Genomic DNA, 69,293 nt, shown 5'->3' on the forward strand with positions numbered 1-69,293 from the left:
AACTCCAATTCCATGGGACTTGACACTCTCACACAGACAAAATACCAATGTGCACTAATTAATAATTAATTTAAAAATGAGATATTCTGAAAAAAAAATCAACCAACCAAAAAAAAACTACAAACAAATGTCTGCAGTTCTGATCGGTTGAGGTCAGAGAATCATCTGTGGTTAACAAGAGACCAGCACTACTGTGGTAAAACCTCTGGTTCACTGGGACAATGAGTGCTGGTTAGCTGGGCAAGAAAATTGACTGTGATTAATAGACACCAGCGTCACCAAGTTAGCCCTCTGGAAGGTGCTTCCTCAGAGTCTGTAAATAGACACTGTGGTCCAGAGGGAGCCAAGGCTACGTCTCAAGCTGGCAGCTGAACTTGGTAACATGTAAGAGTCTCTCAGGTTGGTTTGTCTCCCAGGTAGGACTGGTTTTGGCAGCAGAAGGGCTGCAGGATTGAAGGGGTCATAGAGAGCAGCAGAGAAAGGCCTGGAGAAGCCAGTAGTGAGGTTGCAATGGAAGTCCCAGGATTGAAGGGGTCACGGAGAGAGGCTGAGCCTTAATATGTGGCAGGGTCAGAGTCCCTGGAGATGGCCCAGGAGGCATTGGCGAAGGCAGAGACTCAGTCGCAGAGGACACCAAAGAACCTTGGGCGTGCAAGAACAGCAGCAAGTGTGGCATGAGCAGCAAGGGACCGCGTGAGCCCACGAGATAAACTGTGTGTGTTGTGGGGGGCACAGCCAGAGAAGTGTGACTGCTCGAACCCTTTAGAGCCCAGAAGAGGGCTCTAATAATGAGGAAGAGGGGCCCAGAAATTGTGCACTAAGTTGGACTTAGTTTTGCTTTGTTTTGATTGTGACTGTGTCTTTGCTCTCCATCTTGGAATAAGAAGTATATAACTTGTTTTTTAATTTTAAAGAAACCCAAAGTTGAGAGCCTTAGACTTTTTAAAGATGTTGGGTAATTTAAAGAGACAGAATTTTTAAAGTGTTTGAATGTTATAAAGACCGTGGGACTTTTAAAGTTGAGCGATGTTTTATACTCTGATATTTAGTTGAGATCTTCAGGATAAACAAAAATGTGAAAAGCTTTGGTTTAATAATGATATAGTTGTACATCAGGTGGCAAGGGGTTAATTGTAATGGAAGTGGGACCCTCAATTAGAGAATGCCTCCATCAGATTGGTCTGTAGGCCAATCATTAATCTTGATTAATGATTGATGTGGGTGAACCCAGCTCACAGTGGCTGGCGTCACTTCTGGGCAAATAGTCCTGTGTAACTTTCTTACACAAACTGTGGAATAAGCAATATGCCTCTGTGGCCTCTGGTTTCAGTTCCTGCCTCCAGTTCCTGCTCAGCTTTTCCTTGGTGATGGACTATAAGCTGTAAGCTGGAATAAACCTTTTCCTTCCTAAGTTGTTCTTGGTCATAATCTTTATCACCACAATAGAGAGCCAGCTAGGGCAGAGCTGAAATGGTCAGGCAGCTTCTTAGCACTGGGCCGGGCGGGCCAGTATAGCTACACTAGCTGTTGCATGTTCACATTCTTCCCCGATGGCTGGCACTTTCAGAACCGTATTGTTACAGTTCGTACTCTCTATGGAAACTCACTTATGTCGTGAGGCATTAAGAGGGGGTAAACTTACCCTGACCATTGCATTTGGACGTGGGACCTGGGGAGGAGTTACATGAGGCCAGATGGTGCCAATGTTGCTGCAGTGGACACAGGGACCACAGTATTCGTTCCTGATTGCAGTGGGCCAACACCTGACTAAAGCAGCTCACAGGAGAAAGGGTTTGCTTTGTGTTACAATCAGAGGGGACACAGTCTGTCGTGGCAGGGAAGGGAAGGCAGCTGGCCACATTGCCTCAGCAGGCAGGAAGCAGAGAGAGGTTCAGCTCCACTGCACCTTATTCCATACAAGCCCTCAACCCATGGGAGGACAGCTGTGTTTAGAGAGGGTCTTCTCAGCTCACTTAGCCAAATCGAGAAACTGAGGTTTGTCTTCTAGCTGGCTGTAATTTCTGTCAGTATCAACCATCACGAACTCTTCAGTGGTTGGCATCCCTGCCTCTCTGGTCCTTATGGATTTTGAATATCTCACTGTTGCTTTTCAGGATTGCCAGAGCCAAGCACCACAGGCTAAGCAGCTCACTCTGCAGCCATTTATTTCTCACAATTCCAGAAGTGGGAAGAGTGAGACTGTGTGTGGAAGGGAGGCCGGTTGGCTTCATCTGTAGCCCCTCTTGTCTGTCCTACGACTGGGCCTGAGTTCTTGTCTCTGCTCAGCAGGATTCTAGGTCTGTTGGTTTCAGACCCACCCAAATGATCTCACTGGAACTCAACACAGTCATTGTTTAACTTTTAGTGTGTGTGTGTGTGTGTGTGTGTGTGTGTGTGTGTGTGTGTGTCTGTCTGTCTGTCTGTCTGTCTGTCTGTCTGTTGTCTGTATGCATGCTATGTGTGTGTGTGTGACTGTATGCATGGCATGTATGTATGGGTGCCCTCAGAGGCCAAAAAGAGTGTGTCAGATCCCTGGATCTGGAGTTAAGGCAGTTATGTGCCACCCAACAGGGATGCTGGAGAGTGAATGGAACAGGAAGTCTCCTGCAAGAGCAGCATGCATACATGCTAAGCCGCCTCTCTAGCTCCTCAACCACGGTTCATAAAACCTTCTCAATAGTATCCCAAGGGATTTTTTTTTTTAAGAACTCCAACAAATCAATTTGGGGAGGGGGCATAACTCTATTCATGCATACCCCTGACACTGACAAGCTCATGAGAAGAAACTCTGGCTTCCTTGTAATCAGAGACAGAAGAACCATTTTCTACCCGTTCAGGTCTCAAGAGCAAGAGGATTGAAGAAAAGCGTTGGCAGCTTGGGTCTGCAGAGCCGTGAAACCCCATCAGTCCCCAGTGGGAGTGCCACTGATGCTGCCAACCTAGGAGCTGAGTGACAGCCCCTCTCATGTTTAAGATGTCTGGCTCTGTGACCCACCGTATGCACATGGACAGGGTCCTCCAATGCATCAGGTTGAGTAAACATGGGCTTACCTGATATTTCTAAGGACAAGTATGCATTCAAGGGCGTGGGGCAGAGGAAAAGTTAAATCCCACAAGTGGCACACTAGAAGGTTTGCAGGGTGGCTGGGTAGCAAACAGGCATGTGTCTTGCTCCAGCATAAGGGAAGCCATAGACATGTCCAGGGTCTCAAGGCCTGCAGGAGCAAGGAGGTAGGAGGAGGCATGTCCTTTGTAAATTGCAAAGCACACTGGAATGGGAGGTCAGCAGTGAGCAGTCAGGATTCCAGTGGAGCAGCCCCAGGCAGAGCCCCTGACTATGCTCTCCCAAATCAGGGCTAGGCCTGGGAAGGCTTAGCTTCCTGCATGCCTGTCTGCTGAGATCTGGCTCCAGGCTGGGCCACTGAAACCTCTCCAGTTGGCTCTCAAGGGTAGGGGCTTTGGCCCCGGGAAGCAGGTCAAGGCTTGTGGATGCTCAAAAATGTGTAGACGTGAGTGGCTTCTTGGTCTATGGCCTCTGACTGGCCAGCTCTTGGCATTAGGCCTGACATCCCCTCCACCCCACACAGCACTATTGGAGGCCAATGGCTGACCCCATTCTGCAAAGGTCAGGCTGGGATAGGGAGGGAAGGGGATTGCTATGAGTGCCTTGGCAGCTTCCATATATACTCTGCCTCCTAATTAGAGTGACATTGTGTAGTGCCTGCCAGGAGATCGGGTGTTGACTCAGTGTGCTGGTCTCGGCAGGGTTTCTCGTCAACCCACTGCAGCCCCAGAACTGTGTAAGGAACTTGGGGCTCTGGGAGACCCTGGCACATGGTGTGGCCTTGGACAAGGTATTTTCTTTGTCTCTACCAAAGCAATGGGAACAGCGGTGGGCCTAGTTTGGACACAAGTGTGTCCTTTGTAAATTTCACTACACACTGGCGTGGGAAGTGACAAGAATGGTCTACAGATATGAGTTAATTGATGACACTTCACACTGATGGAGTGTTCCACTTGGCCTTTTGCTTGGAGCACAAGGATCTATAAAGGGACTCAGAAAATCTAGGCTTCAAAGCCCTTTCATGGTGGCACTTGCCTGCATGTCCAGTTCTGGGAAAGCAGAGGCAGTAGAACCAAGGGTTCATATAGCAGACCCATTCCTAGCACCACAGAAGTCAAAATGCACACATTTTGGGCCAGCCCATCATCTCTCTCTGTTTAAGACCTCCCTTAGGCCCTTAGACCTACAGCATGACCTTCAAACTCCATTTAAACATCATTCAAGACCTTCCAAGATCTGTCCTGAAACACTTGGTTTGTTTTCTTGTATGCTACTGAAATCTACCTACCAAATCCTCTCCTCCTTACCCACATTTCAGCCATCTTCTCTCCTCATGGGACTCCTTCACAAACACTTTTCTGTGTTACTCCATATCTAGGGGACTCAGGGAGTACCTCCCTCTTGCATTTAGAGATAACAGTCCCAGCCACATATTTTGTCATATTTCCTGTTGTGTCCTTGTGGAAGTCCCTGGCAAGGTCCTTGGAGTTGCTGGAACCAGGGTTCCAGGTTATACCATCTTCATTACTGGTGACAGTAAGGTGATTATGCATGGTCCTAAGCTTGAAATCCTTGAGCTCAGGATGAAGTCTTAGAGATCCGTAGGTAGAGCCAGTGGGTGAGGGACAACAGCAGAGGCCCACTAGGACCTGCTGCTCACCCTTGGGTACTGCTTCCAGAAATCTTCTTTGTTTTAGGGTCATTGTCCTTCAGACTAGCAGCTAACTGGGCCAGGATGAGCCCAAACACTGGCCCCCATGCTGGTCAGTACACAGGCTGGGAGCCTGCAAAGGCTCTGTTGCTTTGGATGGCCTCATGAGAAGGTTGTCACTGATAACCACGGGCAGCAAAGCAGCCGTGAATGTGGCAGCTTCTCTGTACAGACATCAGGCTCAGTAGGAGGTGGTGTCACTAGGATGCCTTCTCACAGCAAGGGCCAGCACTCAATGCTCAGAAACACTCTAACACACAGGCCAAGGCCCCTTGTCTAGGGTCCCAGGGCTGGTCAGTAATGGTCTTGGCCAGAATTCAAGATCTCAGGGCCCTGAGCAGATTTGGGAGGCTGGGGTTGTCCACTCCTTGGCCCCTCTTAGAAAACATACTTGGTGGGAACCCTGGCTATCTGCAGTCTCATGTTTCTCCCTGTACTCTTCCAGACACCAGTGCCTGGAACAGCCTTATTTGACTCTCCTTGTTCTGGGTCTCCATCCACAATGCTATCACTCAGTGAGCACCTGGGAAACTGCCACGCCCACCCTTCCAGATATGAGCTCCCTGCCATCCTTTATGTTTTCAGGTAGAGAAGGGGAGTGCGGAAAGGCGGCCATGTCTTCTAGTACTGGTTTTAGAAGGACCCAGGGAGGTAACCAGAGCTCACATGCGCTCCATCGTCAGACCCCAGAAGCCAGCAGCCTCCACTCTGTGGTAAGGTCCTCAGGTTCTCAGGCTGCTTTAGGTTGGCACAGAGCAGATCTTGTCCAGCCTCAAAACATTTGAAGAGAACCATCATACTTTTCCATCCTCAGGCTTCCCCTGGCCAGACTTCTCACTGTTCCCAGAGCTCCATCCATTCTGATGGTTCCCCAGGGTGGGACTACTCACTGATAGTTACAGGATGTAGCACTCTCACAGCCAGGTGATCCGGCATTCATGTCCATTCAAGTGGCTAGGGACCTGTGTTAGCCATCAGTATTTATGCAGAAGTATTGTCAGGCTTTTAGGCCCCCTTAGAAGGTTGCTACAATCTGTGCTTTGCCAATCTCCTTTCCTTCCTCTGTACTGATTGATTGATGATTGGTTGATTAAAACAGTCTATGTATAATTCGTGGTAATCTTGCTCCTGAGTGGTCCAATCCCCTCCCTGGCTTCCTCAGCTTTAGAGTAGGATGCTCTAAATAAAAGTATTGTTGTCACCTTGCATCCCAGAATAAAGCTGACATGTATCAAAGTTACAGCTCAACCTTCAGCCTGGGGACACAGAGCAGGGGAGAGAAGCTATTGCTACTTGGGGATCTTTTGTTATTGCAGCAAAATGTAGCGTATCCTAACTGACGCATGCTCATTTGCCAGTGTCTCTTTGGAAAAGGATGTGAGAAAAGCAGAGAAGGGAGTGTCCCCCTTGCACTATGGAGCTGTCTATTCAGTCAGCATCCCTTAGAGCAGCAACCTGCCCCTCATTGACAAGAACAATCGCCAGCTGAGCACCCCCTTCTCGTTCTCCATGTAAACAAAAGTGACTCCTGGAGGGGTCACCTGCCCTTCACCAGCTGCTCATTTGGCCCTGTTCACCTCGACAATTCTCCTTAGCTTGTGGGGCTAAGTTTTCCAAACACTTTACTATAACATTTTCAAACACGTGGAGGTTGAAAGAAGGCTGAGGTAAGCTTAATTCTAGCTTAGCTGGCTAGGCGCGTTCTCAGCCCTGGATTCTATCTCCAGCAACACCGAATGGCATGTTCAGAAGCGTATGTGATTCTGGAGTTGGGAATAATTACCAGACTAGCCCAAACCCCAAATCCTGATAATGTCACATGTGAGCAAGAACGGGGAGCCACACAAGAACTTTTGGGCATGACTGGAGTGACACAGTACCGCCACTTTGTGAAAACAGTTAGGCACAGTCTAGAAAGCCAAGTATGTCCTTCCATCTGCTCATCAGTGCATCGAGTTTGTCCAGCCTCAAACCCTTTGAAGAAAACCATTGTGCTGTCCTGTCCTCTAGTATAGAGTGGAACGGGCAGAACACTGGTGTCCAGGACAAACCTGCCTGTGGGACATTCAGAGCTGATTTCTTCATGACTGACAGAGCGTGTATGCAAGGGTCCTTTAGCAGTGAGCTAGTGTGCACACAGACTGTGGGGTAATGTTCAGTGCTGTCATGGCTCACCTCCACTGTCAGCTTGACCCAAGACACACACTGGGGGTGCCTGTGAGGGGGTTTGCAGAGAGGCTTAACTGAGGAGGGAAGATGTTCCTGAATGTGAGCATCACCATCCCACGGGCTGGGTCTCGCAGTGAATAGAAATGGGGAAGGACCAAGAAAGCCTGTTGAGCCCCAGCATTCATTGCTCTGGGCTTCCTAACTGGATGCCAAGTGACTGACAACCTCATACTGTTTCTATGTCTGTGTATGTGTGCCTGTTTGTGTACCTGTGTCTGTCTGTCTGTCTCTGTGTCTGTCTGTCTCTGTGTCTGTGTCTCTCTGTCTGTCTGTGTCTCTGTGTCTGTCTGTCTCTGTGTCTGTGTCTCTCTGTCTCTCTGTCTGTGTCTCTGTCTGTCTGTCTGTCTGTCTGTCTGTCTCTCTCTCTCTCTCTCTCTCTGTGTGTGTGTGTGTGTGTGTGTGTATTGCTGGGGAACAAGCCAGAGTCCCACAATATCTAGGAAAGCTCTCTACCCTGAGCCATGCCCCGAGCCAGACATACAGGAATTTAAATAAATTTGACTGGATGGAAGAGCCCAGTCTGGAAAGGCCACACGCCCTGGGAGTCTAGCTCTGATATTCTGGAAAGAGCAGAATTATGTAGATGGTGCAAAGACCAAGTCTTTTGGGCATCAGGCAGAGGGAAGAAATGAGGGTATTTTAGGGCCACGAAATACCCATTGATGCTGTGGCAGTAAACGTGTGTCATTATGTATTCATCAAAATCTGTAGCACCAAGAGTGATGTGACACTCTGGACTTTATGGTGGCTATAAAGTTCCAGAGAAGCCCACTCTGGTGGGATGCTCCCAGAGAGAAAGAGGGTCAGGGTAGCAGGGCTGTGTGGGAACTTTCCTGCAAACCTAAACCGGTTAGAGAATTATTGGGGTCAAGGAGGTGGCTTCGGGGGTACAGTGTTTGCAGCACAGCCGGGGGCATCTGTGCTTGTGTTTCCAGAACCCATGGAAATTGGGAGGCAGTAGTGAGAATCTGTAAATCCAGCACTCCTCTGAGGGGAGACAAGAGACTCTCCTGAGCCTTGTGGGCTAGCTAACCTCCAGTACACAGTAGCCAACAACAGACTCTGACCCAAAGTCTAACCCAGATCTACCTACATGCCAGTGCATGTGTGGGCCCATGCTCACATGTATGAATTAATTAACTAAACTAGGAAATGCCTATGTAAGCAAATGAAAATTCTGTAACAGAAAGTAAAATATCCAAATGACATATTCGTTCAACAGGCTGGATAACAGGTCAAACAGGCATGGCAGCTGGGAGGTGAGCACAGAGGGGCAGGAGATTAAATGATTTATCTATTTCTATTGGCATTGGTGGTCTGCCTCTATGAGGATGTCAGATCGCCTAGGTCAGGAGTCTAAAATTAGCCTGTGCAGCCTAGTGACATCCTGCTTAAAAAACCAAAATACAAACAAAACAAAAGAACAGCAACAAAGTGAACAAAACCTTAGTGGGGATTCTTCAAGATAGAGAGGAGACCGGCAGAGAAAGTCAGCCTATCAGAAGGAAACAGAGCCCCAGAAATTTTAAGTATATAGACGGATGGGAGACTTTTTTTTAAACTTAAAAACAATCACATATTTGATTGTTTAACCAAGGCTACCAGAGATGCAGAAGTAAGTGCACAGGGACACACGCACAAAGAACAACGGGGACAGAGTGTGGTTAGACTGTAATTCCACAGTCCTAGAGCAGAGGGGACCTACGCAGTTAGACTATGCTCACATAGTTGAAGGTCACAGGGACTGACGTAGTTAGATTGTACTTATACAGTCATAGGTCAGAGGACACCGACTGTACTCACATACTCGTTGCTCAGAGGGACTGAGACAGTTAGACTGGACTTACAGCGTCATAGGTCAGAGGACACCAACTGTACTCACACAGTTGTAGGTCAGAGGGGACTGACACACTATACTTACACAGCCATGGTGGCAGCGAGCGAGGCATAGCTACTGGTTTTCTGTTGCTCATCACACACCACCGCAGGCTGGCTGGGTCACGAAGAAGGAAGGGTTGGTTTGGTTCAAGGTCCTGTTGTTGAGAGGTTGTAGGGCCACAGCTGGTGATGGTCTTCCTGTTGGTAGTCCCAGAGGAGACAGACACTGACTCATCCCCCAACCCGTGTGTGTGTGTGTGTGTGTGTGTGTGTGTGTGTGTGTGTGTGTGTATGCTCAAGAAGAACTTAGGCATGTGGCTCTCAGTGCTTGCCTAGTATGCATGAAGCCCTGAGTTTTGTCCCTAGGCCTGCATACACCAGATGTGTATCCTATACACATCCTAGACTTGGAAGGTAAAGGGAGGAAGAGCAGAAGTTCAAGGTCATCTTTGGCTACCTATTAAGTTGGAGACTAGCCTGGACTACTTGTATCTCAAGAACAAAAGTCAGCCAAGAGGGGATTTCTGGTTTTGCCAGCACTGAAACCTAGAGCTCAGAATGGACACACTGTAGACACTAGACTTAAAGCCAAGCCTCCTGTTTGTACAACAGTTGCCTTGGGTCTCCCTTTTGTTTCATTTTGTCCCCTTTGAACAAAGCTAGAGGTCTACAATTATCCCCGTGTACCTTTTCTGAAAACTTCTCCCACAATGCCCTTGCCTTGTTAGCATGGGGAAAGTAGCCAATAAAACTAATTCTACTAATGTATGAACAACTATTCTTTAGTACTTACAGGGCTTAATAATCCATTCTGATGGTTGGAGGGAAACATACAGAGTGAGGTGGGGGAGACAGGCAGGCAGAGTTCCATCTTGTACACATCACCTACCCTTCCTGAACTCATTTCTTTTTCTGTAAAGCAAAGGCTGACAATTAAATAGCCAGTGGTCCTTCTGTCCTGAGGTTGAGGTTCAAGATGCTCACAAAGTTCGTTCCCTATCACACAGCAAAGCCTTTGGTTCCTCACTGTTGTGAGGCCTGGGGTAGGGAGCATTAGCCTAGAATGTTGAGGTATCTTGAGTTCTGTCCCAGGAGGGCAGGAAGAGAGAAAGAGGGAGGGAGGGGGAAGGAGAAAGAGATAATGGCCCCCGCACTGCCAAGCCATGCTGAGGGTTTCAGGCCAGCCCTTGGCAGTGGTTGCTGGGCCAAAGGAAGCCAGTAGATCTAATTGTAGTGTGATGGCCACTCCTTATGGCTCACCACCACCCAGGGCAACTCCTATCACTTTAGAAGCTCTGGGTTGTTTTTGCTCAGTGACTATGTCACAGGAGCCTGGGGACAGGAGGAGAGTCTGAACCCAGAGGAACCTCCAGCAAGCCAGACACCCTCCCACCCCCTCTCTCTGGGAAATTCATCTGCTTCTTTCCATAATGAAAGGAACCAAGCCCCCCAACTCCAACATCGCTGTAATTGTGTGCTAATAAAAGGCGGCTTAATGGCTGTCGCTGAGAGGTGGCTCTGGAAAGCAGACAAAGCTCTGACAGCTATGCTGACTGCAACTGGGGGAGGGGATGCTCCTCCAGGGAAGAAGGCAGGAGTGGCCTCAGAGGCTAGCAGACCCTCACTGGTTTCTACTGGCTTAGAGATGGGGGAGGACTGTGTGGCATGTGGCACTTGCCAGGGGACAGGTCAAATCATATCCCACAGGCCATCTTCTCTGGGATCCTTATGGACACATCAGGCTCTTACCCCAGAGCTCCGAGCCAGCCTGTGAGCTAGTTTCCATCTACATTCCCCAAAGTGCCTGTGTCCTTTAAGCCCTCATTATTGGGCTTGTGTAGTCTGGACACCAGGTGACTAGAGAAAGAGCCCCAGCTGGTTCTGAGTGGTCCCACACCCTGATGGGTCAGATCTAGCTTCACAGCAGTGATGAGTCCTAGACAGATGCTGGCACACATGGGAGCTGGCCAGTGGCTACTAGTCTCTCGTGGCCCTGACAGCCAAAGCCCTTTCTGAGCTCCAGGAAAACCCAAGGCCACACCCACTTTTAGCTCCTCCACCCCCATTGTGAAGACCTGTTCCCAGACAGTGTAAGAAGCCCAATAAAGAAACCCTGCTGGATAGCATGGTACCACGTGATCTACATAGACCTGTGAGTAGGCAGGAGGACTAGGGGTATGGCAGCTCCAAAGATGGATGGGCCTTGCATTTATTTCTAATTCCACCCTTGAAGGAGGACAGACAGGAAGTGGTGAAATGATGAGAAGAAGAAGAAGACACAGCACAAGCAAGAGATGCCACAGTTTGTGGCACTGGTCCTCAGCATCCTGGGTTCTTTTCTGAAGCCCCATTGAAGGGCCCTGCTGGCCAGGGTCTCTGGGTCTCTGGCATTGTATAATGACAGCGGGGCAGTGAAGAGAAGGACGAAATGAAAAGGTCATGGGTCTGAGTCTTGCTCCAGGGGAAGAAACCGAAGCTACGTCTGGGGGGATAACAGATGCTCCGAGTGTCTCCCAGGGTGAAGTTCTGTGTTTCTCCCTGCATGCCAGGGACGCACACAGCCGAGACCCCAGGCATCTCCCAGAATTACTATGACGTGCTGCAGGCACTCTGGCAGCTTCTCTGTCCACAAAAGGAGAAACCGCTGCTGGAGGCAGGGCTGCACCCGTGTGAGCCATTTGGAAGGACAGCCCTAGGGACAAGCCTAAAGGACAAAGCATTGTGCCTGAGGTTTGAAAGATCTGACAAACAGTTGAGAAACCCTTCCATCATGGCTTGGGGGAGGGAAACATGTCATCTCAGACAAGACATTGAACTCTGTGTGTGTGTGTGTGTGTGTGTGTGTGTGTGTGTGTGTGTGTGTGTCCCTATTATCTTTATTTTAAAACACCAGCTGAAGACATTTCCTTTGGGGACAGGATTTTGTTGGGGGAGGGAAGGGTGGTGAAGAGATGCATTAATTCTGTCTGGAATACTTAAAACCTTTTTTAAAAAAAATTAACAAAGACATGTTCTTGAGCAATTAAAAACCTCTCAAAAACCTATTTTAAAAGAACCCCCTTGAGTCTAGCTGCTGCTTCTTCTCCGTCTCCTCTCCATGGCACACCCTGTTGAGAGGCTCAGGTCCCCAGGAGAGGACCCTGGACTGCAGCTAGAGGGGTCGTTTCCAGGCCCAGGCTCAAAGGACACTCAAGAGCTCTCGGTCCTTATGGCTCAGCGATCAGGACGCTCATCAGGTCCCATAGCACCCTTCAGAGGACAGGGTGAGCTCAGTCCAGCCCCACAGAAATGGATGGTGCTCTTGACGGGATCTCCCATGGGGCAACTCTCTATCTGTTGCCATCCATCCCCAGGTTCAGAGTCCCAGCCCCTTTCCTCTACTAGTGGACCCTGAGCACAGACTGAGCAGCTGAACTTTGGTCTAGGGCAAGGTGGGACTTCTGGGTCTTCTGTCTCTTAGGGGTTTTGTCTGGGGGTGGCTGGCAGGTAGCATTGTTCAGGTTCCTAGAGTATGCCAGACTCCCAACCACTCCTGCTGGGTTGTCACTGCAATTCATCAGCTTGTCACCCAGCTCTGGGACATATCCAGACTCATCTGCTGAGTTCTGGAGGTCTTCCCTGCCCCAGGCAGCCTGGAGACCCTGGTGTTTTCCCCCTGGTTAGTGTCTGAGAGATGACAGTGGGCTAAATGTGGTGGGGAAAGTGTGGGGCAGTGATACCTGTTCCTAGATGCTACACTCACGGAGCACCACTTACCCTAGGGCTGGCTTGAAAGGTTTTCTCCTTCCTGCACAGCTCGGGTAGGGACTTTGGGTGCTGAGAGCTGGAGATGTAGAGCAATACACTGCAACCAGTCATGATGCTCGGGGACCTAGACGAAGGAGAGGCCCCTCGACGAGAAAGCTTACAGTGCAGCGGGATGACTGGCTAAAAGGGGAACAGAAAATTGTTTGGGAAGTTCCTCAGTGAAGACATTTAAAGTAATGATATGGGCCTTTGGACCCTATATGGAGGAGCTCACCCCATCCTGCGTGCTGAGTGTTTAAGCTGGACGTTGAAGGATGGTTAGGACTTTGACGATTAGAGAAGGCCAGAGGGATGCTACAGTTAGTAAAGAAAAAACAAAGCATTTCCTGGAGATGTATCAGAAAACGAGGCTGGGAAAACAGATGGGTTCCCACTAATGTTGAGACCTTGTGTCAGGCAACTTTTGCCTATCAGTAAACAAATGGTTCAAGCCAAGTGTGTAAACACAGACACCGTGTTATCACGTCATATAACAAACAGAGCCAGGCTGCTTCCAGGGCGGGTTAACTTAACAGCTCAATGGTGTGATGGTCAAAAATGATTGCTTCCTTGAGCTTGTCTCCTCATGGCCATAAGATGACCGCCACATCACTATACAACGTGGCCGCATGTATCCAAAGACAGTAAAAGGGCATTTTCCCCAGGAAGTTCAGCAGATTTCCTCTGAGATTCCATTCTCTAGGGCTTGGTCACAGGATGATGCCTTAGCCTTGAAGGGGCTCTAGGGAAGCAAGCCCTTGGCATTTCCTCTGTGCTATAAATCCATAGGGCCAGTGTGTGATTTGGATAGGAAGTGTCCCATGAAAGCTCGTGTGTGGATGGCTGTGCCCCAGCCAATGATGCTGTTAGGAGGTGACTGGGTCATGGGGTTGCTACCCTTGCCAACAGAAGAATCCGTGGATAAGTTCATGGCACAGTGGGGGGTTAGAAGGTAGGGCCTCACTGAAGTAGGTAGGCACTAAGAGTATGCTTTCCAATGGCAGTCTTTGTTTTCTTTCTTTTTTCTCTTTCTATCTGGTGAGACAGGCAAGGTCTCTCGATCTAGCACTGGATGTCCTGGAACTTACTATGCAGGCTGGCCTCAAACTCACAGAGATCCACAGGCCTCTGCTTCTCCAGTGCTGGGATTAGAGGTGTGCACCTCCACGACTGGCCTTGTGGGTAAATTCTGTCCTTCATCCCTGGCTATCTCTTCCTTCTTCCTGGCTACCATTTGCTTGGCTATGCCCTTTCTCCACGACGGCGTGACTCACCACAGGCCTCAGAGCCACAGAACCACTTGACTACACCCTGAGCCCTCTGAAACCAGGAGCCCAAAACACATTTTCCTGTTTTGCTTCTTTGACTCAGGTATCTTGTTACAGCGAGGAGAATGGACTATGAGCACCCTGGCTATTCATCTGGTGCTGTGACCGAATACCTGACAGGAAGCAACTGGAAGGAGGAAGAGCTCATTCTGACTATAGTTGGAAGGTAGGTGTAGCAGTAGAAGGATGGGGAATTGGTCACACAGCCTCCACGGTCAGCATCAGAGAACAGTTAGGAAAATGAGGCCATGCAATAAAATCTCAACACATAAGCCTGTGGGGAACACTTCACATTAAAACCACAGCACACAGCCAGCAAGGAAGGCAGAACCATACTCCACCCTACTCAGGTACTGCGATCCAGATCAGAGAGGAACCCCTAAGCATTTGCTCTTTGGAATCTTCAGTACAGTCAGTCTCTATGTCATCTCCCAATGACATAGTCCACCAGGCCTGCAGGATTCTGAGTATCTCTATTTGTAGGAAAGGAGACTGAAGCCCAGGACGATGAGATGGCTGTCCAGAGCTTTGAGTCATGGCTGAAGCCATAGGCTGAAGCATGGGCTTTTGAAAACTGCAGACTCTCAGACATGTCAGACTGGAATCCCAAGTGACAAGCCCAAGAGTATGCTTTCAGCAATATGGTGTTTATGAAGGATAGATCTAGGCTGGTACAGAGAGGGGCAGTGAACTGCCTAAGGTCACACAGCTGGCAGAAAGCAGGCAGGAGGAGGTTAGATCTGGCTCCTAGACAGTTCTGACTGGGCAAGAAATTGGGCATTGGATCTTAGGTTCCCCAGTGGTGTAGGAGAAGGCCCAGAAGTAGGTTGGGAGGACAGTGCTGAGCAGAGTCTGACCAACCTGGCCTGGGTGTGACACCAACAGAGCCCCCTGACTCTCCTTGACCTTGGGACAAAGTCAGTCACACTACCTTGTTGCCCCAGATAGCCAATCCCAGCTCAGGATAATTTCATCAGTGTCTGCCTGGTGCAAGCTGATTGTCTCTTCTGGTCTGTGCTCTGCCCCTAACTCTCTGTGCCTGCCCTTTCCAGGATTCATGCTCTATGAATTGCCAGGACAGGCAGCTCTCCACAGTCAGTGGGAGAGAACATACATCTAGGAAGGACCCCTGGGCAGAAGACCTGGTGCTGCTCCTACCCTGCTTTGTGACCTGGGGTCAAGTCATACCCTTCCTTGGATTGGAACCTCTGTCTCTTGTGAGCTCTACCACCACCCTCGAGGTGAGAGATCTGGCTATTATTTATTTGAGGGTCAATAAATATGTACCAAACACTAACTCTGTGCCAGCATCCAGGCACCAGGACCACTACAAAGAGCAAACCCTGCAGCTGTCCTGCTCAAGTTAGGAGACCCTGCCAAGAATGATGTTGTCACAGATTCTTCTGGGTCCAGATGGATGGGTAGATGGATGATGGGTAGACAGATGAGATTATGGATGAGTGACTGGATAGATGGATGAAAAGAAAGATGGAGGGAGGGTGAATGGATGTATGGATGTATGGGTAGATGGATACAGAGGTGGGTGCACGGGTGAGATGGATGGGTTTTGTTGTGGTGATGAGATACTGGACAAAGCAGCATAAGGATTTTTTTTCTGTGCTCACAGCTTCTCTAGGATCCCTCCATAGCATCTGGGAGGGCATGATGGCAGTGGCTGGCAGCTGTAGTCATTGGAAAATAAAACGGCTACTCAGGAAGTGGCAGGGAGCTCAGGCTGACCTGTAACCCAGAGACCCACTTCCTTCAGAGGCATCCAGGCCTAAAGGCGAGGACCAGCTGGGAGACACGTATTTGAACATCTGCGACTATGGAGGGCACTTCACATCCATAGAAGATGCAGAGAGAAGTGGAGATGAATAGACAGACAGACGGATGCTCAGATGGATGGAAGGGAAAGAAAGAAGGAAGGAAGGAAAGAAGGATGGATAGATGAATGGATAGACAAGAGGGGAGAAAGCTTGAGTCTTTGTCCTGCCACTTGAGGCTACATATCCCTCACAGAACAGATAAAGATGATAGGTGGCTAAGCCTCCTTGATGGACAGATCGAAGGGCAGTCCTGGCTAGGGGTCAATAGTCTGCTGGAGAAGACTTGGTGATGGTCAGATACCAGAGAGGATCCTCAGTGTCATGCAATCCCGGGGGTACAGGGGGTTGTTGTGGAGGGCCAGGTAAGGAGGCCACAGAGAGGCCATCTTAGAATGAGGCACTGGGTAACAAGAGAATCGGAGTGGTGGGGAGCCTCTTGGTTGTGAGGATCATCTCAAGGCTGACCTACAGCAACTCCCTAGTCACCTCACAACGTGCTAGGAGCTAAGCCATATGCAGTGGCAAGACAGGCCACCCAACTCTGTGGGCTGGGATCTCTGGCTCCATCTACAGACCTTGAAGTGAGGCTCGGAGGTTGGCAGTAGCCTGCTGAAGGTTGACATATCCAGTGTGGCTGGCAACACTGAAGTTCATTCACCACACAGTTGCTAAGAGGCCAAGGACAAAAGATCAAGGCATGTAGCAGGTGCTGCCACAGGCACAGGGCTGGGTGCAGACATCAGTGGCTTCAGGGAACAAGTTCTATCCCCAGGTATCCCTGAGTCACCAACATCCATCCTCTTCCCTGTACTGGCGAGGCTCAGAGAGCTCCCTATTCCTCACTGTCCTGAGAATCACCTCCCACCTTCCACACGCCTCCCACACTGTGTGATCGTGTCTCCTACCCTCCTGATGCACTGCACGTGTGCACGGGCTGATGGGAACGAGGCAGGCAGGAGCTGGTGGCAATGTACCTGTGGGCAGCTGGGCAGCTCCTCGCTCCTCCTAGGCCATCTACCAAGTCTCCTTTCAATGCTCAGTGTACTCTCCTCTGTAGTGCAGACTGATTTTTGTGAAGCCATCACAAAGCAGTGACAAGCTTACAGAGGGATGGGTTTCCAAGTACCACAGAAGGCTCCAGGCTCCCAAGGCCTGAGGTGTTGTGTGAAGTGTCAGAAGGCTCTCGTCTTGTTTTGTGTGTGGTCAGGCTCCTTCCCACCCACTGTGCACCCACACCCTAATGAGCCAGCCCCACACCCACATCCCATCTCCAGGAGTGCAGTCCTCCAGGTCCTACTGTACACACACACACACACACACACACACACACACACACACACACACCTCACAACCCTCCAGTATGAAGAACCTCAAGAGCTGCAGGGGTTCCCTTGAGTGTACTGGCCTAAGCTCATTCCTAGGCAGCCCCCCCCTTGGTGGGGGAGGACAGCCTAGAGCTGCAGAGGCCTGGAGTGATGTCTTTTGACACTCTGTGGTTGTAGATGACATATTTCTCATTCCCGGGCCTGCAATCCCCTTTGCAGTGTGTGTGGGTCGGATGCCCTTTGAAATTCTTGCTGGTCCCAACACAGGAAAGTGACATTTTTTTCTGTTTATACTTGTGTGCTTTTGGTCAAGTTGTGACACTTCCCAAGCCTCAGTTACATACTGTGTGAAAAAAATCATTGGCAGTTCATGATGACAGATTTTTTTTTTGATGATGATGATGATGATGGTGATGGTGATGATGATGATACAGGAATCCAATCCAGGATCTCATATATGTTGGGCAATGCTGCACCCCCCAGACTACAACCCTAGCTGCCTGGCTGTTTCTTTTATGTATATGAACGAGTGTGTGCAAGTGTGAGTACATATGTATGTGTGAGAGTGTATGTGTGCACGTGTGTGTGAGAGTATGTGAGAGTGTGCGTGTAGATGAGAGTGTATGTGAGTATATGTGTATGTGTGAATGTGTATATATGTGAGTGTGTGTGTGTGTGTGTGTGTGTGTGTGTGTGTGCGCGCACGCGCGCTTATACTGATGGAGACCAGAGCTGACTTTTGATCCTCTGGAATGAGAGCTGGAGCTGCAAGCAGTTGTAGGCCGCCCTACAGAGGTGCTGTGAACTGAGCTTTGAGCCTCTGATAGGCCAGCAAGTTGATAATTCACTGAGCCATCTCCAGCCCCCAGGGTTTGGGTTTTGATGAATCCTAATGTATTGATCAGATCATTTGCAGGGTGTGCTCACACTAGATTTCTCCTCAGAACTTCCCAGAAGCCTTGTAAGCTGGTGTCACTTCACTTCTAGCTTTCTTAGAGTTTGAGAACCAAAGGACCGGGGGCAGGAGCAGAGGGCTAGACAGAGGGCCTGATTCCAGGGGACACAGCCTGTGGACTTCCTTCCCAGTTGGATGTATCGGAGGGCAGAGGAGGAGTTGGGGGTGCTCCTGACAGCTGTACGTGTAATCAGTACTTCTCCATCACGGCTAATGGCATGTTTAGCTTGCTGCCTGCTCTGTTTGCCTGGAGCCTCCCACAGACTCAGAGCTGGAAGATGCTTTGCTGCATAGGGGAAAACCTCTGCAGCAGAGAGGCCTTCCTGTTTCCTGCAACACCCAAGCCAGTGGCTCTCCCCAGGGTTCTCGGCCTGGGCCTGGAGCTAGGCTGTGGGGGTGGGATGCAGTTAGGGAGTGGGATAGGAGAGTGAGTGGTGGTAGTGTGTTTCTGCAATTCCTAGCTTCATCTCCATGGCCCTAGGTAGCTCCCTTAGGCTCTAGGACTGAGGAAAGGGCCTCACAGCTCATCTCTTGCCAGCTGAACATGCCAAAGCTCGGCTAATTTCTTCTTGCATGGTGGGTAAGAGAGCTGGGCAGGCACAGGGCCAATCTGCCTTTAAATTTGACTTTCACCTCTGCCTCCAGGCCACCATACCATGTTTCCTGTTTGACAGGGTAGCTCATTGGTCCCTTTGTCACAGTCACTCCTGAGACACTGCTTCCTAGGTTAGTAGGAAGAACAGCTCCAATTATGGAAGGGGGATCAAATGCACACCCCAAGTGCTCAAGGAGCATCTAAAAATGACCTGCCAAGAGCCCTGCTCTAGAGAGAAGTCCCTTGTGTCTGTGTGGGTTCTGCTCTTGGTCAGAGCGGATCCCACTGCCTCCCAAGGTTCCCAGCTTCATTCCTGAGCTCAGCTCCTGCCTCAGGAGCCCATGGTCTTTTGCTGTGTCATCCTGGGAGTGACTACCAGCTGAGGAAGTGTGGACCTCCTAGCAGGCAATAGGGTAACTGGGACATGGGACACTGACCTGCTTTAGGGAGGAGCTTACTTGTGATTTTATTTACCTCTTCATGGCCTGTTATATGAGGCTCATCTCTGGACTGGCCCTCCTCTAGGGTAGGACCTGGTTCCCTCATAGACTCTCATGGCTCAGAGGTGGATGCTGTTACCACCTGTGGCTCAAGACACTGCCCTAGGGATGTGTTCACCTGACTTCTCATGGCTGTGTGAACTGTCTGGCTTCCCACTTTTCTTGGATGTATCTGTCTTAATGGCATGACCCTCCACTTGCAGAAGGCATTAGCTGGTCCCACTCGTCATCATTCTAAGGAACACTGCTATAAATGGCTCTGCACGTATAGCCCGTTCCCCTCTCTGGTAGTCTCTGGGAGGAATTCCAAACAGTGAGATTATTAGGTTAAAGAGCAGAGCATATTTATGGCCCTGTATGGGATGGGGAAGCCTTCTCAGCCCCCAGGCAGGGCCTGTGTCTCCAAGTTCTGTCTCTGGGTGAATGCCCACACCAGTCTTCCATTTGGTGCCAGAAACCAGCACCCCATTGAACAAGCAGCTTGGTGTGTGGGGTGTTTGGGGTAGATGAGCTTTGGGAATGGGGAATGAGGCCAAGAGTTCTGTTCTGTCGTTAGATGCCTGCTTCTCTAGGGTAGGTCTTGGATCCTATGACTACAATCCTTTTGCAGTCTCAGAGAAGAGAGCGATGTCCCCTCTGAGTGGGTGGCCCATGTGTCCCAGGCCTAATCTATTTCCATGTCCCTCATCCAGATCCTTGGGTCCTGTCTAGGCTGTCCCTCCCCCTGACCCTTGCCTCTGACCCATAAGTCTGGATAGGAGAGGAAGGGGACCCCATGGTCTGATTTATTTTAGAGTATATCCCCCCTCAGAGATTACCTGCATTTTCTGGGGACTTGGGTTTTATCTAAATAACCAATGAGCTGGGTGCTGTGAAGGGTTCTGCTGTGAAAGGAGAGGCCTTGGTCATCTGAGTCCTAGCTCCAGCCCCATGGGTGGTGTGACTCGGGGGACACTCTTTCAGGGTAAGGTAGCAAGACCAGTGAAGGCCATGCTAAGGTGAGATTCATGCTAGCCTAGACAGGGGAGGATGTGTATATAGGTCTGGTTTCCATGTTAGTCCCCATCTGGAGCCAGGAGGGGAGGGGCTCAGGAGCCTGTGAGTTCTGCCCTTGACCTGGTGCAAGAGTTAGGGAGTTGGTGGCCTGTGTTCAGCTTCTTTCTCTCCTCCTGTGGTGTCTCTCTCATCTATTTGGCTGGTGAGGGAGACAATGGCCATGGAGCTTGTGGGTGCACATGAGGGAGATTACGTGGGCTGTGTGATTTTCCCGGACAGGCAGAGCTGAGAGGCAGGTGAAATCATTCTGTCTAAAATCTCAGAGACAAGTTCCTCTGTAAAGCTGCCAGAGTGACTAAAGCTTGACTGGGGAGTCAGAAGACTTGGGATTCATTGGGGGTTCTAGGGCCAGTCCCAGTGAAGATCTCAGGAAGTCCACTGCCTTACTAAGGCAAGCATTATGCTAGCCCAGGCATTGTCTTATACAGAGAATCACGACAGTCAGACACACAAGAATTCAGTGGAGCAGGCAGATGTTGGAACCAGTCCAGAAGAAAAATGGAGACCCACGAGCCTTTGAGGTGTCAGCTGACCTGCCTGGTCATAGTCAGGATAGTGTTAGAGCCCTTCAAGACTTCTCCTCGTCTATGCCCATATGGAGGTCATATCACTGTAGGTGAACATGGGCAGGGCCACCAAAGCAAATGGGCTGAGATCAATGTCAAGAACCAGCCAAGTCCCATTTTCCATCTCCCACCCTCCCTCCTAGGTGTCTCCTGCAAATGCTGGGGGAAGAACATGAGTGGATTATGAAGGAAGAGAAACAATTGGGTCCTCAAGTCTCAGGGTGCAGGCTTGGCAACTCTGGTGTTCAGAGGACTCTTTCAGACTCCTACTTCTCAGAAAAGAAGCCAGCTAACACTAACCAAAGCTACCCCCATCTGCATTCTTTCCTGAGAACAGATCATTTATTGAATGGGTATTCATGTTTGGATGGCCTCAATAAGAGGAGACTGGACAGGCGCTGCTGGTGACATAATTATGACCACCATGAAGACTGTTTCCAGATGCTTCAGAGTCTTTTATCTCAGCCTGAATGGTTGGAGGTGACGTCTCCATCAACTCTATCCAGGCATGGCCACATAGAGTGCTTTCACTATGACTAGAAGAGAGGTAGAATGCTACTTCCAAGAGCTCTAACCATGGCTTTTTGCTAATCTCTGAAACACAGTTATTGAAATCTGTGAGTGACCGGTGTACAAAATCCTCCTGTGGACTCACAGTGGATGTGTTGAAGGTGAAAGAAATAAATACTATTCTTGCAAGTCAGCGAGATTCAGGAGATACTCATTACTGCAGCTTAGCCTTTTCTATACTGACTGGTGCACTTACAAGGCTGGCCAAGAAGATCCTTGCCTAAAACTTCAGAATAAAGAGTTCTCTGGTAGCTGAGCTGTTATGGTTTCTGCAGTAGGAACACAGATATGGGTGAGCTGTGTTCCAGAAAAATAGATGAAGAGAGAGGTGGCTACAGTGAAAGTTGCAGAGAAAAAAAAAAAAAAGAAAGTTGCAGAGAATTCCTAGTCATCCTATTTCTCGTGAAAGATCTAGATGGCTAAAAACTCTTGTGTGGTTCTGTGAGCCATTTGTCCTTTCTCTTATATTTTTGGTTGTGAGCCTAGCCTTTAACAGCTGAGCCATCTCCCCAGCCCCCATTTGACCTTTCTCATCCAAGCTGGGGCTAGTTGCAGTTGCTTTCGCCTCTGTTCTGCTACAGAGTGAAGGGGGACAGTATCTCATGTCACAGATGAGTATGGGTCATGAACCACACTGTGCTGACTTGTTTAATGTCAACTTGACACAAGCTAGAGTCACTGGAGAGACGGGAGCCTCCATAAGATCAGGCTGCAGGCAAGCCTGTAAAGGCATTTTTTAAAAAATGAATGATTAATAGAGTAGGGTCCAGTCCACTGTGGGTGGTGCCACTCTTAGGCTGGCAGTCCTGGGTTCTAGTACCCCTCCGTGGCCTCTATGTCAGCTCCTGTTTCCAGGTTCCTTCCTGTTTCCAGGTGCCTGTTTGAGTTCCTATCCTGACTCCAATCAATGATGACCAGTGATGTAGAAGGATAAGCCAGACAAATCCTGGTGTTTTGGTCATGGTGTCTCATCACAGCAATAGTAACCCTGAGGTAGCCATCAAAAGGCAAATGTTCACTTGCTTCCTTTCCTGGTAAGACAGTTTGAACAGCAGAGAGCATGTAACTCTTCTTCTCATCCTCTCCCAGCTACACCTTCCCATAGCAACTGTTTTCATCAGCAGAGTGGCTACCATGATCCAAATGTGCATGCACCCCTAGGAGTCACATGATACAGTCCAACTCCTCCAGTGATAGTCTTAAGAGGTGGGACCAGGGGCTGGGAAGTCACCTCAGTGGGAGCAGTACTTACCTGGTAAGTGTGAGGCCTTGGGCTCAGGTTCCTGCACTGTGAGTCAAAACCAGAAGCCCCACAAAAAACATGTCTGTGCATGCACTACACACAGCGCTCATAGTCCCCTTGGAAGAGTGACATTGTGTTGTGTTTTATTTGTTTTAAGCAGGGCCTTATGTAACCCAGGCTGGCTTCAAACTCACTGTGTAGCCGAGGAAGATTTTGACTTTCTGACCCTCTGATCTCCGCCTTCCAAGTGCTGTGAAGAGAGATATGCACCACCATGCCTAATTTACACTGTGATTTGGACCAAGGGCCTTGTGTGTGTTAGGCACCACTCCACCAGCTGATGAACATCAGAATATTTTGGAGACAGGGCCTCAGTACATAGTCCTGACTGGCACAGAATTTGCTATGTAGACCAAGCTGGCATGGAATTTACAGAGCCCCACTGTGTTTGCTTCCTGAGTGCTAGGATTACGGTCCATGTATGCTAGCACACCTGGCCTGATTCTGTGTGTACCCAGCCCAGGAGACAAGCGCTGAGGGAGGGCAGAGCCACCCAGACTCTGATGTTCCCAGACTGGGAGGGCTAAGTCCAGCCTGCATGACTGAGTGTCAGCACTCAAGGAAGAAACTTCCAGATCTCAGGCGAGGTACTCTACAAGATTCCTAGAGGCCCTTCCCAGTAGCCAGTCCTAAGACCCTGTCTGAGTTTCTTTCCTGTTACTGTGATAAAAATACTTGACTTTAAGGGAGAAAGGGTTTGTTTGGCATACAGTTATAGGTTACTGTTATAGGGAAAGTCAAGGCAGGGACTTAAAGGAGCTCGCTGGTGGTATCCAGATCCAAGGACAGAGGGCAGTGGGTTGATGAATGCATGCCAGTGCTTAGTGGTCTCTCTCCTTATTAATTACAGGGCCCAGTCCATTCCGTGGTACTGCCCCCTTTCAGGTTGGGTCTTAACCATCTCAATTAACTCAGTTAAGAAAATCCCTTGCAGACCAACCCAATCCATGTGATTTTTCATGGAGATTCCCTTCCCAGATGACTCGACTCTATTTCAAGTGAAAGGCAACCACTACGGGGGCCTAAGAAATAGTCCCAAAGGTAAAAATGCTTGCGATCAAGCTTGAGGATTTGATCTTGGTCCCTGGAACCATGTGTTAGAAAGGAAAACTGAGTCCCACAAGTGTTCTCCAGCCTTTCCTTCCACTACAAAACAAAGAAATAAAATGTTATTATAAAATAATAATAATAAATATCAGATCCTCTTCTTAGCCGGGTTAAGGTAAATGCACTCTGGCTTCAGAAGGCTTCCTTATGCTTGGGCAGAGTCTTCTCATAGGCTGTTAGCTTTGGGGAGGCATTCCCCCCCTTCTGTCTCTCTGTTCCTCTGTGTGTCTCTGTCTCTGTCTCTGTCTCTGTCTCTCTCTCTCTCTCTGTGTGTGTGTGTGTGTGTGTGTGTGTGTGTGAGTGAGAGAGAGAGAGAGAGAGAGAGAGAGAGAGAGAGAGAGAATGAATGAGACCCAGACTCTCAGGATCCCACACAGGGTGCAGCAGCCCTAACAGACATCTCTGCAGAAGGTTCAGCAAATGTTACCCAACCAGGAAGAGATCAGTGTCCTCACACAGGATGCTCTGGGAGAACAGCTCTAAGGGCATTCCTCTGTGTATGTGTATGTGACAGGGGATGAGACCCAGACTCCCAGGATCCTCACACAGGATGCAGCAGCCCTAACAGCCCTCTCTGCAGAAGGTTCAGCAAATGCTACCCAACCAGGAAGAGATCAGTGACCCTGATATGGAGAATTCAGGGCTGGAAAAGACAGTGAGCAAGATGTCGGCAGTTGAAGCAGGCACTGAGTTTTCAATTAACAGGCTCCAGTGCTAGAAGCAGATGGTTAATGGATCATCAGTGCTGGTAGCGTGACTGCTGCCACCCAGGGCTGGGGATACACCAGGTTCCGATTCCACTGAAATGAGGAATCTTCCAGCTCTTCAACCTGAGGAAACTGGAGAGATCAGGCTTCAGCAGGGACACAATGCCTAAGATGGAGGACAGGGCAGTGTGAGCCAACTGTGTCCTGCTTGGCAGAGCTCTCCTCACCCCCATCCCCACCCCCCCACCCCTTGGGGATAAGCTGGGATCACAGTATGGACAGTGACTTGTATTCACCAGAGCAGCTTGCAGCTCTTTCTTTGGTTGAAAATGCTAGTACAGAGAAAAGAGCAAGAACTTCATGGGGTCTTTACCAAATTTAAATGTGCATCTCACTCCCACCTCTGTTTCTTCCTCTGCTAGGGAATAGAGAAGAGGATGGTCCCAGATGGCAGCCACCATCTTGAAGCTATTCCCCAGCCACCCCAGGGGATAGAATGTGTGTAGGTAGTCACGATGAAGGTGTGGACTGGGAGTTCTCATCTCGCTGTCTGAGGCTCTCTCTCAGTTTCAGTCTGTATCCATAAAGTGGGTTGGAATGGTGCCCACCTTGAATGATGGCTGTGGGGTTGTACGATATAAAAGTTAGCTGAAAGGAATTACGGGAGGAGAAGAAAGAGGAGGAAGAAAGAAGAAAAAGGAGGAGGGGGAAATTCAGGAAGGAAGGGACGAAGGAAGGATAGAAGAAGCCACTACTCCACTGCCATCACATCATAGTCCCAGCACTAAGAAGGCTGAGGCAAAAGGGCGCCATGAGTTTGAGGCTAGACGGCTATACAGTGAGAATTCAACCCTGGACTAGAGAGTTAGTCTTAAAAATAAAAATAAAAAGAACAAGAAAAGAATGTTGCCCTGGGCAAAGGTCAAGAGCCACAGTACTCGATACACCCCTGTGAGCTGGCAGAGCTCTCACAATGATGAGTAAAGGTTTTGGATTGTACCCCTTGCCTTTGGGGTTGGGCAAGGTCCACGGGCTGCTGGAGGCCTGCTGCTGGGATGGGGCCGCCACCTTCCCCCTCAACAGGGAGCGTTTGGTTTTACTTGGCATTAACAGGCCTTTCCCCGGCTCTCTGAGGCCTCAGGAGAGCAGATGTTGTCCTGTAATCCTTCAGCAGCTCAGACTCCCCTCTCTTGCCACCTTGCAGCAGTCTGACAGAGTCACTTCCTGCTGCTGACACGGGGCACCACAGGTGCAGTCATCTATAGAGAATAAAGGATTCTGGGGCTCCCGGTTCTCAAGGCTGAGGAGTTAAAGACCAGACCTGTGGTGAGAACCTTCTCTCTAACGAGGGTTCCGCCATGTCCCAGGCATCTCATAGGACATCACATGGGGAGGCAGAAATCCTGGTTCAGGTTCTATAAAGCCACGGTCCCCCTGGATAAGGCCCCTTGCTCAGTCTCCTTAAGACTTAATTTCTTCTCAAAAGTCCCACCTAAAATGTACAGTTTGGGCTGCTTTTCCACCTCGTTGATGTCTATTAAAAGTTCCATTGCAAAGTGAGGTGTGTGTGTGTGCATGCGAGCATGTGTGCGAGCGTGCACACACGTGTGACCAATTCTGTTCCCTTTCTGTTTCCTCACCCTTGCCAGTCTCACCATAAGCTGCTGCCTGCAAGCTCTGTTGTCTGAGTCCACAGCTGCAGAAGCTGCTGTCTGTTCTCTTCACCTCTTTTGTTGGCTGGCCCCTGTAGTTCCTGCTAGCTCCTTTCCCGCACCTGCCCCTTGAGAGCTGATCCCATTTCTCCTGGAGTCTCAATGCTCTGGTCCAAAGCTCAAGAGACTATTCCTGTTCCTTTTCCAAAGATGCAGCCCTCTCACCCTTCCTCTGTAGTTGGCACCCTGCTCTGTGTCCCTCTGAATCTTGAGAGGCGGAATGTTCCAGGAAAAGCTTTGTAAATTCTCTTCTTAGTCTGTGCCGATTCCACTGGGATTCTTCCACTCCTCAACCCAGCAAGATACCACCTTTTGCCCAAAGCCACTGCCCCCAAAGACCTTCTTGCCTACTGTGGCTAAGCCACAGTTCTGGGCTTTGTAGGGAGTGGCCTTGTGCTTATGGAGACTAATTAAAACTCAGTTCTCACAGTCAGCAAGAGTCACAGACGAAGAGCTGCCCCACAGCCAGAGGTGCAGATATTAGTGCTGGCCACTGGGCTGCTCAGGAATTCTACAGGGTGGTGAGAGCAGAAGCTGTTCCACACTGCTCCTGCAGCTCCTGCCTCCCAAGGTCAAGGCAGACCTGCCTCCCAAGGCCAAGGCAGAGCTAACGTGACATGGCCTGACTCTGTTGCAAAAAAACAAGAGCGAAGCTTGCAGATGCCTCACTAGTGGTGTGTGCTGTTCCTATTGGAGTCTGACACCCTCCCGGTCTGGATGAAGAGCTTGGGATTGCTCAGGGTCCCCAAAGTTGACCCAGGATTAACTAGCAACATGAATACCTTCTTTTGCCCAAACTGCAGCCTTCCGGGTTGGGGCTGAGGGTGTGCACTGTCCGTGTGTGAATCATCATACTGCTTCCACATCGGGGTACCCCCCACATCTGCTTCCACATCGGGGCACCCCCACATCTGCTTCCACATCAGGGTACCCCCCCCACATCTGTTTTGTTGTCCTGTCCATGCTAGTTAGATCTCGGAGGTAGCTGGTTTCGGGAACATTGCTTTTCCTTCTTTTGCCCTATAGCCTCCTGGAATTTGTATGAGGGTCACATTACCAGGAAGTGGACAGAGGCCTGATGGAAAAGGGTTTACTCAGAACCTTGCCACGCCCCTCCAAAACCTTCCCTCAAGGCCTTACACTACAGGAAGTGGTCCCCCTACCCCCACCCCTCCCCCTACCCCCTCCCGTCCCCAGAGGGAGATCAGATGACAAACATCTGCCAGCCAGAAGCTTGGAACTTCACAGACATCTTGAAATGAAAGGGCTCCCTGCAGGGTGTATGTTGAAGGCTCTAGAAACAGTGGTGGTGGCCATTTTTGCCATACAGGGCCAAGCATCCTGAAATAACCAACTTGCAGAGAGATAGAGATAAAAAGAAACCTGACTTGCTGAGAAAATACTGCAGAGAAATAGTGCCAGCTCCCTCTGCAGTTCTGGTGTCTGGTTAGGCCTACCAGTTTCCTTTATGGACAAACCCATTTGAATTGGACTATTTTGCTACTTACAAAATTGAGATCTGAGAGGTCCCAGGGTGGATTTATAATAGTATTTGATCACAACACAGAACACCCAACATCCTGTCTCAGCCAGCTACCCCTTGCTGCTGGAGGAGGAGCAGCAGCAGGCCCTTAAAGGACACCCACCATCCGCATTCCAAAGAGGCTCCTCCTGCCTCAGCCCTCCCAGTGATGAGCTGACATTCAGGCCTGCATCAGCCACAACTAACTCCTGTTCCAACTCTACCTAAGGTTTAACTGACTAGCCAAGATGACACTAGGACACTATCTCTCCTAGGATTCTAGGAAAGCTCCTCGCCTCCCGAGGAAGGGTGCTCAGGCATGGGAGGATACAAGCCAGGGGAGGCAGAGGGAGCCATTTCATCTCCCAGGCCTGGGGTGGAGGCCTCCTGAGGGCCCACTTTCTTCTTGCCCATTGGAACTGAAACAAAGAAATCCATCTGTAGTCTTTGTCTCCCTAGAGATAACTTGGTGATGTCCTACAACCTGAGGTCAAAGGAGGCTGAAATATGTTTCAAATCCCATCCTAGCAGAGAGCACTCTGCCTCAAATACACTTTGCACATTCCATGTCCCCCAAGGCACCATTGAGAGGCAGAAGGACTTTAAGAGGTAGGGTCTAGTGGGGATGTCTTTGGATCACTGGAGGTTTGCCCTTGAAAGGAGCTGGAATTTCTGGTCTCTTCTATCCCCTCACACTTCCCCAACCACGGAAGCAGTGGCTTATGCTCCTATGTTGCAGACTTGTCTCTAGAGTCTTAAAGATGAAAGGTTTGTCCCTTTAGCAACTGGAACCTTTAAAACCAAGGTCCAAAAGACCCTCTCCCTCCTCTAGGCTCCTCGGAGATTTGTTATGATGGCCCATTATCACCTTGCCCTCCTGAGCCCCTCATGGAGGGGCTTCTCTTACTCTCTTTCTGGCCCTAGTGGGGCATAGCAGAAAAGAAGTATCCAGAAGGAGGTAGTCTTCTCTGCTGGTTGATGCCTGGAACTGAGCAGCTATTCTGTAATCCCGGGAAACTGGTCTGAGCTGGTTCACTAAGGAAGGCAACAGGGAACAAAGATTGGGTCCCTATTGATGTCACTACAGCCTTGAACTACCCAGCTCTGGGCCATCCTACCTATGGACTTCTTGGCACTGGAGACACATGTCCTTTTATGTTTAAGCACCTCTCAGTTCAGCTTTCTTGCAGCAGGAAGCATTGTACCCAGTCCCCCTATTTCTGCTCTGCTGAGTCCCCGCTCCAGTATACCAGTGTAGATCAGCACCCCTACTCTGGAGAAAAGCAACAATCCAGCTAGCTCCCTTCCCCAACCCCACGGGAGCTCAGTCTCGTGTGTGGCTGGCTGTTCATTATATAACCACTGCAGCCACAGAGAAGCTGAGGGCTGTGTTCAAAACCCTAGGCTGCAGGTGGCTGGGGAAGGTGTTATGAAAACTGCCTAGAGCAGTTCTCAACCTTCCTAATGCTGTGACACTTTAAAGCAGTCCCTTGTGTCATGGTGACCCCCAACCATAAATTATTTTCATTGCTACTTTATAACTATAATTTTGCTACTATTATGGATAGTAATACAAATATCTATATTTTCTGATGGTCTTAGGTGAACCTTGTGAAAGGGTCATTCAACCCCTTCTGAGGTCGAGACCCACAGGCTGAGAACCATTTGTCTACAGAAAGGTCATTCCCGCACCCTCAGAGCCAATACTGCATCAATGGCCAGCCCAGCTTGCCTGTGTTCTAACAATGTAGGCAAGGGAGAGTGGAGGCAGGGCCTGGGGATGGGCCAGAAGGCCCTCATGGAGGGAGTAGGCTGCTCTGTGGCTACCACTCACTTGCCTGCTGTGGGGTGAAAGCAACAACTGATTATAGATATTTGCTTCTGAGCAAATGTTCTCTTTATAATACGCCGGGGCCCCTTGAGAGCCCTCTCCAGAGCCATTGTGTTTAAAACACACTGATTTGATCCTGGGTGTTGCTAAGGAGGAAAACCAAAAAGAACCCCCAAGTTCCGGGCAATCAAACCCACCCACCCTGCCAGCTCGCTGCTTTCTGGGAAAGAAGCAGGGGTCAGGAGAAGGGCCTGGAAGTAGTTACTAGGGTCCTAAATATCTCTGGACCCCAAGGCCACCTACTACAATGCTAAGTGGAGGATCCTGAGAGTCCTGGGACAGTCTCTCCTGAGTTGAGCAGACACAAACCACCCTTTTACCCCTCTTCCTCACCCAGAACTCTCAACTCGGAGTGCCTGTGCTAAGTTCTCTGGCTGTGACCTATGTAAAAAAAAACTGGGTAGACCACATGTGCTCATAATCACAGTGAAGGAAAACAGAGAGAGGTGGGGCCTTTGGGCTCCCTGGACAACTCGGTAAGTTTCAGGTTAGAGATCTAGTCTCAAAATACAAGGCAAGCACCTCTCGAGGAGCAACATCTGAGGTGGAGCTCTAGCCTTCACAGACATTCATACTTGCATCCACATATGCAGCCATGTGAACATGCACGGAACACGCACACACTTCGAATCCTTTCCTGCTTCAGCCTCTACAGAGCTAACCGTGACCAGGAGAAAGTGAGCAGGGTGGGAGATGCTATGAGCTGCGCTCCACATTAATTCTGCCACCTCCTCCCACCAACACCCAAACTCTGCCGAGCTCTCCACTCGCAGCTGTGGGTTACTACGGTGTTTCCAAGACCATATGGAAGATTCTGAATGAAGGAAGGGATCCACAACATAGAGGCCAAGCCCTATCAATGGCTACCTCATGAGGGTGGCTGTCCTCAGAGCTCCTGGCATAAGAGAGGATCTTCTAGGAGTCTTTGAGTGTGTCACATTGTTAGTGAGAAGAAGGTGGGTATCCAACTCCAGACCTGACAGCTGATAAATGCACCCTTCCTCTGTCCTCTGTCTCAACTCTTGGTGGATCAGGTGGTATCTGCACAAGTGGGGGAAAGCATCCATCCACTCAATAATACTCATCTCTTAGAGAAACACCCAGAAGTAATATGTGAATGTGTGTTCCACCATAGAAGGACCTTCATCATTTTGGGCCCTAGGAGTCAGTTCCATGAGTCAGGATCTGTGGGGTGGTACCCATGTCCAGTGAGAGGTGTTCTCAGTTCATGGTTCATGGACTGAGCAAAGGAGAGTTTCAGTGTCTCCTAGGATTGAGTCAGACCATCAGTGTGCATAGCACTTGGGCTGCAGCATTCATCACACCTTGTAGATCTGGACCTGCTACCGAATGCTGGCCAGACCTTCAGCAACAAACCCTGATCCATGTCTACAGTGTATGCATCTTTTTGTGCCCAAATTACAGCAGACAGCTGTAGCCATAGCAGCCACTCAACACACCCTCTCTAAAGCAGCAGTGCACCTGAGGCTAGAGCTCTGCTAAATACAGCCCTGGACTCCCGCTGTCCCTACCCATGGAACTTTCCAGTCAGAAGCAGCTACCTTGGGCTACCTCTCAGCATGGGGTCTGTCCAAGAAGGTGAGGGGTGTTCACAAACAACCACAAAAACTCATCTTTCTATCCAGATGGTGATCTTGGGAGACTTCCAGACTTATGCTTGGGGGGAGGGGGGCAACTTGCTACTTCTAAATAATGGGGTTTCCTTTTGCTTGCTTGCTTGTTTTTTTTTTTTTCCCTCAGTTTCTGAGTCTTCTCGCTGTGACCTGTGCACTATGATACAAAACAACAGTTAACATAGGAGTCAAACACAACTTCTTAAGCTGGCAGTGCTGTTCCTGAGGAGGAAGAAACAGAAAGATCAGGAGTTCAAGGCCAACCTCCTTTACGTGGCAAATTTAAGGCCAGCCAAACACACACACACACACACACACACACACACACACACACACAGAGCACAAAAGAGACCCGGTGTGTACTAGAAGAACATTAACCTGGTAGAAGTGAGTGGACACAGACTTAGACCTTGAGGGACACAAAGTGGCCCAAAGAAGGGAGCACAGTGGCTATGCCCTCAAAGGGAATATCGATGGAGGGGAGGCAGAGATTAGGTATAAGAGCCCGCTTTTGGGGTCCATGGCCTCACAGGATCTGAAACTGGAGCCCAGTAGGCTGTCACTTGGTTTCTGGGGGTCATGGAATACCTCCTCCCATTTATTTCATATTGCACTACCTTTTAAAGTTGTTATTTTTAAATTATGTGTATGTGTGTGGGTATGTGTATGCGAGTGTAGTTACCTGAGGAGACCAGAAGAGGGTGTTAGATCCCTGAAGTTGGAGTTACAGGCAGCTGTGAGCCACCCCATATGGGTGTTGGACACTAAACTCAGGTCCTCTGGAAGAGCAATATGAACTCTTAGCTGCTGAGTCACTTTTCCAGTCCTGTGGAGACCTTTCAAAGCTGGTCTCTTGCTGGCAAAAATGAAACGATGAAGGAACCCATATGGTCTTTGTTCTAGAGTGTTCAGAGCCGACACAAAAGCAAGGAATTACCCAAATGACACCACATTCACAGGTTGTCATCTTTATATATGTTGCCTGTTGCTGCATCCAACACCTGACCAAAAAAAAAAACCAAAAAAAAACAACTTGAGGAAAGAAGGGTTTGTCATGGTTCACAGTTTGAGGGCACTGCACATCTTGGCTGGGGAGGCATGGCAGGCAGGACCATGAGGCAGCTGGCCACATCATATCCAGTCAGGGAGCAGAGAATGGTTAAGTGCTGATGTTCAGCTCAATTTCTCATTTTAAAAACTTACATGTATTTATCTTGTGTGTATGGATGAGGAGGTCAAAGGACAACTTGAGGGAACTGGTTCTCACCTTCTGCTATGGGTTTGGCATTTGGTTCCCAGCGCTCATGAAGGACCACTGTGCTGTGTAACTCCAGTTCCAGATCTAATGCTCTCTTCTGACCACACATGTACATATTCCCTCAAAGCCACATGTGAACATATATAAATTACACACACACACACACACACACACACACACACACACACACACACGACTTATTTTGAGACAGGATCTCACTATATAGTTCTGAGTAACCTGGAACTTGCTATGTAGATCAGGCTAGGCTCGAATTCATAAAGGTCCATCTGCTTCTGCCTTCTGAGTGCTGAAGGTGTATAGTATCCTCCCCACATCTTTTTAAGACTCCCCTCCAGCCCTTGGGTCCTCTGCATCCCACACTTCCAGATTACAAGGATAAGCAGGGCCATAAGCACAGCTGGAATGTCCTCTCCCCACAAACTCTCAACACTTGCAGAGAGTTGTGGGTGAGAGGTAGGTGATGGTGGTGGAGGGAGTCGTGATCACATGGTATAGGCAGCAAGCCCAGCTGAGCGGATTGGGTGTCAAGCGGATGGGGCTTCGGGCCGAGAGTACGTTCTGATTGGCTGTCATCTCAGCTTCTGAGGCGCATGCGCAGAGCCCGATTTCCTGTTTGGCTGACTCAGTCACGCGTCTGTTTGGCGGGAGTTGGTGGCTGATGTGAGGTGAGCTTCATGAGACTTGCGTCCATAGACCAGGCCAGGTTGGGCCGGGCTGGGTTTTGGGTCAGGCAGGGACTGATAGGGAACTCGGGCCGATGGGCAGTCTTGTTGCTGGGTCTGGCACACAGACAAACCTTTAGGGGCAAGTTGGTGGCCTGGAGAGCCCAACTTCGCCCTTTGCTTGGCTTCTGGCACCTGAGACTTAGAGAACAGTGGGCAAAGATGGACTTCCGGTGCTCCCTCTGAGACAGGCCCTGTCCTCCATCTTGGTTTTGGCAAGGGGCTTCCTTGCAGGCTCTGTAGGGGTATTTGCTGGAGCTGAGCCTTTTAAGTTCCGTGATGCTTAGGAACATTGGGGGGGGGGGGTGTTGCATTTTAGCCTTTGGTGAAGAGCTACACAGGAGCCAGGCACCAAGTGTCACCTGTGTAGTGTGGGTGGGAGGACTCACAGAGTGAAAGGGACGTGGCTTCTGGGCGCCCCCAAGCCGAGGCCCTGTTGGGTATTTGCTCAGAGATACCACATCTCAAGGTTATTTTTACAGCAGCTGCTGGAAACCCCCGTTCTTTATATAACAGGCTCTCTGCTTTTAAATGTTGGCCTTAATTCATAACGTTTAAGCATATCATATAGCCGGTGAGAAGATACATGTGAACTATATTGGCCCTTGGTCCTTGGGGAAAGGTGTTCATCTACACAGACTGCCAGTGGCTCTCACTTAGGAATCTTGCATGCCAGACATAAACAGAAGGAGGAGGATGGAGAATTCAAGCCGGTCTGTGCAAAACAGCAAGACACTGTCTTAAAAAACTAGAGTGAGATATGTCCCCAAACTGACCTGGATTTCATGAGCTAGATAGTTGGTTGGCTTAATTGGCTCATGAGAACTGCTCCTTGCCTTGTCTTTTACTCTGTTCTTTTAAGGCTAGCATTGGTCAGTGGGGTTAGAGTTTGAGGTTAGGAGTCTCAGGTTGAGGAATGTCAAATGTCTTCCTTGCAAAGGAAGCAGGCCTGATAGCCTTGATTTTGGGCTGCTCTGTGCTTAGGGTCTGAATGGGGTTGTGAGAACATTTTTTGAAGTAGGGGGTGCATCTGAATGAGATCTCCAGAGCCTGTGTGTACTAGAATCAGGATCCTCTTACTGCCTGGCTTCATGGAGCTAAAAAGCACCAAGGGGAGAGGAGGAGCACCAGAGGAACCCCTGGAAACTAAGTCACAGGCATCGAGCTCTCCTGGGCCCTTTCCATACCACTGAATTGCTGGGTCTACACATGAATTATTTGCAACTCTTACCCTCAGGACAACTTTTGGATGATGTGAGGGAAGTGAAATGGGCACCCCGAGGGCTTCACAAGGCTGCTTTTCTGGCTGCCTTGGGCCCTGGAACTCATGGAAAAAGAATTTAGATGTATCATGAATTAGCAGAATTTGTGGTCTCAAAACTCAAGAAGTCACTCTCAGGCTGGCATGCAGTTATATAAATAATTAGGCCAGTCTGTTCACCGTGGACATGATAGGAGATCAGCATAGGGGACCGACCCTCCTGGGCAGGGGTCTCTTCCACAGGAACATGGTGGATCTGGGGTTCTGAGAGGGCTGCTGAGCAGGACTTAGGTTTATGAAGAGAGTATCCTTTTCCTTGTATCCTCTTCTTGCTGGTATAACCCAGCCCAACCTAGGCATTTCCTTCTACACTGAGAGCCTTAGGTGGCCATTACAGTCCAGTTGCTGTTAGAGCACATTGGGGTATGTGATGGAGGATAGCTGCTCCTCGTGTTCTGAGGGAGCCCCATACTTCTCAAGTACAGCTCACTTCCTGGAGGGACCACTTGGGTCAGTGACAGGGATTTGATCCGACTCAGCCTCCAGTTTGCTGGCAGCCGTCCTCATTGCTGATGGCTTAACTGTTGTCTGTCTTGGGGTGGACTCTAGCATCACCCCACAAGGCTTGGATTGTGGATCAGATTCCTTCCATCCTTTTACCTTTCTCTAGGTCAGGTTTGTGTGGAGAGAGGCACAGTGCTTCCTTCCTTGATCTCACAGACCTTCATGGAGACCATGTTGAAGTCCAACCCTCAAATGCAGCAGAGGAATAACCACAGTGGTCAAGAGGTAGTGTGAAATTCTCACACCCTTTACCCTCCCACTGGCTGTCTGTGACCTTCACTCCTAATGTGCCCCTCCCTCTGTCGAGGACCCCAAGTTGGATCACTTCTCTTGTGATCCTTTTCCAGACCAGCCTTTGGTCCTCAGGCTTTGGGATGAAGATGGAGGCCATCACTCCATTCCTGGGGAAGTATCGCCCCTTTATGGGTCGATGCTGCCAGACCTGTACCCCTAAGAGCTGGGTAAGTGAGGGTAGGGATGGGCCTTCCCTTGCAATACTTAGGGCTGTCTTGGGTCTGGGAGTGAGAACCCTGGGCAGCTGTCTCCCTCATGTCTCCCTAAGCCTGATCTTTCACTGCATCGTGCCTTTGCTCATTAGAGGAATGGATATACCAGGGTCTATTGTTGGGATATGGCTTAGGAGAGTTGGGTAGGAGGGCTCAGGAGAGCTAGGCTTTGCCCACAAGGCTGGAATATAACTAGGTCTGCATTGATTCTGTTCAGTCTGGAGACTGTACACTCAGATTCCCATAGCACTCAGCGTCTCTTGCATGTCTATGTAATATGCTGGTGCCAAGAGGGCTCAGCATTTGAAAAGAGATTCAAGATGCACATTCTTTTCTCCAGATGAGTTTAGACCCCTCCTCAGGGTCTTTATGCACTTATCTGGGGTTAGACATCTCATGAGAAATGTACTAGAGTAACAAACTCAAAGGTAAACTCAAAGGGACACCAGGCAGAGGTAGATGGATAGAGTACAGATGTGACCTGCAAAAGCACCTTAGGACACGCTGTCCCTTCCTCCTGGACAGGAGTCCCTCTTCCACAGAAGCATAATGGATCTGGGCTTCTGCAATGTGATCCTTGTGAAGGAGGAGAATACCAGGTAGTCAGAACTATTGGTGCACACGTTCCCTCTGTGCACACGTGTGGGCTGTCCCAAGGTGTCGAGTGCCTGTGCCCCTCAGTGGGGAAGAAGGGTGGGACCAGGGCCTATGTAGGCAGGTGGGGTTTGTTTGTTTGTTTGGTTTTTTTGGGGGGTGTTGTTGTTGTTCCATGGTAGAGCTTGGTCCTGGGGCATGAGACTGGGGTGCAGACCCTTCCTGATGAATAGACCTCTGGATTCTGGGGAGCCCTGTCTGAACCATCTTTCCCCCAGGTTTCGGGGCTGGCTGGTTCGCAGGCTCTGCTATTTCCTATGGTCCCTGGAGCAGCACATACCCACCAGCTCTGATGCCTCCCAGATGATCATGGAAAACACTGGGTGAGGAGGCAGATCAGAGTCTGGCATTTGTGGGATACTTAAAGGGGTGACAAGGCTGTAGGTCAGGATGGCCAGGACTGGCCAGGCAAAACTTCTGGAATGTTACCTCTGGGCCCATATCAGACTTTTCTGGCTATGGACTGGAGGAGTGACTAGGGAGACCATTGGTATGTAGCCCAACACTGTCCTTGTGACCTCAACAGGGTGCAGAACATCCTCTTGGGGAAGGTTCCAGGAGCGGCTGGAGAAGGCCAGGCACCTGACCTAGTGAAGAAAGAGGTACAGCGCATCCTGGGCCACATTCAGACCACACCCCGTCCCTTCTTGCTTAGGTAACTATGATGAGGGGCATATGTCCTTAGGCTGAGGCCTCTGCCCCTTCTGGAGAGTGGATGTTAGCTGGGCTTGGAAAATTACCAAATATTCTTCCTGAGTGTTTGGACAATGTTTACCAGAATGGGCTACAGCCTACTGCAGCCCTTCCCTGGGTTTGTATAGAACAGAGCTGCATGTTTAGATGCAGGGGATTGAAGAGATGGACAGTGATATAGCTGGTCAAAGAAAGGAACAAGGAAAGATCCAGAATATCCAGGAGGGAAGAAAGCCAGCCCTGGAGGCACAGGAGTAAAAGTGGAGGAAATGGTCTCTTTAGAGGGAAAGGCCTGAGTCGGGGCCTTGAGCAGGAAAGGGCCAGGTTCACTGAAGATCGTAATAAGGTTGGAAGCTATGAGTGAAGCTGGGAGCAGCTGGAGAATTTGCGATGTAAAAGGAACCAGATTGGAGCCAAATAAGTAGAGGCCCTTAGGGGCAGTAAAACGTTCAACAGTTTTAAGTAGGAAGTGACAAAGTGATAGGTTTGGGATCAGAGTGGAGACCTGAGCTTCTGCAGAGCTGACTGACAGGCCTTGGGAAGAGTAGAGTGAGAAGTTAAGGTGGTGAATGATAGGGCTCGGGTAGACCGACTGGCGGGCTGGAGGTGGTGAGAGGCAAAGAGGAAAAGACATCTGTTTCCGGCCGAGTGTATATGTATATGACAGTGTCAGGCTTTGCAAGAAGGGAATTGGCCTTGGACGGATGTTTGGATTGAAAGAGTTCCAGTAACGGATTTGAGGACTTGGTTGTCTGTATAGGAAGCTCAGAAGAAGGGACATATTTGCAGAGCTGTATGTATACAGTTTATAGTTAAATCCAGAGGATGAGTGAAGCCATTGAAGGAAAGGGGGCTTAAGGTTGTGTGTGTGTCAGGCACAGCTGTCTTAGTGAAAAGGAAGTACAGGCTGTGGTGACCTTGACCAGTCCTTCACTGTTACAGTTCTTAACAGTTGAGGTTTTCAGGCCCTAGGCCTCATGCCCTTGTGTAGGAGATCCCAAGTGCAATTCTAGTGGGCTTCCTGCTTCCTCTGTACCTAAGTGTAAGGTGGTTTTACAGTAGAGCATTTACAGGGACACGGCACTCTCCAGTGTTCCCACAGAGTGCTGCTTCTCAGAGTTGCCCATTTAATGCTTCCATCAGATGTGGACTTGCTGGTCCATCAGTTTTCCTGTTAACTACTTTGGTAGCAAGATGGTCCCCCTACTGGACATATGAGCAAATGCAGCAAGCCCTGCCCTCCTTCTATCATCTCCTCCCTTTTGCTCCACTTTTCCTGGTAGTTGATAAATATAGGCTGACTTGGTTCTGTGTGGAAATGGTCTGGTTCTTTGGTCTCCCTTTAGATAAAGGAGGCATAATTCGTGTCTGATGTAGCCAGCTGCATCATGAGGTCTTGGAAGAGTCTGTACCTCACAGTGTGGTCAGTGGCATCAGGGCCTTTATAGCTCTAGCATCTACCTAGCATTTTCTACTGTTCAGCAGGTTATGACCTCTCCTCTCACTTTCCTCTCCTGTTCAATGTGGGCAATCATGTTGCTTGCCTTAGAGGAATTCTGGACAACCTCTTGGGGTGCTGTGGGGCTGAGCCTTGTAGGTGACCCTGCTGCACTTCAAGCTGGCCTTGCTTCCAAGGCTGTTCAGCTGGGCACTGCTGTGGTTCCTGAACCGCCTCTTCCTGAACGTTCAACTTCACAAGGGACAGATGAAGATGGTCCACAAGGCTGCCCAGGAGGTAAGCCAGACCATACTGAATAGGTTTGGATGGCCAGAGCGCAGGTGAATCCAGGCCACATCAGCTGTTAAAAGTCCACACTTCCTAAACAGCCTTGCTGCCATATCTCAGTCCTGCTCCTCCAGGGTTTCCTGCCCCACCTTCAGTTTCAACAGCCTTTGAAACAAGCCACTGTATTACCTAAAGTTGTGTGCAGGCTGCTTTACTCTTCCTTCCTCACTGCTGCCCTGGGATTTGCAGGTACTGTGGTTTGGCTGTTTTTAGAGTGGGCATTTTCTTCTGTCTGTCTCTGGAGCAGGGCTCTCCACTTGTCTTCCTTTCTACACACAAGTCCCTCTTGGATGGGTTCCTGCTGCCTTTTGTACTGTTCTCCCAAGGGCTCGGTGTGCTCCGTGTGGCCTTGGACTCCCGTACTTGTTCCCCTGCTCTCAGGTATGATAGGGGAGAGTGGAGGCCCTAGTTGGAGAAGTGGGGTGGAGGTTGTTTTGCCTTCCCAGACTGTTTTCAGCTGTATGGCAGCCCAGCTTGTAGTCTCAAATAGAAGGGTGGCTATGAGTTACTGGGCCATGGCTACTCCAAGGGTCTAGACAGACAGACCTGGAAGAATCTAGGCCCTTGCAGACCTCTGGGGCCTGCCTCTCCTGAGCCCCTTCTCATTAGACTCTGTCCTGTGCTCACAGAGCTCTACTGAGGAAACTTGGGGGGCTTTTCCTGCCCCCAGAGGCCAACCTCTCATTGGACAGCTCAGAGGGCATCCTTGCAAGGGCTGTGGTCCGTGCAGTGAGTGTTCCCAGTGGTTGTGTGGGGTGGGCCAAGGGTCTAGGGGTCTGGCTGATCTGGCCTTGGTGCCCACCCTTCCTCTCTTCTTCCAGACGGTGGAGCAGCTGCTTACTAGTGGTCAGCCCCTGCTCATCTTCCTGGAAGAGGCCCCTGGGTACCCAGGGCCCAGGCTTTCTGCCCTGGGCCAGGCCTGGCTAGGACTGGTAGTCCAGGCGGTCCAGGCAGGCATCGTCCCAGATGCCACACTGGTACCAGTTGCCACTGCCTATGATCTGGTTCCAGATGCACCATGTAACATGACTCATGTAAGATCTGGGTCCAAGTGGACATCAGTTCTGGGAGGCACAGTATGTTCAGTGGATGGGCTCCTTTAGAGCTGAAGTCAAATTGGGATGTAAAGTGTTTAAAGGACTGTCCCTACAGTCACTCCAAGGTCTTTGCCATCACTGTCTTACAAAAGACCCCACTGTAAAGTCGTGGAAGGAAAGACAGGACTTGGAGAAGAGCAGAGAACAGTGTGGAGGGTGGAAAGGGTAGCAGCCCCAGACTTGGCCAAGAAAATACATGTGCAGCCTCTCATTCCCTGCAGGACCTGGCCCCCCTGGGGCTATGGACAGGAGCCTTGGCCATCTTTCGGCGACTGTGCAACTGCTGGGGCTGTAACCGTAGAGTCTGTGTCCGGGTGCACCTTGCCCAGCCATTTTCCCTCCAGGTAGGAAACCAGTTGGGATAGGCTAGGGTAACCTTTTGGTGGTTTGGCCTTTAGAGCCATTGAAAGGATAGTATTTTCTCTTGGACGGTTTGTGTACAGGTGTCTTGGAGTGGGTACAAGGGGTGTGAGTGGGTGTGGCAAGAGCAGACCACACATCTTTATCCTGGGCAGGAATATACCATCAATGCTCGAAGTTGCTGGGGTAGCAGGCAGACCCTGGAACACTTGTTGCAGCCCATTGTGCTAGGTGAATGGTAAGGAGCACAGGGGTATGGGTCTCAGAGGGAGGCAGGCGGCTCTTCAACTCTGACCATCCCAGAACATCAACACCAGATGTCTGTATAGTCTAAATGCAGGGCAGCTGGCACATAGACCTGAGGTGGGAAGGGTTAAATGAATTCTCCTAGGACTTGGGGAAAACTGCTGTAGCTTTGGAAAGCTTCAGACTCTGACATTTTAGTCCAGTTTCATTCTTTGATCTGTCTCCATCCCAGTAGTGTTGTTCCAGACACTGAGAAAGAGCAGGAGTGGACCCCACCAACTAGCCTCCTCCTGGCCCTCAAAGAAGAGGACCAGCTCCTGGTCAGAAGACTGAGCCGGCATGTTCTGAGTGGTGAGGGAAACCCAGATCTGCACCTTTGGAGTGTGACTTGAACAGTACTTTCTCTGTGTAGATAATAAAGGGCTAGCCATCAGAACCCCATGGTTGCTAGTACCTGATCCCTACCCCCTTCATAGCACACTTGGGACACCAGAAGAGGGGAACATCCAGGAAGGTGGGGAGCAGATGAGCTCAGTGTCTGAGCCAAAGGTAGCTGTGCAGATTTCTACCTCAGATACCCCTTGACCAGGGGGTCCTTAGCTGTAAATGGGGACGACGATTACAGAGGAGCAGCAACATGTGCCTGCAGAGGGCACTCGCTGATCAGATGTCACTCTGGCTCTCAATACCTGTGACACTGCTTCTTAGATCCTGCTCTCCCCTGCTGTGGTAGTTTGGGTTCTTTGTAAAGATCTGTCAAATGATGGAGAGATCAAGCCTCTCTAGGCCGCTCCCCTGTCAGTACCTTCCCCTCTCTCCACAGCCAGTGTGGCCAGCTCAGCAGTGATGAGCACGGCCATCATGGCAACACTGTTGCTGCTGAAGCACCAAAAGGTAGGCCCAGTATGGTGGGGCCCAGGGAAGGGCAGGGCGTGGCCCTCTGCTCAGGCCTGTTTTGCCTCCAGGGTGTGGTCCTGTCACAGCTCCTGGGGGAATTCTCCTGGCTGACAGAGGAGACACTGCTCCGAGGTTTTGATGTGGGCTTCTCAGGGCAGCTGCGGTGCCTGGCCCAACATACGCTGAGCCTCTTGAGGGCACATGTGGTTCTGCTGCGTGTCCACCAAGGGGACTTGGTGGTGGTGCCACGGCCTGGCCCAGGCCTCACACATCTGGCACGCTTGAGTATGGAATTGCTGCCCACCTTCCTGAGTGAGGCTGTGGGTGGTGAGTCAGTGGGGTCAGCAGGGTTGGGGTGCATGTGGGGGAGAGGAAAAGGTCCCCTTCTTATGCTGCCCTCTCTGCCAGCCTGTGCGGTGAGGGGGTTGCTGGCGGGCAGAGTACCACCTGAGGGGCCCTGGGAGCTGCAGGGCATAGAGCTGCTGAGTCAGAATGAACTGTACCGCCAGATCCTACTGCTGCTGCACCTGCTACCTCAAGACCTGTTGCTGCCCCAGGTCAGACCCCTCCCCTAGCTCAGCAGGACCTGGGCCTTGCCTGTATGACCTGTGGCAGTGATCTTGGCCTCCAACTACCTCTGGTCAGGGTTCTGCCAGAGCCCCTTCCCACAGGGGTGTTCTCTGCAGGGCATTGGTGCTTCTCTTCCTACAGCCCTGCCAGTCTTCCTACTGCTACTGTCAGGAGGTGCTGGACCGGCTCATCCAGTGCGGGCTCCTGGTTGCAGAGGAGGTAGGTACGCTCCCACCCCGAGTGCCAGTGCCCTGGCTGCTCCTCTGACCTGTGTGCTCGGGGAGTGTACTGCCACTGGCCCGGCACATGGAAGCCTGCCTGCCCTGGGCTGTTTCCCATGCCACTTTGGCTCTCTCCATACATAGCTCCTGCCTCTACATTTCTTAGTGAGCTTGGGTACTTGGCCCAAGTACCTCTGTACAGCCATTTTGGCTTCTCAGATCTGCTCTGACCTGTCAAGACCAGGTATGAGGGTTACAGAGTTGCTTCCCACCCTGGGACCAGACCAAAACCTCTCCCAACCCCAGACCCCAGGCTCCCGGCCAGCCTGTGACACAGGAAGACAGCATCTGAGTGCAAAGCTGCTGTGGAAACCAAGTGGAGACTTTACTGACAGTGAGAGTGATGACTTCGAGGAGCCAGGGGGCCGCTGCTTCAGGGTGTGTCGGGAGAAAGAAACTACCTGGGGAGGCAGGTGGAGGAGGTAAGGTGCCTAGGAGCCCACTTTCCTCACTCTGGTCTGTCTTTCTCTCCAGCTTAGCCAGCAGTCTCGCTGCCCTGACTTCTTCCTCTTCCTCTGCCGCCTGCTCAGTCCCATACTCAAGGCCTTTGCACAGGCAGCCACCTTCCTCCACTTGGGGCAGCTGCCAGATTCAGGTAAGGCCCTGAACACTCCCCTGGCAGTGTTGAGGGTGGGGCTCAGTCCCAAAGAGCTGAGGTCGAGGTCTAATCTCTCCTGCAGAGGTGGGCTACTCAGAGAAGTTGTTGCAGTTTTTACAGGCCTGTGCCCAGGAAGAAGGGATCTTTGGTGAGTTCCAAGCCCCACCCCATGCTCCCCAGGGGTAGGTTTGCTGGTGACTGCTGCCCCCTGCTGGGCAGTGGCTGCCTGACTCCAGGGAAGGGTCTTTGGTCCTATGTAGGCCCTAGTTGGTCTTCCTCTTAGAGGAAGTCCCGCCTAGTAGCTCCCTGGTTGCCTCAGAGCTTTTATGGTCTCTCTTCCTTCCCTCCAGAGTGTGCAGACCCAAATCTCGCTATCAGTGCAATCTGGACATTCAAAGACCTGGGGGTAAGGGGGGCCATATCACCATCCTGTCCCTGACCTCACCCTCAGCATCATGGGCTGCTAGAACTCAGGGGAACCATCTTGTTCCCCCACCCCATGGGGGCGGGGGGAATCTAACTTTCTAATGAATGCCAGAGTGGATGGTTTTTCTGCCTTCCTAATTCACAAAGGACTGGCTTCCCCTACTACTGCTACATCAAGCAGTGCCACACTCAGGAGCTGAGGCGTCTCTGTAGGTTTTTAGGAACAGGGTACTGTTCCCTCAGCAAGGGTGCTTACACTCATCTTGTGGTTCAGGTACTGCAGCAGATACCCAGCCCTACAGGACCCCAGCTCCACCTGTCACCTACATTTGCCAGCCGGGACAATCAGGACAAGCTGGAACAATTCATCCGACAGTTCATCTGCAGTTAGAACCAGAGAGTGGAACTTGATGGGACTTGTTAGCCTAGAACTCAAGTGTGTGTATTCTGGTCAGGACACAGCTAACCTGAACTTACAAAACCCGTGTTTGCGCATCATTTAGTGTAATAAATAGACTAGGTTAGTTTCTTCCCTAAGCCTGAAGTACATGTCCAATATCTGCTACCTCCTTACTCAGCCCTGTGAAACAGCCCACCTTCAGGGACTGTAGGTGGGGGAGAATTGTGTGGCTGTGTGGCTAAAAGACAGTAGAAGGTAAGCTGCAACTTTGAGAGAAAATTTATTCCCATGGCCTACCTAAGAGCAGCCTTAAGTAGGCAGGGCCAGCAGTGAGCTGGGTGGGAGCACAAGTTCTGCCTGGTGTCAAGTCCAGTGCTTACAGGACACCATCACACCACCTTGTTGATGATGACACCAAGCTCTTCAATCTCACACTGGACTTCATCACCCTTCTGTAACACAGCAGCACAAGGCTCTTAGCCTTTGGCTCCTGAACATGCTCTCCCCTTAGACTCGCCCCCTGGGCTGCTTCAAGCTTTACAGGCCTCCTGGCTCTCCTCTTCTGAACTAACTTACCTTGAGAAAGACAGGAGGCTTCCTAAACATGCCAACACCTGGAGGAGTCCCAGTCAGGAGAATGTCCCCTGGGTACAGAGTGACAAACCTAGGGAAGCAGAGGGTCAAGTGAGACTGTGGGCTGAGAGTGGGCTTAGCTCCCAGGTGAGCCAGCGGGTGGGGCTGGCTGTGACAGGTTCCATCACTTACTGGGAGACCCAGGCTATCAGATCTTCAGTCTTGAACACCATCTGGTTGGTGTTGCTGCTCTGGACAATCTCCCCATTCACTCGACAGGAGATCTTTAGATTGTGTGGATCTGGAATTAAAAATAACACTGGGGTCATCCACACCCAACACCCAGCCCCAGAAGAAAGAGGAAACTTGGGGAGCATGTCTGCCCAGCCTGGTTAGCACTTCACCCTGGACTTCCTGTACAGACTGGTCCCCTGGGTTCCTGCATCAAGTGAGGAAAGAAGGGACATCCTATAGTCTCTGAACAAGGAGAAAAACAGCTGAGGGGTTTGCCTTTAAAAATGGCCATGCAGGCCAGGCAAGATGGTTATAGGTAGAACCATCACTGCCAAGCCTTGGGGCCCAAGTTTAATTCCTGGTACTCAAATGAGCCCAGGAAGAGAAACAACTCTTACAAATTGACCTCTGACCTCCATGGGCCATGGGGGCTGCAGAGATGTCAGTAGCATTGGCTGCTCTTACAGAGGTCCTGAGTTCAGTTCCCAACAACTACATGGTGGCTCACAACCATCTATAATGGGATCTGATGACCGCTTCTGGTGTGTCTGAAGACAGACAAAGTACTCACATAAAATTAAAAGAAAAAAAGTACATTCATTTAGTTATGAATTATACTAATTCTCTACAAATAAAAATAATAGAAAAATAAAATAGGAAAAACAGGCATCAATCCACAGCAGAGACTGATAATTATAGATCTAGAATGACTCAACATCTCCAAAGTGACAGGGACACAGAACAGCAGATAATGGGGCTACCCAAGCTATCCTGCACCCCTGACAGCTGCTAGAATACAGCTTCTGAGGTACTGCTGTCCTGAGGGGCTCACCCATGGAGCCATGCCACACCCCAGGGACGCATGCACAGAGGATGTGCGAGGTCCTCTCCTATCTCCCTTGCAGAAAATGAACAGGTTTCATCATAGCCATTCTCCATGCTCAACAGCCAGTCTTACTCCTTCCAGCTTAAGGACTATTCCAGAAGGAGACAGGTGGAGGCAGTCCCTTCTCCCAAGTGCAGTGTTCGTTGTAATTCATTTTATGGATGTAGTTCACAGCATCTGCAGCTGTGTTCCCTCTAAGAGGCTCTAGAAGGAAGTTCTACTGAGAGCTAGCTCACAGCTCACTGGCCACCTGATCTCTGTGGGAACAGCATTGACACTGCAGCTCTGTGTACAGTTGTAACCATAGTCCTTGCTGGAGCACGGTTTTGTCCTGACACTCAAAGGTATTGTACATTGGAGGGTACAAGCCTCGAAGACCAGCGACCTACCTGCTATGGTATCCTTGGTAACCAAGGCAGGGCCCAGGGGGCAGAAAGTATCAAAAGTTTTTCCCAGTAACCACTGCTTTCCATTTCTCATTTGCCAGTCCCGAGCACTCACATCATGAGCCACAGTGAAGCCAGCCACGTAAGCCATGACATCTGTGGCCTATTGGGGCAGGAGATTTGGCCAGATAAGGTTACATCACAGGTGACACAACCTCTAGAACAAAGAATCTCAAAGCCATTATCACACATTAGCACCAGGGCTAGCTAAGGTGGTGTATGGAAGCCCATGTGTTCCAGTGTGAGACAGCACCAGTGTGTGTGTGGGGGGGGGTTGGTCAGGACGAGCAGAGGCAGGACCTGGGACTGCTGCTCCTCCCTGGCCTGGGAGCCCCCTTCCACCTCACCTTGATGTGTTTGCCTTTCTTCCCAATGACCACGGCCATCTCCACCTCCCAGTCAACTTCCTGCAAAGTAGGAGAGGACAAGTGAACTGCAGGGGCTGTAAGGCAGACCTCTGGATGACAGGTGGGTGTGACCTGCAGACCATAAGCTCGGGGCAGTGGCAAGCAGCACCACTAGAGGTGACTAGGAGATGAAGAAGGAAGTTCTACTGACAGCTAGCTCACAGCTGAGGCTCACATGTCTGGGGAACTGAGTTTACACATCACCCTTGACACCTCAGTGAAGAGTGACGCCAAGTACTAAGACTTAGAAATACATAACTACTGTGTGCCTGACACTATGTACGTGCTATAATGCATTAACTCATTTAGATCAGACAGATCCTGGATAAATGTATTTAAGGGGCTTAAATAAGCAACACACAAGAAAAAATGCACATGGCTACAAAATGTGAACCAATGCCAGCCTCTCGGTAAGAGAGCAGATACACCTGGAAAGAACTTACAATTTACTCTTTCCTTGCAAAAACACCAAAGAGCCTTCAGTGAAGGCCAGAAAGTAAGGATGTGCTCAATGGGAATGGAAACCAGCAGGATGGGTCCCCTGGCCAAACTGGGTTCATCTACATTGCATGAGGAAAAATGAGAAATTCAAGTAAATACTAAAAGCACAGAGGGAGGGCTAGGGAGATGTTCGGCAGGTAAAGGTGCTGGCCACAGAAGCCTGATGACCTAAACTCAGTCCTTAGAATTCGAATAAAAAGCTGGATGTGGCCGCACACATCTGCAGTCCCAGCAGAGGAAAATCACCCAGAGGCGTAGAAACCAGCTCTCCTGGGGTATGCACAGAAACAAGAGCCTCCGCCTGCCTAAACCAGGTAGAAAGTGAGAGCCCATAGTGTGGGGGTGGGAAGAACAAACAAACGGTCACACTCGACAACACCCAACATGGGAGCCTCCTGATGGGCTGCAGTGGGAAAGAGGTCATTTCCTGTGCAGGATGCCTCAGAAAACTGCTTCAGCTGAGTCTGGTCACAAGGAAATAGGGCAAAACTGAGTGCAGGGCACCCTGAGAAAACAGTTCTTCAAAAGTGTCAGGGAAGGAAGCCTTGTGGCAACTTCAAATGTGTTAGGGAGAAGTCTGCGTGGGATGAGAGATGTTCTCAAAGGAATGGGACAAGGTGCACGTGTGGCAGAGACACGGCCAGGGCAGACAACATGGGGGGAGACCTAAAAGAATGAAAGATGTTCTCAATGGAATCGGGATAAGGTGCACGTGTGGCAGAGCCACAGCTGAACAAACACCACCATGAGACATGAAATGCTCACACCGAAGTATGGGCAGCAGGAAACCTGGCGGCTTTATCTACATCGTTAATATACTTCCACTGTAGAAAATTACTCCTGTAATTGGGAAAGATGAGTTAATTCCTCCTGTCACCTATACCTGAGGCTGTGTTATACTTCTCTAGTGTATTATATCACCGAGTGACAGGTTCCCTTAAGACAACTTCTCAACCTCTGGGTCACCACCACCATAGGGGTTACATATCAGGTCTTCTCGCATATCGGATATTTATAATTCATAACAGCAAAATAAAGTAGCAATAAAATTTTCTGGTTGGAGGTCACTACAACAGGAGGAACTATATCAAAGGGTTGCAGCATTAGGAAGATTGAGAACCACTAGGAAATGACTCCTATGCTGGAGTCCGGTGACCTGGTGGTGAGGAACTAACCTTACTCTCTGGTGGGAGGATGATGCTGTCATAGGGCCCCACGATGGAGCTGGAGAACTTGCTGAAGATGATGGGATTCTTGGGCACCCGCACGTTCTGTTCTTGACAGTGGTCTGCATAATTCAAGCCCACACATATCACCTTGTCTGGCCGGGTGACAGGGGCTAAGAAGGTCACCTGTGACCGAGGGATGAGTGGCAACTGGGCAGCCAGGGCTCTGTAGAGATCAAGCAGGAGAGGGGCTAGCTGAAACAGGGCAGGAATCCCAGAACAGGCTGGGGAGACCCTTAGCAGTTACGACTTCGCTTTTTGCATTTTCTAGACCTTTCACCTATCAGTGTAAAAGACTCAGTCCTTTTACAGCAGAGCACAGTGGTTCATCCCCACTTGGGTAATTGTTGCTCATGTAGAAGGATGTGAAGGGTACACATGGGAGTGCGTGGAAAGGCCTCCCTCACCCCTCTAGTCACCGTGTCCTGCCCTGGAGACAACTCCTGTGTTCTGCCTACCAGCTACAGTGTAGCACCTTCTCATCTCATGCCTTTGTATATGAACGATAAGTATGTTATGCATTTTAATATAAATCTAGTGTTCCCCTAGAACACAAAGGTCCCCCCCTCCTTGTTTTCTTTGGTTCTTCTTGGTTTCTCTGTGTAGCCTGGAACTGACTATAGACCATGCTGGCCTTGAACTCAAGAGATCCACATGCCTCTGCCTCCTGAGTACTGGGATTAAAGGCATCTTCCTTCTTGTGGCTGTTATCCTATAGTGTCAACATATTCTGGGTTCCAACAACAGGAGAGGAAGTGGTCCCAATAACAGGAAAGAAAATGGCCATTTGGGATGACAGTGCTCTGTACACTGTGCTGTCAGACATTTCTATTTCTGCCACTCTGCTGGGTGAGAACGCCTTCTTAAAGTGTCTTTAAACTACTGTTTGACTCTTTAGACTGATTATCCCATGACTGGCTTCAGGGTCAATCCCAGTTAATCTAGCACACACTGGGGGAATCTCTTTCCTCTCTTGGGCCTTGTGCCAGGCTCCTCTAACAGGAGGGACTTAGCCTCTCCAGTGGGAGGGACTTAGCCTTTAGGTAGGCAGTATAATGAGGTAAGGTCCTGGTGTGTAGCCTCAGTTTCCCTCTCTGTAAATTGAAAGTGCTGGTATATAATATACACCTCTAATTTAGTCCCATCATTCAAGGGGTTAAGGCAGAAGGCTCTCTAATTCAAAGCCTGCCTGGGCTACATAGCAAGACCCTGTGTCAAAAATGAAGATTTAGGGGTTGGGGATTTAGCTCAGTGGTAGAGCGCTTGCCTAGGAAGCGCAAGGCCCTGGGTTCGGTCAGCTCCGAAAAAAAGAACCGAAAAAAAAAAATGAAGATTTATATTCCTGTTAGCTCTTTATTAAAAGAACAAGTGAGCTCCCTGCTTGTTTGACTCTAGGGGTAGGAGAGGGAGATGGGAGGGAACTGGGCAAGACTGCCTGCTTACTCACCTTCTTGCCACCGAAAGGGCAGTCTCTCCCCGCTCCAGGAACTGCACCATTGTCTTGGGGAGCGCTGGGTCAAAGGTGTTTAGGTCTACAACTCCCCCACCAATCCCTGACTCTAGGCCCACGTGAGGCTCTTCCAGGTGAGGTGCCTGGAACTGTACCAGTCTCATATTTCTGCAGGGTTGACAGGGCCTCTTCTGAACCTGCAGCAGAGTTGACAGCAACCTCCTTCTACCAGAGCCCAGCATCAAAGCCTAGAAGGAAAGAAGCAAGCCACAGGAGACAGGAGGACTGCAGAGCCATCACGAAGGTCCCTTCATCCCTTTGCCCCATCAACCATTCCCAGCATGCCACGTGGGAAGGCTCACATAGGAAGTGCTTCAAACAGTCAGAGAACAGATGAGTATGCCAGGCTTCAAGCTAACCCGGGGATCCCAGCCTTTCCTCAACCAGTGTTCCTTCAAAGTTTCCACTGCTGCAGGCAAGTGGGAAACACAGCAGACCAACTCAGACCTGCTGTCCTGCATGCTGGGTTAACAGATATGGATGACTGATGTACACAAGCCTCAGACGTTGAAATGCTGTTGTGAAGATGGCCAGGCTGCTACCTCTAGCTTTTAGAGGAAGTCCTCCTGAACGGGGGAAGGCTAGACTGTGCCAGACTAGGAATCCGCACCAAGTTAGGCAAATGGTTATTGCTAGAAATGGCTTCTCAGCTACCTCATGCAACTTTTTAAAAAGTACTTACTTGGTCCCATTGCCCTCTGACTTAAACACTTTCTTCTGCCCACATGCTCACGCTAGAACCCCTACCAGCTTACCTTGGCTTAGGAGTCACCCTCCATACCAGTTTCTGCTGTTGCTGCACAGGGAGACTCGGTACCCAGAGGCCAGATACTTGGCCTCACACATTGCTCAGCCATCTCCCTGGGTTCAGTAGCAATGTCTGTCTCTTTCACTACTGAGCCTACACTGTTGCTGCTGTGTGTGGAACACAGGCTTGCACTGCCTCTGTTCACTGAACAGATGGAGGACGCAAGGGGCTTGACATTTCACTAGGAAAAGCCTAGTGATGATCAGCTTTGGAGAGAGCTGGCCGCGTCTTCCCTCCTCAGATCCAGACCTCTTAGATATCATCAAAAAGGTTCCGGGCCTGCTTTTAGTTCCAGGTTCCACCCAAAGTTAAGGTTCTTTCTCGTGTTCCTTTTGTTTTTAAGGTATAGGTGCTGGCCTGGAGGGTGCCTGCTGGCCTGGAAGGCACGTGCTAGCCTGAGCTACATCCCAGCTAACCCACACTCCATATCCCCACCCACCCCCTTACTCTGTCTTAATCTAGGTCTGGTCTTCATTCCTTATCAGAGTCCTCTCCCTTCTGGAGAGCTTGCCTTTAAAACCTAGTAGCTGCTAGGAAGACAGCTTGGTTGGTAAAGTGCTTCTACTGAAAGCATGAAGATGAGTTAAATCCCCAGAACCCATGTAAACACGCTTGTGGTCTATGCCTGTAATCCCGGTGTTGGAGACAGGTAGATCCCTGGGGCTTGCTAGCCAGCCAGTCTAGTCTAATTGTTAAGTTGCAGGCCAATGAAAAACTCTGTCAAAAAAAAACTAAGGTGGACACACACAGACATACACGTCTTTATACTAAAAAATGAGAGACTGAGAGACAGCTCTCTTGGTCCTGGGCTCTTGGTCATCACCCGGTTAAGCCAATCTACCCTGTTCAGGATCACCACAGTGTGAGCTTGCAAGTCTGGCCAGAAAACCAAAGGTTTTCTCCTGCTCTGTCACTTTACACAAGTACCACCATGCCACCATCCAAAGGCTGTTCCAGCATACCTGATCAGTCACACAGCACACTAAAACGACAGTACTGTCTTGGGGAAAGCCAAATGTTCCACTTGTGATTCCACTATAATTCTCTTGACTGTGGCTGGCAGGTACTGCTGGCCCAGTTTTATAGATGAAGAAGCCAAGGCTTGGATAGGATAAGGGGTTTAGTTTGCCAAAGGTTCAAAGGTCATACAAGTAAAAGAAAACTGGTATTTGAGCCCATGTCTAGATGACATTGAAGTTCTCAATTCAGAAGCAAGGTACTTACTTCCTAAGCAAGATAATCTAATTTCAATCTTGTCTACACCTCTCTGGTCCTAACTGCCCATGGTCCACCCATCATGCTTCTGGATGGCCAGTTACTGTGGCTTCAGACATAACTGTGATCCCTGCTGACTGTGCTTCGCTGATGATGAACCTGTGACGGGTGCGCCCAGGTTCTTTCATTCTAGCTTTATAACAATCTTCATAGAATAGAAAGCAGCACCGAGGCTCCACGAGGTAAAGTCACCTGGCAAGGTGACACTACTGGTTTTGAAAGAATCACTATGAGTCACAGCACAAGAATCCCTTAGCAAACAGCACAGGAATGGGCAGCTTGAGGCGCAGCGCTGAGCATGCGACCCTGCTGATCTCCTCCGCTCTCCAGGAACCGAGGTCGGTCACTTGGCTTCTCAATGTCCGGTTCCCCTCCCTCCGTGCTGGCCTAGCCTCAGCTTACCTGTTTGCTGTGGCCGGACCCACCCGGCTCCCTGTGCAGTGAGCCGATGCCTGCAAGGCTGCAGGTCGAGAGGGGCGGGCAGAGAAGCCACAGCCAGGAGCGTAGCAAGCAAGCACTTAACTCTTCTCCAAGGGAAATAGCACCCCCACCCCCACCCGCAGTCGCCATGTGGTGACGTCATGAACCTGTCGCCAATAGGAGGACGCCTGCTTCCTTCCGGAAGTCTGCCCTCTGGCTGCTAGGTACTTCTAGTAGCCACAGAGCTCCCTGCAGGTTCCTGGTGTGCATCTGGGGAGACCCTCAGTGGCTCCAGGGTGACCCCGGGATAGCCAGACCCAGAGAGAGAGCATCCGACCTTCTGGCTCCGGCCAGGCGCAGCTTCTGGGCCAGGCTACTCACAGTTTTTCAGGAAGCACCCTGGTGGACAGTAACAAATAGTTTTGTGCTACAGAGTTGACCTACCGAAGAGAGGGATGTTTATATCTGTTGTATTTGTGGAGAAGGTGTAAAGGCCAGGAGTGATTTTTGCCTATGATGACTCCGGAACAAATAAGGGGTCACCCAACCACTTATTTAACTGTCTTGGCAGGTGTGAAGCTATTCCGAAGGCAGAAGACACTTGTGTCCTTCTCTTCAGCTATTGGGCTTTTCCCAATGAATCTTGTGTGTTGGGGGAAAGAAAAAGCTTAAGCTTGTGTGTGCCAGCTAGAGGAGGAGTTTGTCACCCAGTAAGAGATATCAGAGTTCTGGTAACTGGTCAGACTATCATGTGGGATAGACTGGAACTGATGGTGGATCAATAACCAGCAGGACCACACCTTGACCAAGACTGCTTAGTTATGCATACCACTTGCTTTCTGTTTGAGAACCTGAACCTCCTGTCAGAACTCCAAAGATGCACGTTGGAGAGTCACTGAACCTTTTAGTTGTTGTTGTTGTTCCCAATGTGGCAACATTGGCAAAGTCTTAGTCAGCTTTCCACTGTTTTTTTCTTTAATTCACCCAGTGAAGACAGATGGTAGCCTATCTACTTGTTTTGTTTTGTTTTCTTTTCTTTTCTTTTTTCTTTTTTTCGGAGCTGGGGACCGAACCCAGGGCCTTTCGCTTGCTAGGCAAGCGCTCTACCACTGAGCTAAATCCCCAACCCCGCCTGTCTACTTGTTAGGCCTGCCAGAGCTCAGGCTCCGACCCTAACATCTCTGATACCAATTTCACCTACTTGTAGCAGCACCCTGATCTTCACCTGCCTTATTTTAGGGGAAAAATGGTATGTGTTGGGGGCGGTGGGCATGTCCAGGCAGCAGGCTTTCGGGTGGAAACATCCTACAGAACCACACCCCGAGGCCTCCGGCATAGGAAAATGTAAAGGGACTCTGAGAAGGAGCCTCCTAAATGAATCAAGGTTCGGACAGATCGTCAGAGGCTTCAGTTGCCCCAGGAAGCACAGGCGTTTACTAATTATATCCCCTCTTTTTTTTTCCATTGAGGATTTTTTTTTTTTAGCACCAATGTTTTACATCCTGGACAAAAAAGAACCTCAGGGTTTTCCTTCCTGTGTGATTTTTGTCTTGCTTCTTCATAGTTCATGACATCAGCTGCGGTTGTCAGTGCAATAAAACCAAACTGATGTTATTTTCTCATGCTCGAGGTCGTTGAGCTGCATATCAAACCTGGGGCTCATCCCTCCATGTTTGTTTAACCTGCTTGTGGGGTTGACAGCATTCTTCCTAGCTCTGATCATCAACGGTTCCAAATTCTCAGGCATAACCAGGCTTCATCCTCACAATTAGAAACCGGACAATAACTTCAGAGCATGCCAGTAAGGAACAGACATTTGCTTCTCTTCTCGGTGTTATTGGCTTTCTTGAGAGTGTCAGCCAGGACTTTCGTGTGTACTGTTAATGCTGGCGTGGACGCCTGGCAGAAAGAGAGGAGGAGGGGTGCTGGAGAGATGGCTCAGTGGTTGAGAGCACCCGAGGCTCTTTCAGTAGACCCGGTTTGAGTTTCAGGACATACATGGTGTCTCACAACCAGCTGTAACTCCCGTTCTGGGATGTCTGAGACTCTGTCTGGTACAGGTGCCTGGCACGCATGTAGTGCACAGACATGCATGCAGACAAAACACCCATACACATAAAACAACTTTTCAAAGACGGAACAGGAGGGGCTAGCTCATTGAATTCCACAGTTGCTTTTCTTGCTGCCGTAACAAAACAGCTGACATAAAAGTTAAGGAAGAAGGGGTGCATTTTGGATCACAATTGGAGGGTATACATCACCATGCAGGGACAGTGTGGCGACAGAAACCTGAGAACGCTGGCCATACCATAGCAGCAATCAAGAAGTGAAGAGATGAATGCTGGTGCTCGCCGTTCTCTGTTGTTTTCATGCAACTCAGGGCCTTAGGCCACAGTGTGGCATCACCCGAATTTAGAGTGGATCTAATCACCTTGATTAACTAACTTGATCTGATAATTCAGCGACCCTAGAGCCCGTCAAGGAAACCATAAGATAACTAATGCCCACAGAGCCATTGGACGGGACTCAGCTGAGGTGCTATAGCCAGGCTCGCATTTGGGAATCTGAATCAAGGAGGCTTGTCTGGGAGGAGTAGTCAGCAAACGAGAGCCATGGGGCTGTGCTGTGTGGTGATGGCAAATGCTCAAAAGAGTGGGGGGAGGGAGCTGGCTGTCCTCCACCACGACAGGAAGACTTGAGAGGGAAGGACACGTCACTCTGATTTTTGAGCCTTGGAAATGCAGCTTCTGCAGGGGTGTTGGGTTTGGGGGGAAAATGACAAGCTGGGTTTTGGCTAAGCTGCAGGTCACATACCTTAGGGACACCCAAAGGCACTTCAGGATCCTGGTCAGAGACAGGAATCCAGAGTGAGGCTTCAGCCTAGCTTAAAGAAGCTAAGCCTAATTATAAAGGAGACCCCATGAAGTGGCTGAGACTGCAGTGTGAACAGGATCTCATAGCAACCTTCCTCTAAGTCTTGGCCAGAAAAATTCAGAGAACCCAAGCTGTGGTGTAGAAGGAAATATTTGCAAATCAAACATCAGACAAATGGCTTGTCTCCTGCCTCCACAGAGAATTCTCAAAAGTCGGTAAGTGAAAATAATCAAATTGAATAGATCGTTGGACAAGAGATTTATCAGGTAACTTCACAAAAAGAGACACCCAGAACATGGAAAAGACACTAAAGTGAACCCATCATCGCGAAGATGTGAAGTGCAGTCACAGTGTGTCACCGTGCACCTACTAAAATGACCAAAAGTCCCCCTCAAGTGTCATGGGGTTTGGAAGTGCAGGAGCTTGTATGTACTGCTGACAGCATTATAAACGCATGCAAAACTGCTTGTTTGTTTGTTTGAGACAAGCTTTCTCAATAGCCCTGGCTATCCTCAAACTCACGGAGATCAGTTCCCTGAAACTTCCAGTGCTGTGGTCAAAGGCATGCACCAGCACACCTTGCCCCGGAGGAGTCTCGAAAAGCATACACCACCCCCACATGATCTTGCCGTTTCTCTCCTGCATATCAACAATATTGAATCTTACCTTTGCTTTGCGCTCCTAGAAATAGGGTTAGTAACCCCGGGGTTGGAGAAATAGCTCAGCAGGGAGGAATCCTTGCGAATCCTGCACGACTAGAGTGCAGGTTCCCACACTCACATCAGACGGTTTGCAGATGCCTGTAACTCTAGCTCCAGGATATCTAATGCCTTCTGGTGGCCTCAACATACACGAGCACACACGTGCACATAAACACATTTTTAAAAAAATCTCCATTTTCTGTATTCTGTAAAACAGTTTACTAGAGTCATTTTACTTGACTAAGACTCCCATGCCCTTGTTTGCCCAAAACAAGGGCAGACGCACCTTCCAATTTCCTCCTGGATGATCAGCTGCCTTACTTGTCCCTACTGTCAGTCAGAGCAAAATAGCTGGCAAGCTTTGGGCCACTGCTCCTCCTTCCCCAATCCCCCAGGACTCTCCTTCCACTTGGCCCAAACCATCACAGTTCTCAGCAAGAGAGGCCTCCTACTCCTAGCCCAGCCTTTTTTAACCCTTTATATTAAGCCAGTAGTATACATCTCTCAAGTCTGTGAGCCACTCATGAAATTAATCAAAGCCAAGGAGGGGATCAGGGAGCCAGAGTCCTTTGGTCTGAAGCTTAAGTAAAATGAACTCGGGCTCACAATTAGCGTGGGAAGTCAGGAGAGACTCCTCAGTCATGATTAGCATGGGACGTCAGGAGAGTCCTCAGGAGCTAAGACCCCATCCTCTGGGCTCTGGTGCTATCTTCAGAGAGTATCGAACTGAACTGAATGAGAATATCCCAGGCAATGTTCCCTACTGCAAAACTGCCTGCTTGTTTGATGTGTGAGAGGATCCTCCAGGGACCAGAAGAGACCGGTGTGGTGAACACACAGCATGAGAAGCTGAGTGAGTTGCTTTTCTCCTGTCAGCGTCAGTCCCCAGAATAGTGCGCTGCCAAAAATGTTCCCTGAGGTCATAACAGCTTCATAAAAAATGAAATTGGGACAGAGAGAAGAAGCAAATGGCATCATATCCAAATAAAACACACACCGCAAACAATGCAGGCCCTGCCTTCCAGCCACCAGGATAATAGGTGTGCATGACCACACTGGGCTTATGTCGTGCTGGTGACCAACACTCTGTGCACACCAGGCAAGCACTCTACCAACTGAGCGACATCCCAAGCCCAGAGATAGTTTTATTTTCTTGTAACACACGAATGTGCTAACTGGGACCTGGGGTAATGGGCCCTGCAGTGAAGATGTCTCCTGCTCAACCAGTATCTTGCTGCTTTTCTCACATCCACAGGAACAGAGAAAGAAGCTTGAGACCAGCACCACTTCCCTCTGAACCACATTTGCTCTACCCTGGAGAAACTTCTACTCAGGGCTGGGAAAGTTTGTCAACAAAGCAAACAACTCCAGGCCTTCACAGCATGGTTGGCTGTCAGGAGCTGAATGATGACCTGCTCTTTGGGGGCCTTATTTTTAGTTTCTCTGTTTTACTGTGGTGAGTTTTTTTTTTCAAAACTAGGAAAAAGTGATGTCTCATGAGTGTGCTGTGCAGTGGAGAGGGAGGGCAGGGAGGAGGGGAGGGAGCAGGGAGGAAGGGAGGGAGGAGAGCTGGGCTGGGTTTCCAGGAGAGGGTGCTGAGGCAGACTGTACAAGTAGCCTTTCAGACTTGACTCTGCAAGGCCTTGGAGCTAGCTCTATGACATGAATAGGACCAGATCAGGGAATGCCTCAGCCTCACCCTGGACCTCTGCCCAGGCTCCCTGAGCCCACTGCAGAGTGCTGCCCTCCCCTCGCCAGCTTCAGGTGTGCTGGTCTCACTGCCTCTGGGGTGTGCTTCTGACACCCTGGCAGTCCTAGACCCCCTATTCTACAAACAGAATAGTTGGCCAGACGCACACCCATACACACACCACTTCGTTTGGGTTACAGGAATCTGGAAAGCACATTGACCTTGACATTAGCAGTTAAAAATTTTCCAGCTAAGAGCGCCGGACATCCAGTTCCAACAGGCTGTGTCAGAGGGCGGGTATTGGGTATACTTTTAGGAGCTTTTAAGAGTGAAAAACTCCAGACACTGAAAGCACTTATAATGCTGTTTGAACTTTACCTCAAAGTGTTAGACGCCTCCTTTCCTTCCTTCCCTCCACTCCTGCTCCCTGGGATCATACCTGTTCCCTCATTGGATCTCTCATTGGTAAAATGGTACCATCTAGTCTGCTACCTTGAGAGCTCCCTTTCCCAGAATTCCAGCTAAGGGCTACCTGGGCCTCATCAGCTGTAAACACTTCTACTTCTTTCTTTTCCTTCTCAATATATAAGTCTTTTATTGTCCCCAAAGAGCCCACATTGTCCTCGTGATCAGGATCTTGTTTCTGGAGCTGGGAAACTGAGGTCTCACTCGTCAGCCTGCTGCACGGTTCCCTTCTCAGACACACAGATGCCATCCACAAACTTCCTGATATCCTTGTTTTTAACTGTTGTGGTTTCCTGAATCAGAGCCGCTGAATTTGAAACGAGCTCAATATCATTTCCTTCGAGGATTAATTCATCCTTGAGAGACAAAGCAAGCAACACCTGTCCTCATCCGAACCCTGCAGATGTATTTTTCACCCAAGAAATATCGGATTTCAACCAAAGACCCATTCTCCTAAATAACAACGCTGATAGGGAAGTGAGCATCCACAGACCTCATCCTGTAATGGAAGCCCGGTGTCACACCCTTGATCATGTTCTGAACATGACCGCAGATGGTTCTGACAGTGACCAGTTCCTTTCTGTTACCCCACCACTTGTCAACACGGAGCCTTTTCTTTTTCTCTCCAAGGAGACTCAGCTCTACATTGATGTGGTTGAAGTCCCTTTGCAGAGGTCCCCTGGGACCCTTCACAGCGACTGTGTGCCCCTTCAGAGTCATGTCCACACTTTCTGGAATGTTGACAATCTGATTGCTGAGAATGGTCTTCATCCTCGCAGTAGATGGGGCAAAGAGCTGTAATCACTTTAAGCGCTCATCGCCAACCTATCACAACCATCTGTCTGGCACTGAATAACTTAAGCCTGACCTTGTTCTCCACTGGAGAGGAGGGTGGGAGCTTAAAGTCCCTGTTTCAGTGCAGAGAGGAAAGCTTGTCAGTGGGTGTGGAGTCCCAAGACCAGCATTGTCAGGAGGCTTTCCTTGTCCCCTCTAGAGGCAAGTGATGCAGTCTTAGAAATCTAAGTTCTGCGCCTCACAGACATTTACAATTTTAAATAATTCTTCTCTTTCTCCTTCTCCTTCTCCTTCTCCTCCTTCTCCTTCTCCTTCTCCTTCCCCTTCCCCTTCCCCTTCCCCTTCCCCTTCCCCTTCCCCTTCCCCTTCCCCTTCCCCTTCCCCTTCCCCTTCCCCTTCCTCCTCCTCCTCCTCCTCCTCCTCCTCTTCTTCTTCTTCTTCTTCTTCTTCTTCTTCTTCTTCTTCTTCTTCTTCTTCTTCTTCTTCTTCTTCTTCTTCTTCTTCTTCCTCCTCTTCCTCCTCCTCCTCCTCCTCCTTCCTCTTCCTCTTCCTCCTCCTCCTCTTCTCCTTTGCCTTCGCCTTCGCCTTCGCCTTCTCCTTCTTCTTCTTCCCTTTTCCTCTTCTTCGTCTTTTTACAGCATTGCCTCAGTGAAATGCCCACATTATCCATGAGAGAGCATGACCCAGTGCTCTCACCCCAGAGATGCTTCACCAGAGAGGAGGGACAGTCAGAGTCAGTCTCCGTGTAGTTAATTCTCCTAGGATTTAGTTGAACTAACAGGAAACACACATTTCTAATCACTTCTGACTTTTAGAAGCTTATACGCTGAAAAGTTAAGTTATCAAATCACAGCGCAGTTTCCACTACAAGGCATTCGTCCTCAGTGGGAGACAAAGACAATTCAGACAGTCTTAAGTGTCATTTAAGATGTGTCCCCTTTCTCTGAACCTATTGTTATATAACTAAAGGTCCCAAGCACGGACATGCTGGCAGGACAGTTATTCAGAGATAATGCTCTGATGGGTGTGTGTGTGTGTGTGTGTGTGTGTGTGTGTGTGTGTGTGTGTAATGTGAATTAGAAACAAATAGGACAAAAACTTCCTGAGATGTTGCAGTCAAGCTGAATGAAGGCAGAAGGCCTAAGATAAGGCAGCTGTAAGAGTATCTTTTATTCTCCTGCCCTAAGTTTTGTCTCTGAGGCTTACTGCCTCTGTCTGAGATAACCCAGGCCTAGTCCTTGGAGCTTCTAACTTCCATATGATCTAACGGAGGCCTAGAATGTTTTCGGCCTCTGAGACTTACTGCTGAGTAAGCTTATTCTCTCTTCTTTCTGAGCTCTGGCTGGTTCAACTCAGCTGTTTTGCCTCAAACTCCTCTCCAAGCTGACTGATTCAATCCGGCTTCTCTCTGAGCCTCTCCTGAATTGCTCTGCTTGCCCTCAGACTTTGGCAATGTGTTCTAACCTTCTGACTTCTCATTCTGTCTTTACCTGTGTCTGGTTTGTTCTCTCTTAAGCCCATCTCTATAAAACACACTTGATAAAACTGCCGCCTCCCTTTTCCTCTCTTTCCTTCATGAGAGTTGGGCGTATCGTATTCTGTCAAATCTTTCTCCGATTCATCACTTTGTCTGCCACTCAATTAGACAGCACTTTTAAACATGGCTGCTTCCTTCTACAAACTAACTTTACCTTCATGGTTGGGATTAAAGATGTGTACTAACGGAGTGTCTGTATTCCAGCCAGAGGGACTAAAAGCGTGTACTCAGGGCATGAAAACATTTTTTTTCAGTAAATAACACAATCTCAGGGTTCACAGTGCGATCAAATATCCTGCAACAAGCAGCTGCCAAGGTTATGGAGAGAATTTTAAAATAAATATTTATGAGTTAGTTTTAAATATCTAGACTTTTGTTGGAAATTACAGTTTCCAGGTACGTGATTAAATGACTGTCGACTACAGGAACCTCTATAGAATAGCAGTATCTGAGGATAAGTATGGGAGTCTATTTTTTTTTTTTTTTGAGACAGGATCTCTCACTAAACCTGATCATACCGATTGGCTCTCCTGGCTGGCTGGTTAGCTCTCACTGTCCTCCAGCACTGGAGTCCATGTGTGCCGTGACACTCAGCTTTCTATGTGGATGCTGGGATCTGAACCCGCGTCTTCACGCTCACAGAGCCAGCTCTTTTCCCGCAGAACCATCTCTCTGGTGCCTGCGTTTGTTTAGACATGGCTCTCTGGGAAAGGAAGATCTTCTTACTTCACCCCTGACAAGTTTGATCTCCTAACTTCCTCAGAGCCACAGCCTTGGACTTCCTCCACTGCCCTCTGGAGTTTCTTGGAGACGAGTTTCCCGGCAGGGGAGACTGTAGCACATTTACCCAGGTTCCCTCAGGCCATGGCGTGTAGATGGGGTCTGATAAATTAGCTCTGTGTCTCCCTTAATTTAGGTTCAGGAACTGCAACTTGACAGGCGGGGCGGGAAGAGCTGGGTAGGAAGGACGCAGAAGCCCAGGCAGAACAGACTGGTGGTGACGAGACCGTGGAAGAGCGTACAGCACTGCAATAGGCCTGTGGCTGTGCAGCCTCTGAGGGTGGCTATGAGGCCTCTGCGAGTTTGAAGGATAAAGGCTTGTGCTGATTTTCCTGAAGGTTCCAGGTCACTGAACAGGGTCAGACTCGAGGGTCCTGAGACTGCATAAAGGACGCTGCCTCCAAGGGGGAGGGGGCAGATGTTTTGTAGTTCAGCCCTGTGAGAAACCTTCGTTACGTCCCCCATACACTCCTGCCTCTTGGAGCTTATAGGGGCCCAGCTGGCAGACATGAGGGGGAATCTCAAGATGTTCCCTCCCCCCAAGATTACAAAAGGCCAAGTGGTTATGTGTGTGAGAAGTTCTCTGTGTCCTGGCTAATAAAATAGGAGGACACAGCTATGGGTCCCCTATCCCCAACACCCAGTTTGGTTTACTGCGGGTGTACTTTATGTAATCACTCCTTCATACACTCTATGCACGGTGCTCTTTTTTTTAAACCCCGATGAAGATGAGGCAGAAATAGGAAAATGTTTTGGGGCCTTTGAAGGAAATGACAGATACTTTCCCCTCCATGTGTTCCCCTGGGACCTTGAGTCAGAGAAGAGGAAACAAGAAATGGTGCTGTCTCCCCCTGGTGGTCAATAGGGGGAATGCAACTAGATTGTAGACTGGGAAATGTCCTCTAAACGTCAGGTCCCCAGTGGTCAGAGTTTGCTCTGAATCTCTTTCTGTTTTGGTCAGATGGTGAGGTGGGTAGTACAAGGGGTGGGACATGTTGATATTAGATCACTGGCTATGGTCTGACTGATGTGCACTGCCCCGCCTTAGCAGACCCGTTCCCACCTGCGCTTTAGAGGTGACCAAGGAAACTGGAGGCCATCGCAAATGTCTTTTATCTGATGTCTTATCAGTGTGAGTTGTGCTTTTATAGGATGGGAAATATATGAAATGTCAGTGCACAGGAAGGACAAAAACATCTGTTAAGAGGCCACTGAGTGGGAGGCCAGCCTAATCCCCTGTCTCAAAACAGACAACCCCCAATTATCAAAAATTATCAAAGGTTTTTTTTCAGTTAAGGAAATTGAAGTTCACTGATATCATATTCAACATGAGTCAGATAGTTCCAGAGTGGAAGCAGGGGACCTATGCCCTATTTGTCAAGTGCCTTTAGGGGCACGAGACTGTGTGAAGGGACTCCTAGAATCGTGTGGAGACATTATCCTTTCCTACCTTTAGGGGTGGCCTTGCAGGGACAAGAAGGTCTTCCTCTGTGGCCTAACCAACCACCTTCTTGCCCACACTCTGCTGGCCAGCGGGTGGGGAGTGCTGCCCAGAGCTGGTTGGATCAGCCTTGACTCAAAGAGCAGCCAATCTGTAGGCTGGTAAGAAATTGGGCAGAGGACATCCCCCATGAGCAGGGAGGCATTATATAGCCCAGGCTGTCCTGGGAGTCAGCATAGCCCAAGCTGTCCTCAGACTCATGGATTAAAATCCTACTGCCTCAGCGTCCTAGGGGCTGAGATTCCATGTGTGAGCTAGCACAGTCAGAGAAAGTGGTCAGAGCAGTCAGTTCCTCTGGGGTGTGTGTCCTCCAGACATAGAGGAGACCCTGAGGGAGCAGGAAGACACTGCTTGTGACAGAGGGCAGAGGCAAAGAGGGCCACAGTTCATGGAAGCAGTCTTTGGAGCCCTGTATTCTAGAAGACAGAAGGGCCTGACTCCAATGGCCAGGTTGCAAGCTCATGTAAGTCTGCCTCTGCAGTACAGCCTCTCTCTGTTTCTGTCTGTCTGTCTGTCTGTCTGTCTGTCTGTCTGTCTGTCTCTGTCTGCCTGTTTCATGAGGGAGGAAAATGAAGCAGTGAGAGTGTATGGCTTGTCCCAGTCATACAGCCAACTGGCTCAATAGCCTTTGTACCCAGTGACTGTCATGGAGGAGCATGGGGTGCTACTGACTGCCCTGTGTGCTTAAGGATGGCTCTCGACCCTCTGGAATTGCCTCACAGTCCTCTTCTTGCTCTATTACCCACTCATCAATCTGCTGTCCAGTGGGGCCACTGACAAGGGACCACAACCCCCCATCGCCTCGCTGCTCCAGGCATCTATCTGTTCAGCCACAAACAGCCCCCTGCCCACCATCCTCTAACCACTCCCTGGGCAGAAGTGAGCCCCCCTCTCTGCTGTGCTGCACATGCAGATACATATACAAAGTCTCACATAGCCCAGGCTGGACTCAAACTGGCCGTGTAGCTGCGGGTGACCTTGATCCTTCTGCCTCTGCAGGGACGAAACACATGTGGTGCTTTAAATCCCAAACACCCCACACAAGTGGGTACCCAAACGCAGGGCTTTACGGATGCCGGGTAATCATGCTACCACCTCAGCTACACCGCCATCTCTTTTCTGCCTCCCTTTCCATCCGGCCTGCCTTCCCTTGCCAAAGGACACCCAGAAGAGAATTTCTGGAATCGTGAAGAAAAATGATGTGGCGATGGAACACCGATGGCACCTCAGAGAGCTACAGTGTCCCACAGCCTTACGTGTTTGTGGCCCAGCACTGGACATCTACTGAAGGTCCCCGAGGCCCGCGATGTGTGACCTTTTTTCCTCAGTGATGTCACACGGGGAGACTAGAGTTTCTGGGCAATGGCTTCCTCAAAGCCACCTGTTAGCATTCACCTACAAGCCACTGAGCAGGAGTCATAGCTAACACAGCAGGGAAGGAATGGCCGACGGACCGTTCAGATGAAGCTGAAGAGAGTCCATCTCCTTTGTCAAGTTTCTTTTATTAAAATATATAGGACTGAATATTGGTGGGCGCCGAGACAGGAACCACCCTTCCAGGCTGCACCCAAGGGAGACGCTTCTGCCATGCAGACATGCGGCCCGTCTGGGTCCCTGCCAAGGGGACAGACCCCTCCAGGTTGGGCGTGCAGCCAGAGGCTAAGGGGCGCAGTAGGTTTCGAGTGATAGCCTTTTCCCGTGGCCTTGGCTTCTCACAGGATAGGAACCTCAATGGGGAGAGCCAGGCTGGGGTAGGGGAGGTCCCTGAGCCAGGGAGAGCTGATGGTCTGTTGACAGGGTCAAGGGAGGCCCCAGTCAGGATGGAGATGGGGTCAGTGCAGCCCTGAGAGGGGGGCCCACCTGTGTGTAGGGGCACTGTCACCCCGTTCTTCCTCTAAGGACCTCCCTTAACCTGGGGCTGGCCTTCTGGGGAACACGCATGGACTCTCAGAGCAAGCCTGAGCAGAGACCGGGCTGCAGGTGATGGAATGTACTTTCGTGGGATTGTTCCTCCAGGAAGATGCTGCCTGGGTCACTGTCCCTTCTGGGGAGGCAGGAACAGCTCTCTCTCTTCCTGAGGCTCTGTTGACCTGCTGCCTGGTCACAAGTCCCCAGCCCTCAGAGCTAGCTCCAGCTTAGGGCTAACACAGACACCGATCCCCGGGGTGCAGCCCAGGCAAGCAGAGTCCACAGGTTTGTGCTTTAGAATGTTGGCGAGCTAGGCTGGGAAAGGTCTGTGAGATCCCAAGGCTCCGAGGTACAGGATGGATTTCTGAGCATCTTCCCCGAACACTGGATCAGGGCTGCATGGACCCAACCCCCCATCCCACCCAGGGCCCCCCTGCCTCCCCCGGTGGGCATGGCCTGAGCTGCTAGGATGTTTGTGCTTTTTGTCTGGGTTGGGATGAACCTGTTCAAGGACAGCTGCAGAGGTGTGGCTGGCCGATTTGCCATGTTAAGGAACTGGGTGGCAAGTGGCCAGGGAGAAAGAGGGGGATGCCCCCTACCAGACCTCTCCCATTTCAGTCTAGCTCCCTGGTTATCAGTCCCTGAGCCGGGTGATCTCCCGAGAAGACCAAAGGGGACCCTGGAAAGGCCAGCCTGGTGCTGGAAGTTGGGAGATCTCCACCAGTCACATTCCCATTGGCCAGCAGTCTTCATCCGATGGTATGGACAAATTGTTCTCTTGGTTTCCCCAAAACCCTCAATCCTTCCCTACTCTTAAAGGAGAGCATAACCCAGTGGCCCCTCACTAAGTTCACCCCCACTAGCTATCCTGATGCTGGGGTTCCAGGGTCCCAGGTAAGCATTAGCATAAGGCTGCAGACTCAGCTTCCAACACCACTTCTCCCTACCAGACCTCTCCCCTCCTGGCCCCTGAGAAGTTTCTGGGAGCTCCCTAGGAGCATGGGTCCATGGGCAGGGAGTAGTTTGATCCCCCAAGTGGTAGAAAAGACACAGGGACCTTATCTTTGTTTAACTGGCCCTCTTGGGCTCTGAGCTCCTTGTGCGTAACATCTAGCCTGGGCTGGCCATCCCAGAGGACCTGGGAATAGCTGGGGGTGCCTCCAGGCTGCCACTTCAATTACCAAGTTAGAGGAACCGTGTGTGTGTGTGTGTGTGTGTGTGTGTGTGTGTGTGTGTGTGTGTGTGTGACTGTGTCTGTGTCTTGGAAGTAAACTGCTCACTTTTTGCAAATATATTAGAAAAATGTTTCTCATAGAGGCTTCTCCTGTCAGGATTGAGGCTTCTCTGGGTTGAGAACCCATGGCCACCCAGGGTCCCCTCCTACATGTCCTAGATGACGTTCTCAAACAGCTGCATGGAGCTCATGATGTTCTCGTCCTGTATGAAAAAAGGAGAGGTCGATCAGGAGCTGGGGGCAGGACAGTGGTATTCCCCAATGCTGACTAACTGCAAATCCCTGTCAGAGACTGTCTCACTGGGTAGATGGGCACCGAGGAGCAGAGGGGTGAGGTGGGAATAGCCAGCCCCAGAGCCCAAGTGGCAAGGTGCAGTCTGTCAGTACAAGGGATGGACTGCAGGGTCCGGCCACCACTGATGCACAAAGTCCTCCTGCCTACAAGTCAGGTCAGAGACCAGGAGTGATCCAGAAGAGGGAGGCAGTGGAGTGTCCCCCTGGACTCTAAGAGGGGGGCCTGCAGTAGTGCCAGAGAAGCTCTGGGTACCTTTCCTGTAGTGTGATTCTGTCTGGGGGGGTACTGGGATGAACACCCTCCTGCTGTCCATGAACAGAGCTGCGAGAAGTTCTGGGGGTGGGGACTGGGCGAATGAGGGAGGTGGCAAGTTCAGGGGACATCGAAGGAGGTGGACTCAGGGAAGATGAAAGTGTCCCAGCAAGTGGGACCTGAGGATAGACAGCCTCCTTATGCCTTGGCAGGAACAGAACCCTGTGTGTGAGGAGGGGGAGGGGAGAGGAAAGAGAAGCGCGCGCGCACGCGCACACGCACACACACACACACACAGATTGATTGATTGATTGATTGATTGATTGATTGATTGAGGGGGGAGACAGAGACAGACAGACTACAGAGAGCCCCAAGTCCAGCCCTCTAATGCCACCTACCTTCTGACAAGTCTCCAGAAATTCATCAATAGTCACTACTCCATCCTGGTTCCTGTCCATTTTCTGCAACCCAAACCACACCCAAGGTGAGCCTGTCCCTTAGGACCTTCCCCTACTCCAGCCTGAAGACACTGTTGGGGTGGACGTGGAGGCCTTCCTCCAATTCAACTGCCCCCTCTTATTTCCCAGCCAACCTCGCCCTTGGCATCTCCTCAGGGGGCCTGCTTAGTGAGCTTCCTGCTGGCTTACCTTAGCTTAGCTTCCCAGCATTCTCTCTGACAGAAGCCAGAGTTTATGAGGGATGGAATGACATGGATAAAGTGTAAACTATTGGTTCCGTCAGCCTCTTTAGAATAGAGGCAACTTCAACACCACTCAGGCAGGGTGGAAGGAAGGGAGTTTGTTCCAAATAATGTCCCAGAAGGCACTAGAACACTGGTCCCTGGGTGGGTGCCAGCCCTAGTGAACCCAGGATACTTTGTTCCCAAATGAACTTCACTGGGACAGGGCCCAGGTTTCAGTTACTCCTCAAGGGACTCGACCATCAGCTAGGGTGGGAGGGAAGCCTAGTTTCATCTCCTCACTGGCATTGGCTGAAGGCTCAGCAGAGGTAAGAGACTGGACCCTCCCCTCAGCAAGGCCAGGGCTCTCATACCTGGAAGAACCTCTCCACATGCTCCAGAGGTGCGTCCTCCCGCAGGATAGGGTAGGTGTGGCGGCCCATCATGTCGTAGATGGACTTCATGATGGCCAGCATCTCCTGGGGAACAGAGAGTAGCATGAGTCTGCGTCCACTGCAGGGATGCCTTGGGGCCTTTGAGTGTTACCTCCAAGGGCCAAAGCTACCTCCAGGGCAGTGGTGAGTGAGTCTGAGGGGCCTAGAGAGAGAGCTGGAGCCTATCCAAGGGCTCCCAAGAGAAACTGGAAATAGATTTATGTACCTGAAACAAGAAGTTTCAAAAAACGACGACTGTTTCAGATAAAAATGTCTGAGCCAAACCAACCACTTGTGAGACTGTGTGGTGAGGCTGCAAGGCAGGGTTGTGGCTTCAGGAGAGAGAGGAGGGGCAGACAGGCCTGCCAACCCAGTACCTCTTTGGTGATGTAACCGTCCTTGTTGATGTCGTAGAGATTGAAGGCCCACTTGAGCTTCTCATGGACGGTCCCTCGAAGCAGGATGGAGAGCCCAACCACAAAGTCCTGCAGAGGAGAGGGAGGGTGAGGAGTAGCAGCCACAGCTGGGGTCCTCTTTCCAACCCACCATGTGACTCCCACTGAAATTCACACCCCTTCAAATGAGGTCCTCCTCCACGGTCGAGTGGTCAATGTGTCTATTTAAGTGGTCAGCACGTGGGGTTGTGTGCACACACGTGTGCATATGTATGGCAGTCAATTCTGAGTCAAGAGAAGAGACTCAACTGTCAGTTTGATGTCTCGTGCTCATTTTGTACATTTCTGCTGTCTGGGGTGCCCTTTTAATATACAGGGGTGTTCTGTTTCCGCTTACTAAGCATCTTCATGTGAAAGGTCCTGTTGCTGTGTATGCATTCCAGCTGTTAGTTAAACACCTGGAGGAAAAGGAGCATCCCCCACCTTCTGGAAGGTGTGAGGGGTAAGCCCTCCCAACTCCTCCCCCTCCCCTGCCCACCCCTCTCCCTCCCCTGCCCCACCCTGCTCGAGGATCCTCTTTGGCTATTCTGAGAGGAAGGGGATGTCCTGTGAAGTGCAGACAGAGGCTGCAGAGGGACAGAATAGACCCTCAAAGGACTCAGTCCCCACTCCCAGAAGACCTATACCACGAGACGGAGGGACCACAGGAAACAGAAAAGCAATTTGGAAGGAACAGAACAGTCCAGAAGAGTAAGAAACATAACAAAAACAAGGAGACCCCAGAGGTTAGAACCTGGCATGTCTTACAATAAAAATAGGACACTCTTTAAAGAGAGAGAAATAATCCAAGACCAGAAAGAACCGGTTGTTAGGAATCAAAAACAACCACAACAACAACAATCACCACAAAAAGGGTTTGGAGGAGCGAGGAATCAGAGGGGGGCGGGTGGTGGTAAGGAAGGGAGGGAAGGAGGGAGAGAGAGTACTCCCAAGGGATAGTGCTGCTGCCAGGACAGAAACTCCAGGCACAACCAGAGAAAATGCAGCAAAGTGAGTCAGAGAAATAGAGAAAGATTTCCCAGGCCCTGCCCCCACCCTGGGACTCAGTGAGATCAGCTCCACGGGCACAGGTCCTGGGGAAGCTTAGTAAAGTTGGCTGCCAAGAGAGTGTTTCCAGAGATAAAACACAAAGTCACCTGGGAAAACCAATCAATATCAATCATCCATCCATCAATCATCCTTCCTTGTCAATAAGGTCCCCACACTCCTGATCAGAATCATCTGTTGACGAGCAGCCCTGGAGGGATGAGGTCTGAAAAAACGACCTCCCTGGAAGTTCTAGTCCATGTAACACACAGAAGGGGTTGTAACACAGATACCCAGAGGCTCAACAGCCCCTCCCTCCCCACACATTCTTTCCAAGGAGCTGCTGCACTGTGCACCCTTGAAAGAGAGCAAATCATGAAGAGGAAGCCAAGGGGATTCCCCAGTCTAGGGGACTTGACAGGGGGTGGGGGTGGGGTGGAAAGCAGGTCCAAGAGGGCTGGATGGAGCTGGGGATCACTCTCTGAGTCACATTACAATCCTGTAGTCACTTGGCGAGAGGGGGTGGGAAAGGTGTGTGCTCGGGGAGGCTCAAGACATCACATCTAAACAGGATGGACTAGAAGAGTCATGGAAACATGTCCAAGGGAGATTCGGAGCCTAAAACTTTGGTGTAGGGATTCACCAAATCTTCCCAAAGTCTGCCCCATCCATCTGCCCATCTGTCCATCCATCCATCCATCCATCCATCCATCCATCCATCCATCCATCCATCCATCCATCCATCCATCCATCCATCCATCTGTCTGCTGGTT

General features: G+C 50.1%; 3 protein-coding genes and 1 pseudogene across 13 annotated transcripts in view; 1 reads left to right on the forward strand and 3 right to left on the reverse strand.

The window, feature by feature from the left end:
- Positions 1-33,140: 33,140 nt before the first annotated feature.
- Gpat2 (glycerol-3-phosphate acyltransferase 2, mitochondrial) lies at positions 33,141-43,745 on the forward strand. 7 transcript variants are annotated; one of them, XM_039104569.1, is made up of 22 exons: positions 33,141-33,212; positions 35,201-35,319; positions 35,442-35,555; positions 36,126-36,199; positions 36,473-36,577; positions 36,781-36,909; positions 38,583-38,682; positions 38,981-39,114; positions 39,363-39,462; positions 39,555-39,767; positions 40,052-40,174; positions 40,346-40,428; positions 40,669-40,787; positions 41,260-41,330; positions 41,402-41,660; positions 41,742-41,890; positions 42,045-42,122; positions 42,431-42,562; positions 42,659-42,779; positions 42,865-42,930; positions 43,133-43,188; positions 43,483-43,745. In XM_039104569.1, the coding sequence occupies exons 2-22, from the start codon at positions 35,257-35,259 to the stop codon at positions 43,597-43,599; spliced, it is 2,406 nt and encodes an 801-aa protein (XP_038960497.1). In that variant the 5' UTR covers positions 33,141-33,212; positions 35,201-35,256; the 3' UTR covers positions 43,600-43,745. The 7 variants fall into 7 exon arrangements, 5 of the variants coding, with proteins under 5 accessions (XP_038960497.1, XP_017447069.1, XP_038960496.1 ...); XM_017591580.2 differs by having other exon boundaries at positions 41,402-41,890; XM_039104568.1 differs by having other exon boundaries at positions 40,672-40,787; positions 41,402-41,890.
- A 124-nt stretch (positions 43,746-43,869) lies between these two features.
- Positions 43,870-52,043, reverse strand: Fahd2a (fumarylacetoacetate hydrolase domain containing 2A). Its single transcript, NM_001134834.2, has 8 exons — positions 51,877-52,043; positions 49,329-49,579; positions 47,831-48,047; positions 46,095-46,154; positions 45,691-45,850; positions 44,374-44,482; positions 44,185-44,272; positions 43,870-44,060 (listed from the first exon to the last, which is right to left on the reverse strand). The coding sequence occupies exons 2-8, from the start codon at positions 49,571-49,573 to the stop codon at positions 43,998-44,000; spliced, it is 942 nt and encodes a 313-aa protein (NP_001128306.1). The 5' UTR covers positions 49,574-49,579; positions 51,877-52,043; the 3' UTR covers positions 43,870-43,997.
- A 5,514-nt stretch (positions 52,044-57,557) lies between these two features.
- Positions 57,558-58,429, reverse strand: Rpl9-ps28 (ribosomal protein L9, pseudogene 28; annotated as a pseudogene).
- A 5,291-nt stretch (positions 58,430-63,720) lies between these two features.
- The window catches only part of Kcnip3 (potassium voltage-gated channel interacting protein 3), a 65,701-nt gene continuing 60,128 nt past the window's right edge, over positions 63,721-69,293 (reverse strand). For 3 of the 5 annotated variants that reach the window (XM_017592027.3, XM_039105819.2, XM_006234990.5), the window contains 4 exons: positions 67,417-67,524; positions 66,980-67,084; positions 66,325-66,387; positions 63,721-65,582 (listed from right to left, as the gene is read on the reverse strand). In XM_017592027.3, coding sequence (XP_017447516.1) covers positions 65,535-65,582; positions 66,325-66,387; positions 66,980-67,084; positions 67,417-67,524 — 324 coding nt within the window. In that variant the 3' untranslated portion in view covers positions 63,721-65,534. 5 annotated transcript variants of the gene reach the window in all.

Source organism: Rattus norvegicus, chromosome 3 (genome assembly GCF_036323735.1).
Source record: "Rattus norvegicus strain BN/NHsdMcwi chromosome 3, GRCr8, whole genome shotgun sequence".
Taxonomy (NCBI): domain Eukaryota; kingdom Metazoa; phylum Chordata; class Mammalia; order Rodentia; family Muridae; genus Rattus; species Rattus norvegicus.

Excerpts from the sequence above, each read along its gene's own strand:
- Gpat2 (XM_017591580.2), top strand. The coding sequence starts at position 35,257 with ATGGAGACCATGTTGAAGTCCAACCCTCAAATGCAGCAGAGGAATAAC. Across the intron at positions 35,320-35,441 it reads ATAACCACAGTGGTCAAGAG|ACCAGCCTTTGGTCCTCAGG; the intron begins GTAGTGTGAAAT and ends ATCCTTTTCCAG. Across the intron at positions 42,563-42,658 it reads CAGGGGGCCGCTGCTTCAGG|CTTAGCCAGCAGTCTCGCTG; the intron begins GTGTGTCGGGAG and ends CTTTCTCTCCAG.
- Fahd2a (NM_001134834.2), bottom strand. The coding sequence starts at position 49,573 with ATGCTGGGCTCTGGTAGAAGGAGGTTGCTGTCAACTCTGCTGCAGGTT. Across the intron at positions 48,048-49,328 it reads GCCCTTTCGGTGGCAAGAAG|AGCCCTGGCTGCCCAGTTGC; the intron begins GTGAGTAAGCAG and ends TGATCTCTACAG. Across the intron at positions 44,483-45,690 it reads TACCAAGGATACCATAGCAG|ATCCACACAATCTAAAGATC; the intron begins GTAGGTCGCTGG and ends TTTTAATTCCAG.